Source organism: Artibeus jamaicensis, unplaced genomic scaffold (assembly GCF_021234435.1).
Source record: "Artibeus jamaicensis isolate MK-2021 breed Jamaican fruit bat unplaced genomic scaffold, CSHL_Jam_final scaffold_1964, whole genome shotgun sequence".
Lineage (NCBI taxonomy): Eukaryota > Metazoa > Chordata > Mammalia > Chiroptera > Phyllostomidae > Artibeus > Artibeus jamaicensis.
The window spans coordinates 6,620,376-6,681,323 of NW_026522030.1; the positions used below are offsets into that span (position 1 = coordinate 6,620,376).

Sequence of the window (60,948 nt, forward strand, 5' to 3'; positions counted from 1 at the left end):
TTTGGTGCTCAGGACTGTAGTGAATACTGGGGCGGGTTGTGCAAAAACTCTGCAACCAGTAGCCATGTGCATTGTATCAGTGAACAAGGCCAGTGCTGATACCCAGAGCTGTTCACCAGAATGTACAGCGTGCAAATGTGAGTAATATGTGGGAGACCCCGACTGCCTTCAACTCCACCCAGGGAGACAGGCACAGAAGCAGATCACTTCATTGTAACAGAACAACAATATTCCCTTTTGGGGAGCAAAAAAATGAGAAGCACTTTGAGACCAACGTGGGGATTCAGGGAAGGCTTTCTGGAAGAGATGGTGCTTGAGTTTTCTGAAGTTTGAGAAGGATTTGGCCAAGCAAAGAGGAGGGGGAATGATACTCGGTAGGGGGGCCCACAAAATAGGTCAAGTTGAGAAAGAGAGGCAGAGTCGGGTGGGGTATGAGAACAGTGAACTTTGATGTTTGGAATGACTGAGGCGAACACCTGAGTCAGAGCGTGGCGGGAGGTGAGAGGGCACAGCAGTGAGAGATAAAACCCAGGAAAAGGGAGCTGGGCTCTCTCCCGAAGGTCCTGGGGAGCCACAGGTGAGTTCTGAGCAACAACATAGCATTGCCAGGTATCTGATTTTTGCAATACGCCCATGGTGGGATAAGAAGACAACTTATCATAACCGCACACCCTATTCCTGCACTTGCCTCAGAAAAGAAAGGATGTCTTGTGCTATAGTTCTATAGACTAAAGTTGATACCCACAAAGGAAAGCCCATCCTGACTGCAATTTGAAGTGAGTAATAATGATAATAATAGCAATGTACAAAATCTGGTATTTCACTTACTTTTTTAAGTGCCTTATAAATATCAACTCGCTTAACACAATAACCCAACAAGGTTAGTACTATGACTACCTTGTATCAGTTACTCTCCTGTATAGTTAATTACTACCCTGTATGGTTAATTCTTATACTAGTTAATTATTATATTCACAAATGAGGAAACTGAGACAGAGAGCTTAATAAGTCTCTTAAAGTTGCCATAATAGTAAATGACAGAGCTGAGACTTGAACCCAGGAAGCCTGACTTCAGAGTCCATGTTCTTAACCAACCAGTTCACAAGGATGCTAGAATGACATTCAGTTGCTCTCTGGGCTCAAGATGGATTATTCATTGCCTGCTCTTCGAAAATGGAGCTAGGCCCTTTAAATCTTTTTCCTTTGGCAGCTGCTTACAATGCTATGCTTTGTCTGTAGGGGGTGCTAGAGACTAGGAAAGAGGAAGGGCTTTCCCTCCTGGTGCTGGCATGCTCCTCTTAGCAGGCTCATGCACAAAACACAGCTTCTCCAGTATCTACCTTCTGCAGCACATGCAGCTTCTCAAGCATCTGGCTCCTGCAGCCCAGCCAGCTTCTCCAACAACAGGTTTCTGCAGTGTGCACAGCTTTCCTGCACCCAGATTCTGCAGTGCATGGTCATCAGTAGCACTTAGCAGCCAGCAGCTTCTCCTAGTACCCACAGCAAATGAGGGAGTATCTCCATCTCTCCGGAATAGTTTCCCCTGTCACCCTAGCAGTCCGATGTCTAGAACATTCTGTCAACACTTCATCTCAGGCTTCTCTGCATCCAAAGAACCACAGCCATGTCCTACCCAACAAGGTCCAGCTCGCAGCTGGGGATGGCGTGTGGGGTGCTATTCCTTCGGGGTCTCTCTCAGCCCTGGGATTGGTGGCTGCTCCTTGTAGCTGCTGTTCTCATGGTCTTTAGAATTCTCTTTACTTCTCACAACCCAATCCATTAGTTCCTTCTTTATATCAAACTTTCCATATTCACATTACTATGAACAGTTCATTCTTATATTAAGCTTTCCATACTCATATTACTATGTGGTTTCAAGTCTTCTGATTGGACCCTGACTGACACAGACATCCAAGAAGCTGCCTAGGCAGTCAAAAGAGACAGCAACACAGGTACAAACTGGGACAGCAGCCCAGGGAAGGAGAGCCCAGGTTACAACGCAGTTCTCAGGTAAGGCTGGCCAATTCTGAGAACTGGGGAAGGAGGTTCTAGGATTCTCTTGTGGTGCAGAAAACTGAGAAGGGGTTAGTGGTGAGGCCAAGGTGACAGATCATTTCACCTTGAGCTATCTTAAGCTGGAGGAGCCTATGGGACACATGGGTGGCACATCCAGAAGGTTAAAAATATGTAGCAGGCATGGGTAAAAGAACCATGAATGGAAGGAAACGAACAGGCTTGCTAGTTGTGTGTGGATTACCAGTTCCCTAGGCTGACACGCCTCTTCCCACAAGGAAAGAATCCTCAACAGCATCAGCTGGGTGAAGAGCCTTCCACTTTCCTGGTACTTCACTGTCCAGGGTCCTCTTCTACTTCCTGTTCTCACACTGTATCCTCTGGGCTATCCTCTGACCTCAATTTTTATCTATTCCATGCATTCCTCACCACCTCCCATACCAAGGTCCCACTTTCCTTCCCCAGAAGACCCCAAGCTACTTATGTCTTGGAACTAAGATGCATGATTCCATGAGAACTGTAAACTATTTCCTGCATAGATGCCGCAGTTGCTCTGCACATAAAAGATGCTCCTTAAATGGCACTTCCTGCTTTCATCATTTAGAAGCCTCTTCACAGATGGGACGGTAAGAGACTCACATCCCTATGAATTTGTCAAAGAACTCTGAGCCTCAGAATGACATCTTTTTGGAAGGATTTTCGAATCATTACCATAAAAATAATAATGGAAGCCAGAGCTGGATTTTACCCCTGACTGTGGCAGACTATGTAGCAGACAAACCCTCCTGTCAGAGCAGTTTTTAAAAGCTCTAGTTTGGGGGGATTTTCTTAAATCCATTCAAATGCATCCGAGAGTTACCAGTGCAGTTGGGACTCAAGAGGCCAAGACCCTGCAGAGGAAGGAAGTGGAAGGAGATGAAATACACACTGAGGCCTTACGCCCCCTTCGAGACCCCTGCCAATTCCTAAGCAGGTCAAAGCAGCTGAAAAATCCGGCACAGCCTAGAGTAACAAAAACTGGAGGCTGAGGGCTCACCTTGAAGAAGGAGTCCTGGTCACTAAAAAGGTTTTAACCAGGTCTTCAGTTAAAATTCCTGAGGGGCTGTAATCTCCAAGTCAGAGCTAACTTGACCTAGACCAGGTCTCACAGGACTACAACCCAGAGTCAAATCTATGCCAATCCCACTTTTCTCAGAAGCAGAAGTAAATTCTTCCTGAAGGCATATCCAGAGTCTTGTACATCTCTTCATTTAAAAAAAAATGTCTGGCATCCAATCAAAAAAATTGCCAGGAATACCAGGAGATAAAAGCAATGAACCAAAAAGCAAAAGAAACAGATCTACAGAAGAGCCAGATACTGGAGTCAGAAGACATGGACTTTAAAATAGCAAAGGAAATAGATGGAGATGGATGATTCATGGAGAACTGTAAACTATATAAAGTTAATTAAATTACATAGGATTAAATACTATGATAGCTGAAATTAAGAACTCTAGCGGAAAGATTAAAACCAATTAAACACAAATGAGGGCAACAGTAATGGACTAGAGTGTAAGTTGGTAGAAAATATTCAGAGTGAATCAGAGGAACCAAAACAATGGAAAACACCGCATCTTAAAGATACACTGAAAAGGTCTTAACTCACCTCTTATTAGAGCCCCAGAAGATGAGAGTCAAGGGGTATAAGCTTTGATGAAAGATACTGTGTCACAGATTCAAGATGTGCTATGAACCTCAAGCAGGATAAATACAAGGAAATCTATACCTAGGCACATCAAAACCATTGCTGAAGCCCAAAACAAAGAGAAAATTTGAAGAAGAGCAACGAGACTCGGAGCCGACTTCATAAGAGAAACAATGAAAGCCAATGACATCTTCCAAAAGTTGAAAGGAAATAACTGCAGGACCCTGGAATTCTTGACTTACCAAAAAATATCTTTCAAAAATAAAACCAAAGTGGAGATTTTTCAACAAACAAAACTCAATCTATCACCAGAAGATCTACATGGGAAGGAAAATGCTAAGCGTATTTCTAAATAGACTAAACACTAAAGTGTAGTATTTAGTACAGTATAGTGTAGTACAGTATTTAGTATAGTATATGCTATACTAAAGAAAAATTCCAAAGGTAGTTCTAGGAGGGAAATGATCCTAGATAAATGTATAAAAATGCAAGAAGAAACAAAGAGTAATGAAAAAGTAATCCAGAGTAACACAAAGTAAACATATGAATAAATATAAATGAGTACTGGCTACGTCAAACAATATCTGTTGTGGTTTAAAACATGGAGAGAACTGGGGATGGTTGTGGTGGGGGGAAATGGAGGCAACTGTACTTGAACAACAATAAAAAATGTGAAAAAATTTTAAGTTAAAATTAAAAAAATAAAATAAAGTAAAACATGGAGAGAATTGAAACCCACAACAATAGCACAGCAAGCAGAAAGGTGAATTCTGAAGTCGCTGGATTGTCCAGAGAGTGGTGCCAGACCTCACCTAGCACCGAAAGTCAGGGATGCTGCATCCCAAAGTAACCACTAAAAGAAGAGAATACATTCTTTATAGGCTAATAGAAGAGAAATTATAAAAATGATGCAAAAGAAGGCAAAAAAAAGGACACAAAACAGAACACACCAAAAAAAGATCAAAAGAAAGTAAAAAGCAAAATGGTACATATAAGCCCAAACCTATCTAATGTATTAGTAGTACATCAGCCATAGCAGAGTAAATACTCCAGTTAAAAAAACTGAGACTGAATTTTTAAAAATCCCATATACCCACAAAAGGGGTACCTTAAATAGAAGGACAAAGTTCAAAGTTAAAAGGTAGAAGAAACATATACTATGTGAAGACTATTTAAAAGAAAGCTCATGTGTCAAAGTAAACTGTAAGGCAAAAATCTAATATAGATAAAGAGGGCTATTTCACGAAGCTGAAAGGGTCAACCTATCCGATTTCTCAACCTGCATGCATGTGATAACAGAGCAAAACTTGTCAGAAGTAAGTTATTCACAGCAGCGTGAGTCATAACAGTCGAATGTAGAAACAACCCAACTGATGAATGGATACACAAAATCTGGTCTAACCATGCGGTGGAATATTATTCTGCCGCTAAAAAGGAATAAAGTGCTAGTGCTAGTACATGCTACAGCATGGATGAATCTTGAAATATGTTATGTGAAAGAAAAACCAGATACAGAAAAGCCACATACTGTATGATTCTACTTACATGAAATGTCCAGAATAGGGAAGTCTACAGAGAGAGCAAATAGATTAGGGGTTGTCATGGATTGGGGAGAGGCAGGAATGGCTAGGGCAGGGCAGGTGACGAAAACGTTCTAGAGTTCAATAGTGGCCGTGGCTGTGCAATCTCATGAACATACTAAAAAATACTGAACCGTATACTTTAAAATGGTGAGTTTTATGGTATGTTAATTACATCATATTTTTTTAACTATGTCATTAAAAAAACAATTTGTCAGAAGTAAAAGGAGAAACAAAACCCTACCCTCACAGTTGGAGAGTTCCCTGGCTTTGCTGCTGAAAGAACAAGCAAACCGACATCAGTAAGGACAAAGACTTGCACAAGGCAGGTAAAAGCCGAAGACGGCACGTGGCAGCTGCAGGAGAAAAGCAGTCACTGACAGAGCCCTCGCTACGTGCTTCACATACATCACCTCAATGAACCCACCTATTATCACACACCCTTAACAGACGAGGAAATGGAGGTATAAGAGGAACAGAGCGGGTAGCATCTGGCCCAGAGTCACCAGCTCACTCTTAACCTCCCTGCTCTACTGACTGTTCCTAGTACTGAATTTAAGAAAGATTTGACTAGAATATTAATTCACATAAACACCCTATGGTGCTGGAGTAACTGAGGTCTGATGCAGCCTGAATAAACATAAACGGTTAATGACCTACCACATCAATGAAAATACACATTGAGCACCTACAGTAAACAAGACATAGTGAGAGATTTAAGAAAAATAGCAACAATTTATTGAGCTCATATTCAAGCTTGCACCACAAAGCTGCAAGAGCTTCACATTTTTGACACCAGTTTATCTCCACCATAACCTGCTGGGCAGGCACTCTAATCCCCATTCCACGCAGGACGGGCGAGACCTCAGGGTGGGAAGGACGCTGCTCCTAAGAGACAGAGCTTGGATTGGAATCACTGACTCTGGAGTCCAGGCACCCACTTCTGGTCACTGGCCCACCTTCACTGTCACCATGGCTGTCATGAACGCAGCCTTCAAACCTAAAATGCATGCTCATTTGCTGAACCTGGTCTTCACGGATACCCTGTGAAGCAGGCAAGACAGATGGCCGACTTTTCTGAATGAGAAACCTGAGATGTATACCTGGTGTGCACAGCTGAATGCCCCTCCCAGCAGGACAGAGTGTCAGAAACAGAAAAAAGGGAAAAGCAGGAAAAAACACATGAGGGCTCCTTAAGCCCTAAAATGGGAAAACTGCTGTTCTGTCATTTAACACACACACTTTCGTGCTGTTGCCACACTGGCCAGGACTTAATGGTTGGATGGTAACCATGGGCTTCTACCGATCACATTCCCAGCCCACACTGCCTCTGTGGCCGGAGACAGACCATAATCACCTCTGTGAATAATTCTCACTGAGCAAAGCTGCCCCAAGAGTTGGCTAACACAGCCATTCCCAAGGGCTGGTCTACAAACGCTTTCTCTTCTCTGGCCCAGAGAAAGCGATGGTCAGACTCACATGGTAAGTCACCCACATCATAACACTTCACATTCACTGGACCCAGTCATAAAGGAGTGAAGTGACACTCAGACAGGTTAAGTGACCTCGCCAAGGTCACGCTGCTAGGAGGCTGCAGATCTGGGATGAGAATCTAGGTCTCCTCCTGCCAGCTAGGCCAGGGTTCTGTCCAAAAGTGCGTCAGGTCTGATGCACCTCAGCCACACGGGGCTATAGAATCTTTCTATGTGTACATAAAGGCATAAAAGACAGACAGGCCAAGGGCTATAATGGAGCAAGAAACACTGGAAATTCCTGTAACTTTGGCTTTGGAAGGGCCATTAAGAGTCATCCGATTTGCCCTTTATATAGATGGTTAAACTGCACAACTAGGAACGACAGTTCAGGAGCAGAACCCAGGTCTGTGCCAACGTCATCATTCAGCTGAGTTTACTTTTTTAAAGAGTTTATTTATTTATTTTGAAACAGAGGGGAAGGGAGGGAGAGAGGAAGAAAAACTTCAATGTGCAGTTGCTTCTCGTGCACCCCCTAACGGGGACCTGGCCTGCAACCCAGGCATGTGCCCTAACTGGGGATCTAACCAGCAACCTTCTGGTTCACAGGCCAGAGCTCAATCCAGTATGCCACACCAGCCAAGGCTCAGATGATTTTAGAGAGCAATTTGCAAAAGCTACGACAAAGGTGACAGAGCAATTAATTACTCTTTAGCAGGACCAGACCGTGCACAAAGATAAGGTGTAGTCTTTTTCCGTGAGTAGATTATAGTCTGGCTAGAAAAACAGGCATGTGCACAGGAGAACAGAATCAATAAAATAAAATATCAGCAAAGGCAGCAGCTACATCAAGAATTTAAAGGAGACAGAGAGTAGCAGAACTGGCTATGCTGGAAAGCTTCCTAAAATTGGGATAAGCAAAGCTGGACTTTGAAGCATGCATAGGAGCCCAACAGGGAGAAAGGAACAGTAGGTATGTTAGTTCAGTAAACGGTTTCAACTTAAACTTAAACTTTTTATTTTGCGGGAGATGAAGCCAAATTGCAAATGAAGGGCAGATTTGGGGGGCTGGGGAACCTTTCAATGCCAGGCTAGAGCTTTCAGATTTGGGCCTATAGAATCATGGGTCTTCAAATTTATTCAGGAGCAGAGAACCTGGAAGCCTCTGAGCTCTTCATGGAACTCCACAAAGATGACGCTTCACTCCAGTACAGTGACAGTGTCAGAAAACAGGGCCGTCAGTGCACATCTGCAATATAACACAAGCACAACCACGCATACCCCGGAATGAAAGTCCTCAAGTCAGACAAAATGCGTCTTCTCCGGGTGGTCCCACTGACAGTCACGTGTCATTGCTTTTCTTCCTTGGTCCCCTGGAAGCCTGTGCACAAGCAGAAAGCAAGCACAGGTACCTCTGTTTTTTCCTTAAGAATCAGAGGAGAAAGCTGTAAAAAGGAGAACATTCTGAGAATTCACTTCATTTTTTCAGACTGGGAGGAGGCAGGCTTGTCACTGCAGAGGCCCAAGGCCACGCCACACAGGCAGCGCCCTCCAGGGCCTCGGTTTCCCCAGCTGACACGAGGGGTTGGAGGTGGGCACATCATCCGAGACCAGCCTGTGGACACATCTGGCCCGGTCTTGTCATCTTCACATTTGCTGGGCTGCCCTCAGGGAGGGCTGGCAGAGCGGCCCTTCCACCCAGGCCCATAGTGTCAAGCAGCATGGAGAATAGCTTGTAACTGGCCCAGCTTGGCAACCACGGCTTCAGAAAAGGACTGGGGTCATCATGGGATGTCAACAGCCGTTTCTGTGCAGGGTCCCAGAGTGAGCGTGACACCCTGTCGCTGGCATGACTGACACCCTTCAGAGTACCCCAGGTGCTTCTCACCTCGGGCTCGCCATTGGCCATCTTGGGCCCCTGAGGCCTCGCTGACTTCTCACCTTCTGTCTTGGAGGAAAATGAGTACCTTCGTCCCTATGTCACCTGGCCAGGAATGGGCAGCACCCGGTGCCCAAGATGTAGGCTTCTATGAGTTGGCAGGGGCATGGGACCTTTGGAGAGTCTGTGTGTCGTGTCCCCATGGCCTGGGGGAGCTGGGAGGTGACCAGGAGCCGGATGTAGTAGCCACCAAACACTGCCAGCAACTGCTGGGCCATTTCCTGGAAAAGACAGGGAAGCAAAGTGAGCTACACAGAGAGCAGCAAATGCATATGAAGAAACCAAGCTGTCCTCACACCCCTGGGCCAGCAGTGATGCTCGCCAAGGAGGAAGAACCTGGCCAGGCCTCCATCTGGGGCCCTCGGCAGCTGCCTGGTCTGGTCTGGAACCCGCGCTCTGCAGCTGACGCTATGGGGCTTCTGCAGCTGACGCTATGGGGCTTCTGCACCCTCGGTTTCCTCATCTCGGAACAGGGTAACCTAACTGCTGATAGGTGGTAATAATATGCACAAAAAAATCTATGGAGCCTCAAATTGCTAGAGAATTTAGCATTGATTCATCCCAGCCAATCACACTGTTTTGTTTCCGATGTCTGTGGGCTGGTAAAATCCATGAGGTCAAGAAAACACTCTTGAAGAAAATCACTAGTGAGTGTGGGGGGGAGGAGGGAGGGGGTGGGAGTGGGACACCCCCACAATGGTGTAACTCTTCAATCCATACCAGGTATTTGCCAGATTGCTTTAGCAAGTGCTCCTACCATATTAAGAGCTCACTTATAAAAACTGGATTTATCTCAAAAAGACAAATATGGTATGATTCCACCTATATGAGGTACCTACAGCAGTAAATTCATAGACAGGAAAGAACAGTGGTTCCCGGACGATGGGGGAGGGGGAGCTGGTGTTCAACGGGTGTGGCGTTTCGGTTTGGGAAGATGGAGAAGTTCTGGGGACGGAGGGTGGTGACGTTGCCTAACCGTACTTACTGCCACTGCATCATACACTTAAAAATGGTTAAGGCAGTACACTTTGCATTATGTATTTTAGTGCAATGAGAAAAATTAAAGTCAAAAGTAATTTTAGAAAGAATTTTTAGAAGTTGGATGTACACGTGTTCTTATTAACGCAGTGGTCTCCAAAGTTCCGCTCGCTGGTCTGGCAGCCAGAATTCTGGGGAAACGCTTCCTGACATGTGGCACTGAACCTCTTTCGCAACGTGTACTTGTGTCCAGTCTGCATGTAATAAAGTGGGGTGTGGTTGGCAGCAGGCTGCTTATGTGGGTAGAGTCAGTGATTAAGAACAGGTTTTCAAATCAAAAGGCCAAGTGGAAGAAATTTCAGCTCGGCGGCCCCATGACAGACCCTGAGCAAATCGCTTCATCTCGCCGAGCCTGTGTCTTTACCAGTAAAAGAGGGGGAATCGTAGCACCTACCTGGTTAGGCTGCGGTGAGGATTAAAGGAGCAAAGGGGTAGAAAGCCTAGTACCTGGTGCTCGGTAAATGACACCAATATCATTACCATGATCATTAGTTTTAAAAGGCAGGAACTCCCACCAAGCTTTGTGGCTTCTGTGTTTCGTATGTACTAGAAAATAGTTATCTTTTGTGCTAGAAAATACTAAAAAAACTTCAATGAGCCTACTACTTACTAATTCAGCTTGCACTTCTCACCCATGTGCCCTAAAATCATCAATAACCTAAGAAACAAAGAGCTGTGATCAAAGAAACCTGGCCTACTTAGAATCAATACGGTTGGCTTCTGGTATTGGCTTTGCCACATTCTCCATTGCTCTGTGAACTTGGGCAAGTCAGTTGACCTTCTTAGAAGCTATTTCATCCACTAGAGAAGAAAAAGTAATCCCATCCTCAGAAGGTATGCTAAAGAATTTTATGCATAATTTTAAAAAGCTATTAAGCCCTGGCTGGTGTGGCTCAGTGGATTCAGTTCTGGCCTGCAAACCAAAGAGTCACCGGTTGAGTTCCAGTCAGGGCACATGCCAGGGTTGCAGGCCAGGTCCCCAGTAGGGGGCACTCAATAGGCAACCACACACTGATGTATCTCTCCCTTTCTCCCTCCCTCCCTTCCCCTCTCTACAAAAATAAATAAATAAAATACTTTCTTGTTAAGGCTGTTAAAATGTAAATGGTCATTATAACTGTTTCCCCATTCCCCACAGGCACTGGTTTCCCACTGAAACAGGGCAGCCTGGCCTCTGCTGAGACTTAAGCACTGATGATGTTTTTTCCTCGCTAAGTTATCAGGGCAGCTACTTTCAAAGCCTGTGCACACACACTGAGATTTGATATTCATGGCAGAAAATTGTATTACTATTGATTTGAATGAACTTGAAAAAATAATTTAAAAGACCCATTATGTTTAATAGGCTATTTCGCATAAACCCAGACGTGCATGCCACAATAAAGTACGTGCCTTTAGCAATCTTTTGTGTTCTTAAAAAAGGAAAGTCAACATGATTCAAGGAAAGAGATTAATGTATTTGTCACGTTCTCTTGCAGCAGTTCCACTTGCAGGACCCCACTCCGCCCCCCCCCACCAGTGCACAAGGGACAGTCTGGGCTGGTTGGGACATGTAATCCCCAGATCTGCTGTCCTTAAAGAAAATGCGAGCACCCCCTTGCACCACACCATGCCCGAGGTCACCCTCGCTACACGTCTCCCGGACAGTGAGTCCTCACAGTGAGAAGAGGGCATGTGGCACAGGCTACAAACACTTCAGATTTCTGAACTACCAGCATTTGGTCCAACCCAACAGAGACCTTAGCAGGACCAACAGAACTCTGGGGCTGGAGGAACTAGAATTCGACAGAGATGCATACAAAGTTTAAATATCTAACTGCAATTCAAGTAGATGGATGGACTGATAAAATGATTTTAAAATGACACAAACATTCATCAACACGTTCATGGCTAGGTAGGCAATCTACAATCCATCAACACACAACTGCACATCCAGTGGAACTACTAAAAAGAATATCCAAAATATTTTTTAAAGGGGGTGTTGGGGAACCAAGTGAGTAGCAAATGACTCCTGTAAACTATTTTTCGAAGTGCCGGAGTAAAAAGAAAAATATTGAAAACCAGTAGGCTGGATCTGCATGTCTTTACCAACTCAATAAAGCCATGTGCCCCCAGAATTTACACCTTGAGGTCCCCACTCAGACTCCACACAAATACCCCAGAAAGAAGGGGACCCCGACCGGCCCAGGTGCTGTTACCTCTGGCTCCGCCTCAGGAACAAGCTGGTGAAGCTCAGTCTGCATGAGTGGCTTGTCTGCGGGATGAGGGCTGCTGGGCAGAAGAGGAGTGTCCTCCAGCAGGTTCTCAGGCCCCTCTGGCGGTGGCGTGGGGCTTACCCCAGTCTCCATGACAACACAGAGCTGGCTCAATCTGCTTCTCAGCAAGGACTGCAAAGGAAACAGAGAGGGTGCAAGGGTGGTGTCCTAAGTTGGGTGGCATGCGAGAGGACAAGTCGCTGTCTGAGCTGCGGACCCCCAGAGGACGGAGGGGCCTTCTACAGACCCAGAGGCTGACCTCGGGAGACGGTGGAGCTGAGCCACACTGGAGAGATAGGAAATCCCCTTAATAGCTTCTAAAGCACTTTTCCTTCCAAGCTCTCATTGGCTCCTCAAAGCGGCCTGGGACGTGGATATCTCTATCCATACATGCATATCTCTATCTGTACATTGCAGATGAGCAAACTGAAGCTCAAAGGCCTTGCCCCAAGCCATACAGAAGCTAATGGGCCAAGGTCAGGACTAAACCACAATCCTGATTTCAAGATGAACTACAGGGCCCAGGAAAAAGCTGATCCCAAAGGAGGAGGCCAGGGCTTGGAGACAGGAAGGCCGGGCCCAAATTGGGCATCACCAACCTGCTCTGTGTCCACCCAATGGTGCCAACAGGGCTACTCAGAGCCTCAGTTTCCTCACCTGTGGAGTCAGAGCAAGAGTTCCACAATCTTCTTCATAAATGGCAGGCAGGCATTTTGAACAAGTGAAAGTCTCCTAACCACGTGGTACTTTTCCTCTCCCGGCATCTTTATTATTATTACTATTATTATAATGTAATAAATAAATATATGTTCACTACAGGAAATGTGGAACATACCACTAGTTAAAATGGAGATCGGTTAAAATGAAATTAGTTAAAAAGGTTTAAGTCCCTCGGCAAAACCACCTCTGATTTGACAGAGATGGTCTTCCTTCTGAGTAACTTTTCCTTAGACATTTCCCAACACGGAAGTGATACAATCTGTACAATTCAATCTCCCAGGGTTTTTTGTTGTTATTTTTCATTTCACATATCTTACCTCTTGGCTAGTCTTCATTTCTCGAACATGTTCAGACAAAAACTGCGCACAGTTCTCCAGGTCAAAGTAGACAAACCAGAGCTGGGGAGAAAAGCAGCTATGAGCCCTGAGGCTCAAAGCCAGTCCCTGAGATGGTCTTCCACCTCCTGCCTCCTTGCCAGAGGTCCATCCTTCTGCGGACCCTTGAATTATCCTGGTCTCTAGCGGAACATGCCGTTCTGCTCTCTCCCAGGGTCCCCGTGCATGAAGATATCTCCTTTGTACAGTTGACAGGAAGATGACTCTGAGGGTAAACCTGTTCGCCATGGCTGCAGCCCCACCTCCCACACGTCACTAAGCACCTGACAGACTCCAGACCACCCTGGACATCATGGATCCATCCAAAGCTACCACCTCCATCTTCAGAGACCAGATGCCTTTGTTTTCTGGAAACCAACAGGCAAATGAGTGAACCCTTCACAGCCATCCCCCTTACAGGCCCCAACCAAGTCAGAGGTCATCGACCTGGGTGCTCTGTGGGCAGGGCAGCAGGGGGAGGAGTCCTCACCTCACCATTTCCTCCCCTTCCTCCGCAACCTCAACAGCCCCCAGAAAGCCAGAATAAACTTGGCTGGGACCAAAATCCTCTATGTTCACACATCACATCACCTTGTCAGGTCCACACCTGCCACGTGGCCCCCAAGTTCTGCAAGAAACTGGGAGCCCATGTCTCACACCTCCAGTCGCTGACCGCTTCTTCCGGATCCCAGGCCTCCCTCCTCCCAGGGACTGACCCATGGGAGCCAAGGCCACCTCCCTCTTGCCGACTCACCCCTCCCATCGTCTCATCCCCAAGGAAACATTTTTTAAATTACTTTTTTACTTTTCATCATGAAAATTTCCAAACAAACACAAAAGTAGGGCAAACGATGTCATTAACTTCCAGCTGCCCCCATCTGGGGTCAATAGCCACCACCACCTCATGACCACTCTTGCTTCCTTTCTATCCACCCCATCCCTCACCCAGACACTTTCCATCCCCGACCCCACCCATCTCAACGGTCCTACAGAAAATCCAAGCCCTTGTATCACCTCATCCCAAAAATACTACTTTGCAGCTGAAAGAACCCAATTATTTGAAAAGATGTGGCCACTCACTAGTCATCCACTTGCCAAGTGACCCCTCAGTGCCAATCCCTAAAGAGGATCTGGGGATAAACAAGGCTGAGAAGACCCCCAGATCCAGGGACCTCTCAGTCTGTCTGTCGCACTTGAACTGCCAGCCATCTTACAATGCCATCAAGTTCACCCTCTGCGGTCAGTCAAGCTCCCTTCTCACTCTACACCATCTCAGGTGTGCTAGGCTCCATAAACACAAGGGTCCGCCTGTGTGTGCTCTCTGCTGCAGCCCCGGAACCTAGAACCTGGCACATACCGGGCTCTCGGTAAATATCTGTGGGATGAACAGAAGACGTGCACAAGGAGATTCTTCCCAGGTCCCAGCCACAAGCCCATCCTGGTGCGCCCACCCTGGTGCTCACAAGGGGCAATGACAGGTGGGAGAAGGCAGATGCAAGGATGAGAAGATTTAGCAACCCCATGTGGGAAGCCCAGTGGGGCTCATCTAACCCAGCTGTGCCCCAGACCCACTGTGTGACCTCATACTAGTCAGCTGAGATCTCCCCACTGTCTTTGGAGTAAAGAAATCAATGGAGCCAGGCAGACAGTGCCTTTGGGATCTGACCTGCCTCTCCTGGAGCCTTGCACGGGCCCTGCATGGGCCCCTCAGTGCTTGACACAGAGGAGGCCACGTCTGTTTGGTGAGTCAGTGCTGAATGTGGAATGAGGCATGGACAGTCTTTGTCCAGTCTCCCCTCCAGGCCTGCCTCGGAGGTGCTAGGCTGCTGATTACCACCCAGAGAAGAGTCTCTCTCTAGGAAGGAACACTGGGGCAAAGAGGAAGAGAAGGACTGCCTACACCATCTCATTAGCAGACTCTGCAAGACATCGGGCAGACTAGGAGAACGTGGGGCCCCCACTCCCCATCAGCCCAGCCCAGCCCAGCTTCAAAGTAGGCCCTCGGGGACAGGTCACCCTGATACACGGTACCTGAATCACGCTCTGGCAGCCTTCCACCGTGTCCGTCACCCCCAGCAGCACCCGGTGACGCAGCAGGGCTTCGTTGGCAGCCGTCAGCCTTAGGTCCGTGTTGGTGTTGGCCTGTAAGACAAACGTGAGCCCTGTGGCCAGATCTGCCAGGGAGCTCTTGGGTTCCAGAAAGAACCACACAACATCCCACCGCTAGACACCATGGGACAATCCTCTTCTTTGAGACACACCCATCCCTCTATGAAGTGGGGCTGTGGAGTTGCTGAGACAATAAATTCCATAGTGTCAGACAGCCCTGGGGTGAAGCCCAGCTCTGCTACTTTCCAGCAGGCTACGTTCCTTCCCTCAATCTTGCTGTCTTCAATTGCACAGTAAGGATAAAGAGTATCTCTGCCTCCTAGGAATGTGGGGAGATTCACTGAGTTTGTGTGTGCAAAGCACTCAAGCCAGTGCCTGGAACACAGTCAGCTGCCATAGGCATCTGTGGGAGGAGAGGGAGTGGAGGGGAGATAGGAGGAGATAGGGGGTGAGTGAGCACTTATTGTGTAAGTAAAGCAGCTACTCTGTCTATAAGGCACCTACTTTCCAAAGTACCTAGTACAGTGCCTGGCCCCTCAGCATAGGGTGTGCAGGGGTGCACTTTGCAACTCTGTCTCTTTCTTTTCCCACTCAAACCAATGTCATGGTAGATTCAGCTGACAAAGTAGATGCTAAGCCAGGCTAGGGAGGAGAAGGAAGAAGAAGGGTGTCCGGGTCCAAAGTGCTGCTGTGGGACAGAGACAGCCCCCTCCAAGGGCTTTTGGATGCGATTAGAAGCCAGTTCACTCAAGGACAATGGTTTTCTAAACATCAGGACCCCTGTAGGAGCTTTTGAAAATGTAAGAAGACCCTTTTGGTGGTCATAGGGATGGGAAGGGCAAACCTGGCACTTAGGGACTGGAGGCAGGGACGCTAAACGCATGCCTGTTAGTGAAGGCCATGTCCCATGAGACAATCCCACATACAGAACTGTCTCCTAGCCAACCTGGACTAAAATGTACACTGAGTGAGAATCCAGGTGAAAAAACAGGCCAACCTAACTCCATCAAACATGTAAACCTAAAGTGAATTTATTTCTAAACATGTTTAAAATACAATGAATTTTCCAAGAATGCCACTGTTAAGAAAATCAAGAGATGATTCTATTTTGTTTTGCCTAAAACATTTGCAAGGGTTGTTCACCCTTTCAGAAGCATACGTCACCAGACTTGTGGCCAAGATGGAGGCGTAGAGAGGCTTTGCATCCTCGCACAACCAAAAGAAGGACAACAACAAATTTAAAAACAAAAAACAACCAGAACTGCCAGAAAATCAAACCGTATGGAAGTCTGACAACCAAGGAGTTAAAAAAAGAAACAATCATCCAGAATGGTGTGCTGAGACAAAGATATATGGCCCAGATGAAAGAACAGATCAAAACTTCAGAAAATGAACTAAGCAACACAGAGATAGCCAACCTATCAGATGCAGAGTTCAAAACACTGGTAATCAGCCCTGGCTAGTGTAGCTCAGTGGATTGAGCACGGGCCTGTGAAGCAAAGGGTCACCGATTTGATTCCAGTCAGGGCACATGCCTGGGTTGCAGGCCAGGTCCCCAGTAGGGGACACATGAGAGGCAACCACACATTGATGTTTCTCTCCCACTCTTTCTCCTTTCCTTCTCCTCTCTCTAAAAATAAATAAATAAAATATTTTTAAAAACACTAATCAAGTAATCAGGATGCTCAGATAAATGAGTACAAATGCAAAATAGAAGAAGAAGTAAAGACTATGCAATGTGAAATAAAGAAAAATACACAAGGAACCAACAGTGAAGGGAAGGAAACTGTGGCTCAAATCAATAATTTGGAGAGAAGGAAGAAATAAACATTCAACCAGAACAAAATGAAGAAACAAGAAGTCAAAAAAATGAGGAGAGCCCTGGCTGGTGTAGCTCAGTGGATTGAGCACGGGCCTGCGAACCAAAGGATCGTGGTTTGATTCCCAGTCAGGGCACATGCATGGGTTGCAGGCCAGTTCCCAGCAGGGGACACACGAGGGGCAACCATACATTGATATTTCTCTCCTTCTCTCCTTTCCTTCCCCTCTAGATAAATAAATTTTTAAAAATTAAAAAATACATTTAAAAAAATGAGGAGAGGCTTAGGAACCTCCAGGACACCTTTAAACATTCCAACATCCAAATAATAGGGGTGCCAGAAGGGGAAGAGGAAGAGCAAGAAATGGAAAACTTATTTGAAAAAATAATTAAGGAAATCATCCCCAATCTGGCAAAGGAAATAGACTTTCAGGAAGTCCAGGAGGCTCAGAGAGTCCCAAAGAAATTGGACCCAAGGAGAAACACACCAAGGCACATCATAATTACATTACCCAAGATTAAAGATAAGGAGAGAATATTAAAGCAGCAAGAGAAAAGGAGACAGTTACCTACAAAGGAGTTCCCACAAGACTATCAGCTGATTCCTCCAATGAAACACTGCAGGCAAGAAGGGGCTGGAAAGAAGTATTCAAAGTAATGAAAAGCAAGGATCTACATCCAAGATTGCTCTATCCAGCAAACCTACCATTTAGAATGGAAGGGCAGATAAAGTGCTTCCCAGATAAGGTCAAGTTCAAGGAGTTCATCATCACCAAGCCCTTATTATATGAAATGTTAAAGGAACTTATCTTAGAAAAAGACAAAAACTATGAACAGTAAAATGACAACAAATTCTCAACGATCATCAACTGAACCTAAAAAACAAAAGCAAACTAAGCAAACAACTAGAACCAGGAACAAAATCACAGAAATGGAGATTACAAGGAGGGTTATCAGTGGGGAGGGGGAGGGATGAATGGGAGAAAAGGTACAAGGAATAAGAAGCATAAATGGTAGGTACCAAATAGGGGGAGGTTAAGAACAGTATAGAAAATGGAGAAGCCAAAGAACTTACATGTATGACCCATGGACATGAACTAAGGAGGGTGTGATAATGCCGGTGGGAAGGGGGGTACAAGGCAGAGGGAAATAAAGGGGAGAAAATATGAGACAACTGTAATAGCATAATCAACAAAATACATTTTAAAAAAAGAAGACACCTACATCACCAAGAGTTCCAATCCCGACTATCTCTCTGCCTCCCATCTCCTCATCTCCAAGTTGGACATACTAACATTCCCTTCTAATAAGGGTTATAATAAGGATGAAATGAGCTCATCCACATAGAATACTTTGAAGAATAAACACTCAATACATGTCAGGCAATGATAACACTACAATGATGATACTGCATTGAAAACTCATTGTTTTCCACTGTACCATACTGGCTGCCAACAAATATCTTTAGGAACTTCCCACATGCCTCGGCAACGTGCTTTATTCTGGAGGGGACGCAAGACAGGGTGTGCCTGCCTCCACAGACCTTCCCATTTTGAGAAAGACTACCACTGCCCCCCGCCAGGGGAAAACAAGGCACTGTATGCAAAGCGCTAAGACGCTGAAGGATGCTACCTGAGGCAGGTGGGACACTAGCAATAAGAATGACAATGGTCAGGAAGGAGAACATGCATGGTCCTGACTGATAAGGGGTCCAAGGAGGAAGAAGTCCTTGAGCTGAGGCAAGACCTGAGGAGGCTGCATGACCATGGACTGGTTACTTGACCTCTCTAAGCTTTTTTCTTCACTGGCCAACGGAGTCAATAATCCTAAGAGTAACACTTTGTGAGTGTTTACCTTATACCAGGTTCGATGATAAGTAATTGCATGTGTTAAGTCATTTAATTCTCCAAACAACCTGCAGGGTGGATACTACGATTATTATCCCATTTTACAGATGAGGAAACTAAGGCCCTGGGAGGTACGGTAATAACTTACCCCAGGTTGCAGAGCTAGCAAATGGCACAGGTATACTGCCTCCTTGTCACCCTGTTGTTGGGCATGGATAGCAGATTCCAAAGTCAGAGCACACAGCAGGTGCTCATTAAATGGCAGTCTTTGCTAGGAAGGAAAAGACCCTGAAGGGGTTCCCTGAATGAGCAAACAGCGAAGACAGGAGTACCACTGCCTACCGGGCCTCCAAGCTGCATCCGCTGGGTACAGACGCAAAGTCTGGTTCATCTCTGCGCCCTGTGCCTGGCACATCACCTAGCACTCGCAGGGGCTTCACAGATACCTACTGAACAAGGACAGAAGAGGGGAAAGGAGGCAGCCACAGTGAGCATTCCCTGAACAGCACTGATTACATCTGCATCCTTGACGCACCTGCCAGGTGCACAAACTTCACTCACTCCTGCTGAAGCAGAAAATACTTTGCTTTTTCCCCTGTCCCAAGAGAAGTTTCTTGCTGCAGGAACAGCCAGTTCAATTTTTTTTTTGTAGGCCAAATGCAAGGCCATGAAATCTTCAACAAAATCCAAGGCAGCATTATTTTGTCAGCTTTGTTGCAAAAGCCAAAGAAACATCTTTCCAGAATGAGCACTAAATGGAACTCATACCCCAAATTACGGCCAAATTTGCCAACACCCCACCCTCTACTCCTGGGTCACACAAGAGCAGAGTGTTTGCTAAAGTTCTCAAAGTCCAGCTCTGTGTCAAGTGCTGGAGAGCTTTCTAAGCCCTGGAAAGAGGTGTGGCAGGCAGAATAATGCACCCTCCACTCAAGATCAAAGTCCTATTCCCCGGGACCTATGAACAGGTTACATTACATGGCAAAGGGGAATAAAGGCTATAAATGGAATGAACATTGTTAATTACCGGCCTTAACATAGGAGCCTGCCCCAGATTATCCAGGCAGACAAGTGTAATCACAAGGGAAGAGGGAGGCAGGAAGATGCAGAGTCGAAGATGTGAGAAGGACTTGATCTGCCACTGGAGGCTTTGAAGATGAAGGAAGGAAACAGGAGCCAAGGAATGCAGGTGGCCTCCAGGAAAAGGCAAGGAAACAGTCTCTCCTAGAGGCTCCAGAGAGGACGCAGCAGGCTGTAAGGTGACTCATTTGTGTTGTTTTAAGTTACCACATTTATGGCGATCTGCTACAGCACCCAGGAAATACCAAGAGAGCTGGATACTGAGAACATAGCTTGGAATCTAAGTGTCCTGGCCTTGAATTCCAGCTCTGCCATTTATTACCAGCATGGCCTTGGACTACTCCTCAAGTCTTTTGGAGCCTCGGGTTCCTCATCTGTAAAATGAGCATGAAAGACTACCCAGGGACTTAATGGAGGGGTTTAATGAGTTAATGTACATAAAGCATTTAACAGGAGATCAACCACAGATGAAGTGCTCAATAAGTAACAAAAGACCGATGTTAAAGGAGCAGAACACAATTAGTGAACCACACATAAGCCAGGAGGTATTAATCTCCTTTGTGAATGAGATCGGGAATCAGAGGGTTCTGAACCCCTGCTCTGCCACTCACAGAGGGATCAGGCCGAGTAACCTGCTCTGACCACCCACTCACTACTTCAGAAGGCACTGCTGGAGTTAAATGAGACAGGACAGTCAACAGAGTCCAGAGCTTCAGCCCCAGGCACCTTGCACTGTCAACCCACCTCCCTCGACCCTCAGCCCCAGGCACCTTGCACCCAGTAACCGCTCCTCATACTGGCTTTCGGTGCCCTCCTCCCACCTCCCGGGCGCTCTTACAACACAGCTTGCTTCCAGAAAAACAGCCCACAGCGATTAGACAGGAAAGACAGGATTCAACCACACATGTGATTTAATTTCTTTCAGTCACTGGGCACATGGGCCAGTGTGAACGCCAAGGTTGGAGCAATCTGTCGAAGCGGGTGACAGAGAAAAACTCTCACTGCGGACCCTCCTGCCCACAAAGCACGTCTGCAGGGGGCGTGGCTGGGGTCTCAGGACATCTCACCTTCCTCTGGTGTCTCTCGAAGATGAGCATGAGAGTCAGGGTCAGGCTCATGGCGGCCAGGGTCACGAGCAGCACACCCACCCAGTGGTTCCCCGGGGCAAACAGCTGGCTGGTGGAGTAGATGTTGGCCCACACCACCATGTAGAAAACCTGTGAAAAGCCGGGCCAAGAGCAAGGTCAGGGACGCCAGTCCTTGAGCAAAGCAGCTCCAGTCAAGGGGACACCCTTGGGCACCTGCGACACCTCCTCAGATTCACAGAGGTCACAGAGCCTGTGAGAATGAGCCCTTGTTCCTGGATCATAAGTGAAGGCACAGAAACGGAGTTAGAAGAGTTACTCCAAATCCCTGCCTGCCCTGGTTTGTAAATAAAACAGAAAAGGGCAGCAGGCTTTGGAGATGGAGAAATATGAGTGAGAAACCCACAGTGCTCCTTCAATAGCTGTATGGCCTAGACAAGTTATAAAGACTCTGAGCCTCAGTTTCCTCATCTGTAGAATGGGGATGACACCTACTTCACAGGGCTAATATAAGCATTTAATGAGATAACATGTTCACAACCCAGCACTTATTAGAAAATTAACGAAAGCTGGCTGCCATCCTTCGCCCTTCCTGAGAAGCGGGACATAGGGGTTAGGAGTGCTCCAACCATTTAGAGAAGCAGCAAGTCATGGTGGTTAAGAGTGGTTAAACCTGACTGCCTGGGTTCAAATACTGGCTCTGCCATATGTATGTATGCACGTGTGCGTGTGTAGGATTATATATGTAGGGGTGTGTGTATGTTTATACATGTATGTATACATGTGTGTACACACACACAATTAGAGCTAAAATGGACCCATCTGTTGAACAAACAGGGAAACCAAGCCCCAGAGAGGAGAAACGTCTTGACCAAGGCTGAACACTGAGTCCAGACCCTCAGTGATGGGTCTGCAGACCCCCAATCCCAAGCTCTGCCCTCAGGAATCCCTGCCTCCCATCCTTTACGTGGTGACCTGGCTACAACTCTCTGCCATAAATCTCCTCTTACACGAAATGCGGGTGCGTGTGTGCTGCCCTCTCCCAGGCGCTGGGCCAGCAGCCCCCAGCCCCTTACCCACACCAACAGGCTGCAGCACAGCACCCTGAATTCAGCAGTGCCACCAGGGCTGCGGCGGGGCAGCGTGGGCCCAGCCCCTCCTTACCACAGCAAAGGCCAGCCGCATGGGCCTGGAGTTGTAGATGATGTATCTTCTCACTTGGGGCTCCAAGAGGGCGCTCTCAGCCAAGCTCCTGTACTGGTCAGCCGGGACCTGCTTGGCCACCCAAGAGAAAGGGATCAATCAGCTGCAGAGGACCCTTCCTTCCTGCCAGCAAGCATGTCATTTCCCATTCACATGACCATCACATGGAAGGAGGATCCGGCTCTGTGTGGGCCGGACCAGAAGGCTGAATGAGGAGCTCAAAGAGCTGACAGCAATCGCAGGGTGCAGCTCCCAGCTCAGGGAAGGCCAGGCATCACAGGGGAGGTGGGCCAGCTCGAGAGGACATCCCACAGAGGGATCCCTGCAGCCCAAGGTTCGGTCCCTCACGGCAGACCCAGCAGAGCCTTAAAGGTGAACGCACAGACCTGGGAGTCAGCCGGCCCTGGGTGTAAACCTTGGCCCTGCCACTCATGTGCTGTGTGACCTGGAGAAAGTAACTCCTCTTCTCTGAGCCTCTGAATCCTCCTCTGGAAAATGAGGAGACTAAGAGTGCCCACCTTATAGAAGATAATACATATGCAGTACTTATACATGCATTATACAGTGACTACATGTACATACATATTATCTGGACATCTCTGGGGCCCTGGTGCTGCTTTCCACAGTCGGTCACGTCTTACTTGGACAGACGTGCGTATCTAAGGATGCGGGTACACTGGCGCAGGGCCCACAGTGAGCACTCAATGCCCGAGTGCTGTTGTCAACCCTGCACTCTCAGGTACGTGCTCACACAGTCCACTCCTGAAAACTCGCAGCTTCCTGCCCACACACAAATGCCACAGTGTGAAAAGGCCTGTGAGAGTGAGCTGCTTAAGGAATCGGAATCTCACCATGAAAGGAAGATTAACAGCAGAACAGCACGTAAACGGTCCGTGGGCTAACAGAACCTCACCTAAAGATAACTGTTTAAAAACAAGTGTTCTTCTAAACAAAGACTGAAGGGAAACGTGGGACGATAAACCAGCTGTTGTGCTGATGTGGGCTCGGTGCTATCAATTCGGGAAGTTTCCCCTTAATGGTGATAGAATGTTGTGTTAAACAGTAACGCAATTCAGCTTGCAGAAGTAAACTCTCAAGCCTGCAGGGGAACGCGAGCTGTGTATCTTCCCCACGCCCAGATCACCCTCCCTGGGGAGGGCGGGGGGGGGGGGAAGAGACCCACAGGTGTGGGCATGTAATGACAACAGCAATACAATTTATTGAACATTCGCTATGTGACAGGGACAACGCAAGTGTTCCTCCGGCATTACTTCACTTAATCTTCACAAATACCTTAGGTAACGGTATTAATATTGCCCTTATCATTACCAGCCAATGAATCCATATGCTCTTCCCTCTCCTGAAATGTCCTTCCTCCCGCCAACCCAGCAAACTCCTGTTTTTCCTCAAGATCCCAGACCAATGTCCGCTCCTCAGTGCAGCTTCCACAACCACTGCCCACACCCCAGGCAGGTCGACCATGTTCTCAGTGAAGGTCTTCACTGCCTTACACGGTCCTCCACCGCAGCATTTCTGTCACACGGTCTGACCCACCCAGCATATGTCCATCTCCCCCACTGGGCTCGGGGAGCCATGTGCGCACAGGCACCGGGGCCTATGCACCTCTGCAGTACTTACTGCCCGGCTGAGTGCCTGGCGCAGAGTGAAGAAGGGAGGACAGTTCTAACACATCTTCCTTCTCTCTCGTGCTATAGCAAGCATATAGTAAATCGAGATTTTGTGAATAACTGGATGAAAGGCAGGATGGATCGGCAGATGGGAGGACAGGAAGAAAATGGTGAGGACTTAATAAAATCGGCACTCACCTGAATGCCCCAGGTCTGCAGCTGCTCTTCTGCAGCTCCCAGATCGAAGGAGATAGGTGCGCAGGTATTATCGATCCGGAGAACTGTAAGGACCTGGCCATTGTGGAGCTCTGAAAGCAGACAGAAGCTTCATCTGGCTGAGCAGTAACTACTACTTTGATGAGCCCAGAGCCGGATGGCATCACCTCCTCATGGCAGGCAGGCATGGGTGGCTAATCCCTACAGAAGAACTGGAGTTGGCAGGAAAGCCCCCAGGAGGCAGAACTGAGACCGGAGTGTGGAAGCTATTAGGATGCAATGCAAGACCATGTAAGGGGGAGCCAGACGTAACTACAGGGATCCTTAAAAATAGAAGAGGGGACAAAAGAGTGAGGAGGGATGTGGCTATGGTAGAAAGGCACAGAGACGGATCACTGCTGGCTCTAACGATGGAGGAAGGGTTCACGAGCCAAGGAGTGTAGGCAGTCTTTAGAAGCTGGAAAAGGAAAGAAAACAGAATGTCCCCCAGGCCTCCTGAAGGAACGCAGCCCTGCCAACACGGTGAGGACTTCCACTCAGCGAGGTCAGAAGCAGGCTTCTCACCCACAGAACTGTGAGCAGATTAGCGTGTGTTTGCAAGCCGCTACGGCAGTGGTAATGTGTTGCAGCAACTATAGGAAATTCATACACTGACTGGTAACCCCTCCCAGTGTATCTGCAACTCACTCACCATTTTAAAAGCATAAATTTCAAGCTCAAAAAACACACCCCACCAGTGCAGGCTACTCACAACAGCCATCAGAACTCTTGCCCTGCAGGCCTGCGATGAGATCGGACTGAGGCCGTGGCCAGCTGGACTGAAAACTCGGGGCAGGAGCTCCCTGCACCGCAGGGAGAAAGGGTGGCACAGTGACCATGAGCCTTCCTTCATCTGATCAGAGGAGATGGACAAAAACACAAGCCAGCCGTCTGGCGTTCAATCTGTAACTCCACCTCTCGCTAACAGGGTAACCTTGGAGAAGCAACTAACTCCCGGGCCCTCCACTTAGAGGATGGTCCCTCTAAGTCTCCTTCAGGACACTTTTCAAATAATGAAAATAAAGAGCTCCGCCCAAAATGGGTGCTGAGTAACTGGCCACTCTTCTTGTCATAACTTAAAAGCAAGCACGTCAGAACAATTTACAACACAGCAATGCTGACTCCATTGTATAGCTGACAGACCCTTGAACAACGTGGGGTGAGGAGTACTGACCTCTCCCCTGCCCCTCCCCACACAGTTGAAAATCTAAGTATAGCTTCCGAATCCCTCAAAACTTCAGTCGTCCTTCGGTATCCACGGGGGACTGGTTCTGGGACCCCTCCCAGATAACGAGATCTGCAGGCGCTCAAGCCCCGTATATAAAAGGCACAGACCAGCGCCTACAGTCAGCCCTCCGCATCCGCAGTCTCCCACCACGGACTGAAAACGTCCAGGTATTTACTGAGAAAAGTTGGCATGTTAAGTGGGTTCACACAGTCCAAAAGTGTGTTGTTCAAGGGCATTTGTTTTTACCCTCCCACACCAGAAAGGATTTAAGGTGGCGTCATAAAAATAAAATTTGAAAAGATAAAATTAGATTGATAACCGTTATCACAGAAAGGGAAACAGAGTCCCCAAAAGATGAACAAAGGAACTTGACCATGTCACCAAGGGTGATGAAAGGAAGAAGGGGGAGAAGCCCCCTGACCCATGTGGGGCTCAGTGGGTTGAGAGTCATCCCACAAAAGCAAAAGACTGTCGGTTCGACTCCCAGTCAGGGCACATGCCCAGAGTGTGGGCTCAATCCCCGACTAGGGCACATATGAGAGGCTCCTGATCAATGTTTCTCTCACATCGATGTTTCTCTTCCTCTCTTTCTCTCCTTTTCCCTCTCTCTAAAAATAAGTGAGTGAGTGAACAAATAATTTTTTTAAATAAAGAGAAGAAAAGATGTACACAAAATGCATGCACTCACACTGGATGGGGCCAGACTTGCTCTCCGAACTCACAGCATCCGATGGGAAGCCCACGTAGGTCTGGACTCCACATGTGGAGGGTGTGGCCCCCTCCCCAGCCAGCTCTCTGCACGCTTAGCAAAGGGTTTGTTTGCCCGAGCAATGCAAAGACTTCCTGGTTCCTTTGTTTGCCTCCAGAACCATCGGTTCCTGGGTTCTTGGCAATAACCCCTTTCATCTGTTCCTTGACGTGAGATCAGCGAGTTCCTCCACTTGGATGTCCTTGTTTTTACACCTAGATTGGGGGAACGGTCCGAAAAGCTTCCTCTGTGTGTACAGGGGAAGCAATTTCCTACTAAGGCCTAAGAACTGGCTTACCAAAAATCAGTAGATGATGTGTTCCAACTTCTGAAGGAAAATTATTTCATTCTATTGCTTGTGCATGTGTGTGTAAATTGCTTTCCTAATGACAGTAGTAAAAATAAAAAAACAAAAACACCTGTTTTCAGGTAGCCAAATCTCAAATCACGTAACTAACCAGCCACGTTTCTATTTTTTTTTTAAGATTTTATTTATCTTTAGAGAGGAAGGGAAGGGAAGAAGGAGAGAAATATCAGTGTATGGTTGCCTCTCATGAGTCCCCTGCTGGGAACTGGCCTGCAACCCAGGCATGTGCCCCAACTGGGAATCAAACCACAATTGTGTGGTTCACAGGCCCGCCCTCAATCCACTGAGCTACACCAGCCAGGGCCCAGCCACCTTTCTGTTAAGCATCTGCTACGGGCCCAACGGTAGCAGTGGCTCAGGTCCCAACCCCCATCCCTGCTCTGGCTCCCAGTCCCACACCTGCATCGGTTACTCCAACATCAACAACAGCATCTTCTGAGCCTACACCTGCTAGTGCAACAGAACAGGAGAACCTTGCAGAAAAGCCAGGAGAAACACCAGGGGTTGCTAGCCCGACATCAACTGACAGCACCGTACATCAGGAGATTCTTGTCGGTCTTTTTGAGGATGCAACCAGTGTGCTTGTGGCAGGTCAGTCTTACGAGAATAACTGAGATCTTGTCACAGGGCTATGAACCGGAGCGAGTAACTGCAGCCCTGAGAGCCGGTTTCAACAATGCTGACAGAGTAGCTGGGTATCTTTTAATGGAATCTCTGGAAACAGAACATCAGGCTGTGGTTGGCCCCTCCAGCGGCGAGTGCCGGGACCCCTCTGTCTTCAGTGGCTGCAGCACGGCTACCATGACAGCAGCAACGACAGGAACAGGCTCTGGAGGACGTCCCCTGAATTTTTATGGAACCAGCCTCGGTTTCAACAGACGACGCAAATTATTCAACAGAACCTTCCCTGCTTGCAGCATTGCTACAGCAGATAAGTCGAGAAAGGTACTACAGCCGGCTGGTGTGGCTCAGTGGCTGGAGCACCAGCCTGTGAACTGAAAGGTCGCTGGTTCAAGTCCCAATCAGGGCACATGCCTGGGTTGTGGGCCAGGTCCCCAGTGGGGGCACCATGAGAGGCAACCACACATTGATGTTCCTCTCCCACTCTTTCTCCCTCCCTTCCTCTCTCTCTAAAAATAAATAAGTAAAATCTTTAAAAAGAAAAAAGGAAGTTACTGCAGCAAATTAGCCAACTCCAGAAGCATTGTATTCAGTTGTTAAGCGAACCAGTTCAAGAAGCTGGTGGTCCAGGAGGGATGGAGGTGGCAGTGGGGGAGTTGCAGAAGCTGGAGACGGTTGTATGAACTACATTCGACACCTCAGGAAAAGGAAGCTACAGAAAGGCGTGTTTGTGTCTTTGAATCTAACGTGTGTGTCTTGCCCTGGCCTGGCTGGTATGGCTCAGTTAGTTGAGCATCGTCCTGTAAGTAAAAGGTTGCGGCTTGGATTCCTGATCCCGGTGCTCATCCCTGGTCCAGGTGTACACAGGGAAGCAACCGGTCGATGTTTCTCTCTCTCCCCCTCTATCTCGACAAGCAGTGAAAAAAGAATGTCCTTGGGTAAGGGTAAAACATAAAATAAAGTGTGTGCCTTGTAGAAGCATAGTGAGATCACGCCCTATCCACCTTTCAGCTAGCCCAGCTTTAACCTGGACGAGCACCTAGGCAAAGGCATTAGGACTTCCTGAAGGACCTGTGATACAAGAATATTTTTCTTGAGAGAAGAATGAGAACTTGGCTGCCAATTTTCTCCCAGAGCAAAACTATGATAAAGACCGAAAGAGACTTTTTTTTTAACCTCATGCTTCACACTAAGGCAGGATAGTAAGCAGCTGGGAAAATTTCTGGGCAAGTGCAATGGGGAAACTGAGACAGGAAAATTAAACGGGGTCAAAAAGTTTGAGCAACGTACCGCCAGCTGGTGAATCGCAGGAAGTCACCTCCCCTGACCAAGGTCACTTGAGAGCGAATGGTTCATACCTCTCCTCCCTGACCAGACAATACAAAGCTTAAGTCTCCCTGGTCTGGGAAATAGAGAACAGAGACCCGACTCAATGTCATCTGTGCCAGCTATACCCAAGGACAGAGAAAGTCAGGGGAACAAATAACAAAAACCCCATTAAAAGCCAGACAGACTCAAGATAAAAGTAAAACAGTTTAGCAGACTGAAAAATATTCCCCAAACTCCCCTATGTACACATTTTAATACATCAGCATATTAAAAATGGACTTGCAAAGCTGATACACATTCTGCTGAAACCCTCCCCTAAGATTTTCACCCACAAAAAAAGGAGTTCTCAGGACAGACTCGGCCCAGGTGGTGCCCATGCCCCTCCTCAAGCATGAACTCTTTACTTCCTCCTAAACTCTAAGGTCTCCAGGAGACTTGCAGCCAGGGGAACAGCAGGTGGCAGGCAGCTCCACCCGGGCTTACCCCTCGATCCTGTCTCCAGGGTCCCCTTTTCTCTGACTTCCTGGTGAGCTAACAGCAGCCCAGCCTTGCTCACTCCTTTCCTATAACGTTTCTAGGGAGCCAAAGCGGAGCACCGCCTGGCTCTCTCCTGTTTTCTCTTCCGCCCTAAGCCTTTCTTTTGTCTCACTGTCCCCAACCTTAACAAACGAACTCTCAAAATCTTTGTGAAATCATTCCTACACGAAGCCAAGACCCCCACACACTTCAGGTCGGCCTGAGGCAGACCCGCTCCCCGGCCAGTGCCTGTCCAGTAACACCACCAGTGCATTGTACTAACTCTGCTCACTAGACTGTCTGGGATGCCTTGGGCTCATGTCCACAGTACTTAGCATAAGGTAGGAGACTGCTGGGGTGGGGAGGGAGGGGTCTAGGCTACAGGACAGCGGGAAACACAGCGCGTGTCTGCTTCAGTCAGCAGATGCTACAGATCCAAACGGCAAGTACAATGCACAACCAAAACCCGGCTTTTGCAGGTCTCTATGCCTTGTATTTGAACAACAGGTAACTTCCTAGGTTTCACTCTTTTTATTGTACTATACCCAGAAATTTAGTGTGATGCCCTGCTTAATATTTGTTTGGCCTTAATTAATATTTCTCTGATGGAACATTGGTTTCAGAAAGAATCTCTGCCACCTAGAATCTACAGTCTGTGTTTCATGGCAACACCGGATAATGGCTTCACGAAATTGAAAAAAATTCTGGAACAGAAATGCCAAATAAACAGAAATGCCAAATTATTGGTGGTTATTGTTGCTGCTCCAAATCAGTATAAAATGAATGTCAAGAAAGCCCGTTCTTTCATGTTAAATACATGGGGTGGGCAGGAAAGAGGGGCATTTTTCTTAAAACGAGAATAATTACCACTATTTTCACATCTCTTGATCACTGAATGTGAGACCCTTCCAACATGATTTGAGAAGCTCTGTAAGTATGGGCAGAGCTATTTTCCTGTTTCCATTTTTTTTGGCTTTGTATTGGTAGGTGTCTAATTACTGTTTACTTCCTTGTTGCATTGCAGTAAAAGTTTTAAAACCACCACTGCGCACTCACTTTTGATGTGTCCCTTTGTGAAATTAGCGCTTCGGGGCCAATGGAGCAAGGCAGCCTTCACGCTCCCTCTCGCCCGACCCCTCCCCTCCGCAGAAACCGGTTTGTGCCCAAGTTGAGTGAGTTCAAGCTGCTGCCTTTTTCAGACACACAAACTACCTGATTCAGTTCAAGATGAAAGCAAATGTTCCAAAACTGGGTTTCTGACATTTGTAAATGTCTTTTCCTTTTTAGATAAGAATGTACAACCATTACAATCATTAGGATTCTATTGCTTTCAAAAAGAGGAGGTGGAGAGAACTATATTCCAGCATCTTTTATTGCATTGGAAAGACTGATGAAATCTTTTGGAAGGGCTGAGAGATGTGGCTGGAAAACTACTTTGGAAAATACACAATCAAGATAGTATTTCATGGCATATTTTTAAAAGTCTTAAAATGAATAAATAAGATCTCTTTGGATGCCATGTAGTCAGTGGCTAGAAGGGGCAAGACAGGGAGGAGATCAGACAGGAAAGTACAGCCGGAATCCAAGCAGAGGGTGATGGTGGCTTGATCTAAGGAGGTGGTTAACAGAGGGAAACAAAGTGGCCTTTGTCTGGCCTGGAAACAAATCCCAAAATGCCCACCCTCATCCAGAGGCACTTCTCTGTCCCCCCACTCCCCTCCCTCCATACTCTGTGTGTCCAGCTCAGGATCCTGGGAGAAGTAGCAGGGAAAGAAATTCAAGGTCATGACCTTACCTTGCCCCCAGCCAGGAGCGCTCCCCACTGGCAGGGCACTCCAGCCAGGGGAGGAGGTGGGCAAGTGGCCGGCCGCCCTGCCAGGGTCCATCTGTGGTTCACAGGCCATAGCAGAGAACCAGCTACTTCCCCTTCTCTGGGCTGTGGTTCATTCTGGAACAGGCAGCTCAGCTTCACTTGCCTTCAGAAAACAGCAAAGAAATAACTTCAGGCCTGGGGGAGCCAACTGGGTCTTTCCACTGACTTCGGCCTTTCTGGTCATGCAGAGGAACCTTCTCAGGGGCAGGAACTAAAACCCTCCCAGACCTTGACTGAGAACCTCCCTTCTGGTACTGGGTCCTCTCCAGCTCAGACACATACATCCAGGGACCCACAAGGAACCCAGGAGCTAAAGGGGCCCCACCCCTAGGCATGTGGGATTTCCATTCCCTGACTAAGGGCAGACAGCTGCATTCGTCATGGGGAGACTTATTTATACAAAGGATCTCAAACAGCTCCCCTGAAGACATTGCAAAATACAAACAACAAAAAGAAAATCAGGATGGTAGGAAAGATTTTTTTTTTAAGTAATAACCATGAAGAGTAAAAATACCCAGCTATTCCAGCAATCGGAGTCCCTAGCAAAGATGGTAGTGGTTTGTGTTGAAGAACATGGACTCCAGGGTCAGACTAACGAGTCTAAGCATCAATTCTGCAACCTACAGGTTATGTCAACTTGGGCAACTGGTTTAACCTCACAGAGCTTCAGCTTCCCTCTATTTAAATAATGGGACCCTCCCCACGGGGTTACTGCAAAGAATCAATGGGATAACACATATAAACCAGGGGTCCCCAACCCCTGGGCCATGGACCAGTACTGGTCTGCGGCCTGTTAGGACCCAGAGGCAAGCAAAGCTGGCCAGGGCTCTGCCCCCCGTCACCCCAACATCCACATTAAGCCCCAACTCCTGCCCCCCCAACACCCCCACCGTCTTCCACAGTCCACGGTGCCAAAAAGGTCAGGAACCACTGATATAAAGGACAGAAAACAGCACGTGGAACAAAGGCCACATGCCACAAATACTACCTCTGGTTGCTGCTGACATCCTGATCCTAGAAGTTGATTTTGAGCTTTCAGGAGGTCAAAGAAAAAATGGAAATACTGCCAGTTCAATAGTCCCTGCTATCTATGAGGAGGCGGAGGGAAACAAGAGTGAGGGGAGCAATGCACCCTCTTGGCACTTAGCTCTGAGAGACCTTGGGTATGTTTCCAAAGCCTCAGGAGCCAGGTCAGTGACAGCCCATCGGGCATGACCCTTACCCCCTTGGCCAACGAAAGCAGAAATGCCCTTAGTGGGGACCTTCTTGATGCCAAAGTGGAGTCTCTAGTGCCATGAGCTCTAGGTGGGACCTGCACACGTTCTCTGGGATGTCCCTGCCTAGGGGCTGAGAATCACCCCTCCCCGAGGAAAATCACGCCTAAGTCCCTGGGATAGCATGAGTCCTGTTAAAAATATATACACATAGTTCACCAGAATCATCTTTTGCTGACTTCCCAATACTGGTGAAGACAGGAAGTGTCCGGTTAGCACACATCCGCTTGATCCCAAGCAGGCCCAAGGGCTGACCATGACTGCTCAGGCCCCCTAAAAAGAAGAACGTGACTCCCACACCCTCACCACCTTCCATTTCTCTCAGTTCTTTAAAAATGACCAGCTGCGCAATTTGCAGGACCCAGTACAAAATGAAAATGCAGGGCTCCTTGTTCAAAAATGATGAGGAAGTTCAAGATGGTGACAGTAGAGCCTTACTAAAGTGGGGGGGACCTAACTAAATGGGGAGGGCGCTGTGTGACTGAGCAGACCACATGCACTTGAGCTGGCCCTGGCTTTAGGCTCTGGAAGACCACCCAGGAGTCCCCCACCACCAAACAAGTATATACAGAAATGAGACTTTCACTAACAGGCATCACACAGACCTGTATCAGCATCCGAGGTGACAAGCCAGCAAAATGACAGAGAAAGAGTGAGGACTTCGGTGCCAAAGAGCCTGGACAAGATCCCCACTCGGCCACTCCCGTGCTCTGTGACGTTCACTGTCAAGGTACTTAATTCCTGAACCTTGCTGTCCTCAGCTGTAAAATGGGTTCAGGGAGGCCCAACTGGCATAACTGCTGTGGGGAGTAACAAAAGGAAATACAAGTGCAACACCCAGTACCCTGCTCACCAATCAAGCCCCTTCCCTTACAAGTTTTTCTCATTTCACAGGAGAGAAAACTGAGGATCAAAGATGTAAAGAGAGACCTGTCCAAGGTAGGGTGGCCAGACACTGTGGAGCCAGCAGGAGAGCCCAGGCCATCTGGCTCCCAAGTCCAAGTCCATAACTCCCATGCCCCTGAGCCTCCAAACCCAAGTCTGGGTGTCTCTTAGCCTATTCCCTATGCCACTTAAAAAAAAAAAAAAAAAAAAAGGAGTTAAGTCCAGGAAGACTGCATTTCCCAGGTGTGATCCAGCAACAAATTCTAGACCACACCTGACACACTGCACCCTGGGAGGGCAGGGACCACCGTTCCCTTACCTAGCCCAGGGCCTGGCCCACAGCAGGTACTCCCAAACACCGTTGCGCATTTGCCAGTCAGTCGTATCACCAGTACTTCCTTCCTCTTATCTCGTACCCCCAATAGGCACGAAAGCAACAACAACCCAAAGATGTCTGCCCTGCACTTGGCAAACACTGAAGCTCCTTCCTGCCCCATCTGATCACTTCCTAGGCCCATCAGGAAAATACAGTCCTTGGATCCATTTTCCACTAAAGGCTGGCTATTTAACGCAATGGCTAAAAGTAACCTGCACAGTCCCGCAGGTCCCACCTGCGTGACCTGGATGGAGCAAGTCACTTTACTTCTCTCTGCCCCTTCTTTACATGGAAATGGAGATAGTAACAGTAGCTCAGTTGTTGTGAGGCTTCAAGAGTTCATCCAGGTAAATTACTCAAAGCAGGGCTGGGCAAATAGAAATCACTGAAGGAATATAGCTGTTGCTGTTTTTACTCCAGAGCCATCCCCTAAGAAACTTACAGCGCCGGGCACCGTGCTTTCTCCACTATAAAACCAAAAATAAAATCTTAAGTCCCTTTTCACACCTCCCTGCTGGGGATCACCATCTGATGGAAAAGATAAACTCAAAGAAAGAGAAGCAAGAAACAAGGCAATGAGCAAACAAGGCAGTCAGGGGGAGTGGACAGCACCTTGGTGCAGAGGACAGGCTTGGAAAAGGTGGAGATGAGAGGACTGCCGAGGAGGGGACAGGTATAGCCCAGAGGCCAGGATGGACCTGTCAGGGCAGCCTCTGCACTCACCTTGCAGCCCACTGTCCACCGGGAGGCTGCAGAGGGCAGGAGGGGTGTTGGCAAGATGGACCAGGGGCAGACACTAACCCATTACCTATCAGCATGTCCTGAGCCCAGGACCTGGTTTGAGAATGTACCAGTCCTATGGGGAGCGTGTGAGGAGGAGACAAATTATCAAGGTGCAGGCAGAGCCAGGGAGTGAGCACAGGCCCCGGGGGCCCCTGCAACTCACTGGCCATCTACTCCCCAACTTCTCCAACTTTTTTTAGTTGTCTTTGCTGACTCTGCATTTAACCAGATCTTCCAGTTATCCATCTTTTTTACCTAGGTGGCAAGTTCCTGCAAAGGCAGATGTCCTTAAAGTCCTGCTGAACAAAGGTCTCCATTTCTTCAAACACTGAGTGTCCAGCCTCCCCAGGAACCAGATGACTAGCTGAGATTTGGGGAAGAGAGGTTGGAGGGCAGCGGGGGAAGTAGGGGGTTGAGAAAGACAGATCCCAGTTTTCACTAGTCAGGTTTGGTTTTTGTTAAACTGGAAAGTCCCAACCAGAGGCCCTACAGGCCAGCCTGTCACATTCATTTTGGGGTGAAAAAACCTTGAGAAACAACGGGTTCAAGCTCTCCAATTTACAGATGAGAAAATTAAGACCCAGAAATGAAAGTGCGCTATCCAAGGTCAAGGAGCCAATCTCGGTCAGGACCAGAATGCAAATCGCTTCATTCAGATCACTTCGCCTAGCCTTGGCCTTGGGCAGCTGTGTATTGCCACAATCACTGCCCAAGTCCCACCCTGGGTCTGCAGTCTCAGGGTTCACCTCACCCCAAATATCAGCCCTAAGACCTTTTGCTCCCAGGAGCCGCCAGAGAGCACCTCCCACGCAATCACTCGAAGGGGCCCAAATGTGTCCGGACGAAGCTCGATGCGCCCCCGGCGCTGACTCCGGGCCAGGAAGGAGCACCCAGGCGGTCTCGGTCAGGCAGCACCGGCCCGCGCTGCTCAAATTTGGGCTCAGGGCGCAGACACGAGAGCGCGCCCACGCACACTCACCCGCCCCCGCCGCCGCCCTCGTCGCCATCGCCTGAGGACGCGGGAGGTCGGGGGCGCCACCGCCCCTCCGCGCCACCACCTCCGAAGCTGCCGCCTCTGGCCTCGCTGCACTCGCCCCGCCCGCCGGCCGTGCGCGCGCTGCTGTCGCGGGTCCCGCCCCGGGGCCGTCCCAGCACAGTCACCCTACCGGTAGGAGTCGCCTGCCGGGCTTGCCTCGGGGCCAACAGAGAAGCCTACTCCCAGCGCGGTGACTCCAAGCTGGCAGAGGCCTTTCATCAGCCGGGCTCTCTCCCGGGAGCCAGGAAGCGCCTCCGCGCTGGCCGACCACGTGCACCGCTTCAAGGACTCGCGGGGCTGGGGGCGGGGCGAGGGGGGGTCCCTCGGGACAAGTTCCGGCCCTTCCCTGAGCCTGGGTCTGCCCACGTCAGACCAGCGGCTCACCTCTGAAGTCCAGCCCACTCCTAACACAGTCACGGGACCCTGTGGATGAGGCAATACTGAGAATCAGAAATTTCTCAGAAACTTGTTTTTTATAGGAAAACATCGGTTTGGGGACCAGGCCACCTGAGCTCTAAGCCAGGTCTCCACTTTTTAGATCACCTTCGGTAAACTATTTAACGCCTCTCTGCCTTAGTTTTCTGTACAAAACAAAACAGATTATACTGCTTCATGGGATTGTATAAAGCTTTAATGAGAGATCATCTGTGTGTCGACAGCTGCCAGACAGTGCTAGGTAGCTGCTCCCTAGATTGGCTGCCACCCCCAAAGCCGCCACCTGGAATTTCGGAGAGGTCTGCATGGAAAGTGCCCCCTCCCTAGGGAAGACACCAGCCTTGTGTATTTTTCCATAGAGCACGTATGGACAGACACACGCATGTGTGTTCATACAAAAGGGAGCCTATTCTGTTCTGCTGGGCACCCAACTTTTTCATTCAACAAAGTTCTTTGGTATCCATCTCATGCCAGAACACCCCACTCGGCCTCCCTTTCTTTTGTAAGGGGTGCCTAGGCTCCATGTATTGTGGGAAGGTTCTCTGTTGCCTTTGCCCCTCCCCACAGTGGACACGGAGTGGGTTGCCACTCTAGCTCACAGGCCTTGCTGGGATGGTCATGGCCGCAGTGCTGCGAACACGCCATAGCCTGCATTTCCACAGCGGAGTCAAGATGGGAGTGCATTTTAGTTTCGGCAGGTACTGCCTAATTGCTGGGGCCTCCAGACCACGGGACTTAGTGGGCGGCACGCTCCGCCGGAGGCACAGGCAGTGCTTGGGCGGCAGCAAGCAGTGACAGGAGCTCAGCCGCAGATGCTGCCCAGGTGCCCTTATTGACCATGCAAGTGAAGCTTGATACTGAGTGCCTACTAAGTGCCAGGCATTGTATGGGGCAGCACTGAGCAAGACACAGCAGATCCCTGTTTAGTTTGCCTGTTTTCCCAAAACACAATCTGGGAAGGGGGTGGGGGGAAGCAAGAAACTCGAGATGTCAGAGCTTTACTGACTGCTGAGAGGATATTGAAAGTGATACCTATGGCCCCCTGGCCATCCGTCCAGTCCCTGCCTCTCTTCCATGAAGCCTGATACGCTCTTCTTTCTGCCAGGCTAATTTCACTCTGCATTCTCACTAATGTCCCAGCATGGGCTTACATGTCGGCACGTCAGTCTGCTGGGCTGGGCAGGCACAGAAGATGTGGGCCTTTGGAACTGGCTGACCAGGCTCCACCACTCACTGGCACAGGAACTTGTACTGGTTGGTTCACTTCTCTGAGCTTCAGTGTCTTCATTTATAAGAGAAGAAAAAGAACATCTGCTACACTGAGAGACTGCGAGAATTAAATGAGATGGCAATGTGCTTAGCAGAAAGTGCTCGGCAAAAGTGAGCTCCTCTCCTGGGCAGTCAGACATCGTGTCGTTTGCCCCTCTGAACTGTAAACATGGCGGGACCTGGCACTATAGCATGAGGGAGTGTGGGTTCCACGTGGATGCAGATCCAGGAAAAGCTCGCACCTAGTAAAGTCCTCTAGAGAGCAGTCTTCAGTAAAGCTATTTCCATGGATTCACAAGGCTGTATGTGGTGGGCCCAAGCCCCTACCCACCCCCAGTCTACCCTGTACTAATCTTTACCCATTGTCCCCCAACACCTAAAGCCCTAGGCTCTAAGAACACAGAGTACCTCTCAGTTCTTCCCCCACCCCATGCTCTCTAACACTTCCGGTTCTCAACGGCTGCCATCCCTCGCCATCTAAGAGAACCCCAAACTCCGTCCCCACCTCATCACCTTACATTCTTAGGTCTCAGCTGGAAGGACACTTCCGGAAGGGTCCTGTTCTCATTGTTACCCTTGCTTAACCTATGGCCACACCCAGCACATAGTATGGTCATTGTTCAATGTCCCATTTCCCAAAAACAGAGTGAACCTGTGGGCACGGGCCTGTTTCTGCTCATGCTCTCGGCTCTCGCCCGCACCCTGCTCTCAGTATTTGTTACATGCATTTGAATTAGTGAATAAACAGCTACGAATGAAATCATCAGGGGCTCAACTATAGATAAATTCAAGGAGTCGTGCACCCCATATACGAGGGTGGTTCCAGAAGGTTATAACGAAGGCCAGGTGTGTAATGAGCTGTATCATCTAGGTGTGTGTAAGTGCACACTACGATGCTCACACAACAAAATCACCTGACACATTTCTCAGAATGTATCTCTGTCACTAAGCAACGCATGACTATAATCAAAAGCCCCAGCCAAAGCCACCCTTACTCAGCAGTTGTACCATCTGTCCTGTTGTGTTTATAAGGGTTACAGATCCATGTTGGAGAGCCACCACCCATCTAACTGGCAACCTGGATGAACTAAGAAGAAATTAAATTCTCCCCAACCCGGCTGAAACTTCAAGTGTGGCTGCTGATGGGGCAGGGAGAGCCCCTGGATGAGTAAGGGAGAAGCAAAGATCAAAAATGAGATCTTCCATTTTGGAACTGGTCTGCCAGTGATGGATTCACCGACTTTCTAATTTTTACAACATTTGCTTGAAATGTTGCCATGGCCAAACCAACTGAGCTAAATCCCACAGTGATTCAGGCTGGGAAGTCAGAACTATCTTTAAAAGTTTTCCTAAAGCATCCCCCACAGAATGCTCCATGGCTAACAGCTGCATTAAATTGATTCCAAGTCACATTACGCAATGAGTACCCCACTACAAGACACACACGTGAGAACGTGGGACTAAGCACACAGCTGTCTTTGTTACGAATGTGCAGGGAGTAAGATGAGTCATGTGCTCTTTGTCAGGACACTGGGTCAAAACCAGAAGAAATACCCAGATTCCTGTCAGGGAGGCCCAAACCCCTCTAAAATGTCAAGGATCTATTTCCACACTATGCACAGAAAGACAAGAGCCACAGACAGTTACAAAGGGAATAAAATGGGGCACAGTCTGAAGATGGAGCACTAACATCTGGTTGGGAGAGGAGGGAAGAGCAATTAAAAAGTAATTTTAAAAAGTAGAAAGTCTAGCCCCAGCTGGTGTAGCTCAGTGGATTGAGTGCGGGCCTGCGAGCTAAGGGATCATGGTTTCATTCCCAGTCCAGGCACATGCCTGGGTTGCAGGCCAGTTCCCAGTGGAGGACCCATGAGAAGCAACCATACGTTGATATTTCTCTCCCTCTCTCCTTCCCTTCCCCTCTAAAGATAAATGAATAAAATCTTAAAAAAAAAAAAAAAGTTAAACGTCCAACTAGAGAGCTAGACTCTCCAGTCTTTTTATCTTTAAAATCCCATAAGACAATAGTGGACAACCCCATGATGCTTTCAGAACAATTAGCCTAGCTTCTCTCCTACTCAAGTGCTGCCATCTGTTCTAGAATGCTGCAAGTTATTGTCTAATGGAAAAGGGGGAGAGGGGGCATTGCCTCCAAACTCACCAATCCCCATCAATCATCCACCCAGACACTGTGAGTTATGGCCTGGAATTCACACCCGACCCAGGAGCTAGTCAGTGTCATTTCAAATATTTTAAAAGCCATAGAAAATAGATGTTGACATGATCTGGCAGCTTCCTCTCCCCATCCACTGGACAAATCTTCTGATAAGGAATATGCCTCTCCTGCTTACTTGTAAGGGAAGGGGTGGGGGTGAGGTGCAAGACTTGAACTGCCTGCCTGTGTAGAAGCTTTTTCCATAATTTCAGAGCCACTGAAATGATGTGAGATCAGCTGACAGAACACTCTTGAGATCTGCCAGATTGTGCCAGAAGGAGAGAAAAAAATGGAAAAGGGTGAAAATATGGGGCATGCAAGACTCATCAGAACAGGTCCTTCCCACCAAGCAGCTCTCCTCAACTTCTGGAACCATCACTCAGAGCCCCGCCCACCAAGGTCCAGGGGGAAAAAACACGGTGGATTTACTCTTGCAGCCCTCACGCAGATCTGATGGTCTGAAATCCAGCTCCGTCACTTCCATGCTCTGAGGCCTTGAACATTCTATAAGCCCCTTGGGCCTCAGCCTTCCCATCCGTGGAAGGGGGATCGCAGTGCAGGGCTCTTGGAGGTTTATGTAAAATGCCTGCACGTGATAGGCCTTCCTCACTAGAAGCATGCAGAGATTCACCAGACAGCTTCTGACAAGTTGCTTCATCTTTCAGAACTTCAAGGGTTTTTTTTCCCCACCCAGAACATGGAAGTGGTAAATCTTCAGGAAACTTGTGCAAGATACTATACACAGGGTCAGACTTATTTATGCTGGTTTCCAAAAACTTGAGGTCTAAGCAATAGCATGAAATGGAACAGTCAGTCTCGGTGTGTAATGGGCAACATCGTGGGCACTCCAGACGACAGGTTCACGACACATGAAACTGCGGGAGGAGCCATCAGTCTAGCCATTAGGGAGATGAAAGGTGCCACTAAGTCTGCCTGCCCGCCAGTCCAAATCTTGGCTCTAACAGGGTGCATCTGGTTTTTTAACCCCTCCGACTCATATTCCATAACGTAAAGATGCTGTGATGATTAGTTAATATAAATGCAAAAGTCCTTAGAACACCAGCTGGTGTGGAGAAAGCTACCGTTAGCAATTGTAGCAGATAGTGCTTGGTTGGATCACGTGACTTGCACCAGTCAATAGGCTGGGAACAAGTTTTGGGTCACTCCGGGAGTGAAGCATGTAAGGGCTGGTGCATGTTTCCTATTTCTTCTCCTGCTTCTGCAGTTGTGGACACCCATGGGCCATGATGATGGCAGAGCCACAAAGCGGAAGTAACCTGAATCACTGAGTCACCCAACTTGCAGGGAACATTGTAAGAGATAAATCACTGTTGTCCAGTCGCTGAGATTTCAGTGCCTATCCTATCCTGACCAGCAACAGTGATCACTGAAGACTTGGGAACTTGTAATCAAGGACGATCAGACTGAGAAAAGAACCACCAAATTTTAGAAAATCAAAAAACATTGGCTGAGCACCTGGAACATTCCAGGAATTACAGGTGGTCCTTTGACAACTGTTATGGCTGTAGGACAGCAGTTCTCAACTGTGGGTGGTGTGGGGCTCCAGGGCACACTCGACAATACCTAGAGACATTTTTTGGTTGTTGCAACTGAAGGGGTACCTAGAGGGTGGAGGGCAGGGACCCTGCTGACCACCCCTGTAGGCTGAGTGTACAAAAAGGAACCCTTCCACTGCAGCCCAGGCTCTCTCACTCCTGACAGTCACTGCTACTGGTTTATGTCCTCCAGATGTATTCTGTATAAAAGTATAGGCAATTGAGTCTTATTTTTCTGCTCAGTGGTAACAAATCGCACTATTCTGCATGTTTATCTTGGGATTCATTCCCTAACAGAACCAACATACCTGCCTGCCTTAGTGGTCAAAGAAATCGATAGATGCTAATTCCTCCTCACACCACAATGGAAGCCCCTCCTCCAGGGAGCTTTTGGGTATTAGTCTGGGTCCCATTCTGAGATTGATTCAGCTGGCCTGGGAGGGGCCTGAGCACCCACCTCTTCCCCTGGGTACAGTCACTGTTGACAGCTGCGGAACTAGTCCCATCCCGTGCCCCGGATCTCACTCCATCCAGAACACCTTCTTCCAGTCTCCTACTATTCCCTTCTCCACCAGCATTTAAACATGTTCTCACCTCTCTCAAGCCACCTCCTTCATCAACCACTCCTGCACCTCTCCCCCTCCTTCCTTCACAACCAGGTGTTCCTCCACCCAACTCATTTTACGTTCCATTCCCTTTTTAAATCATCTGGGTTGCTCTACTCCTGGTCACCCACCTCTTTGCCTTTCAGATCTTTCACGGCTCAACTGACCCTAAATCACTTTTGAAATTACTCCGTTGATTCTGTGACTAACAACACTTGGCAGGTTGGCTGAAAGTCAAGCAGTTATGTAAGTCCAACTCCATTCATCCACCATGCAAATACTGGTGGCAACCAGGTTAAAGATACTGTATCTAAGCCAGCGAATCCAGGTCTTGCTTCTCCATGACCCTCAAGTTTGGGAAATCTGTGGTTGCAGGGAGCCAAGGCTTGAGTTGCCACACTTACCGATACCAAGAGTAAACACTAACAAAGCTGGGTATAGTTTGGGACATGTTAAGGTGGAGAGGCTTATTAGATATCCAAAGCAAATTATAAGTGATTTGTCGAGAACTCTAGAGTTCAGGAAAGGTAAGTTGTAGATATAAATTTTGAGTCTTCGATACAGATGGCATTTAAAGCCAGAAAACATAGATCGTGTCTTAGCAAATCAGTGTTAAGTCCAAGAACAAATCCTTGGGGACTAGGGGAGGAATCAAAGATGCTGCTGCAGAAGCTAAGAAAGTGGTTCACAAAGGAACCGTTGGTCAACCCCATCAAGCAGTTCTACAGATAAGGTAGAAAAGGTTTGGGCCTCTCCATCTGGTTGGTACTGCTGACCTCCACAAGCAGTTTCAACGGAGGGCACGTGCTAATTAGAGTACCTTGACAGTAAAACAAGGCAAAAGCTCATGCAGAAAACTCTTTTGAGGAATTCTAAAAAAAGAAACAGTAACTGCAGACAGAAGTGACCTGAGATCCACCAATCCTAAAGCATATAAAATATGGTATTTTTAACAGGCCATCTAATTCTCTTGCACTGTTTCAGAACAAGCAAGGAAATAGCACAATGTTCTCTCTCAACTGTACCTCCCTACCAAGTTACTTTGCAGCCAAAGATGTTTGGCTAAGAGAGGGTTACAGGGCATTCGACCCCCCCGTGCTAGGGTATTACGTGTATCATTTACCCAACCAGGAGAGACACACGCTTGACACCCCGCCCAAGGCTGCCTTGGTCCAGTGGGTTCAAGAGAAAAGGCCAACTGCTGACTTACTAGTTGCTCGCTATTTTTCAAAAACAGTTGCTGGGTGAAATCACAAGTGATTCTTTCCTTCCTGCCAAGATGCAGACCAAGAATGTTTTCTCAGTGGGTTTGGGAATGTGTGTGTGATACACGTGCTAATTTAATTTCCTCAGGAAAATCGTGCACAATATCGGAGTCCAAGTACATCTTGCACCACCAAAAAGGATGAACCAGAGGGGGACAAAATGCATGACAAAGAGTCTTTACTTTTAAATGATTATCAATACACAAAGTAATAACATGTAATAGTTCTTAAATTCTATCATCTAGTAATTTTGATTGAGACACTAAAAGCAGCTCCAACAATTATACTAGCATTCACTGCTCTAACCTTAGCCACAAAGGCCTATTTTAAGGCTGGCTGCTGCTTTACACAGGTAACAAACAACTACTTACTACTTTTTCATAGATAAAGCCCCTGACCTTCAAGAAAGCTTTAGGGGAAAAAAATTTTAATCCCTTTCTTTCTTAAAAAAAAAAAGAGAAAAAAAGTGTTTCTTACTATATCTAAGAAAAAAATATTAGTATTATCACATATATATGTATGTGTTGCTTGAGCTAAAAGGCACAGAAGAAAAAGACAAGGTATACCCATTAAATTTCTAAGAAATATAAAGTAAAAAGAAGAAATCTTTGGATAAGTTTTAAGTTTGTACAAAGAAACTACATTTGCTGATCTCAAAAACTAAAAGGACCTACTATACAACATAGAGGAATAATTTAATGCCTTTCCACAAGAATGCAACTCAAGCTTTGCCAAAGCTTCTTATTCCACGGAGGTTATCTAAAATGCCCATCCACGGAACAGGTGCTCTTTCTTCTTCTATCCATTTATGCGGTAGTTTTCATGGATTTCTGGCTGGATGTCACAGACAAGGGTCAACAGGTTGTCCAGGACTTCATCCCTGTTCTGCCGGAAGTAGGTCTGGAGGATGGTCATCTTCTCCTGGGTCTCCTTCTCCACTTCAGTGCTGCAACTGCCATGGGATCCCAGAGCCTGAAGCCAGGGAGTAATAACACACAGGGAACGTCAGGATAACACTCTAGTTAGCCAGGAACCTTTGGCAAGCAACTTTGGTACTTTTGGTGAAACCCAATCTCATCAACAAAGAGTCAGCAGTAGGCAATGGAGCCTCATGACTGAAGAGCCTCTGGGAAATTGGCAATCCCCAAGTTAACGGGGGCACAAATTGATGCAGTCCCTTGGTGACCAACCTTAAACCATCAAAAGGTAAACCACACAGCATTTCCACAGCTAGGAAATGATCCCAGACAGTGACACATCCACATTTCTCTAGAGTCAAATGTACAGCTTTAACCAACGACTGGAAGAGACCTGAAGGGCCAAGGGCTGAAGACTAGTTGAACAGATGCTGGTGCAGCTACGACACGGAACCCTCGTCAGCCACTTAGAGGGATAAGGTAAATGTGTACAGTAAGACGGAATGAACTGTAAAATATGCACTTTAAGGGGAAAAGTGCAAGGTACAGAGTGGTATCAGTGTGGTCTATATATGAGTTTCCTTGCGTTTTTTTAAAATAAGCTCTTAAAAAATAAGCTTATTATTTCTGTGTTTAACAAAGGCGTAAGAGGGATGCAATTTAGGAGGAATATATAGAGTTTCACCGCTAATGATTAATGTTTTGGCTATTAAGTTCAGCAGTAAATTCACTGGTATTATGAATACATAGTATCTGTTCTTTCAAACATGAACATTCTAGAATACACAAGACACCATTCACACTGTCTCAGAAGAGAACTACATGTCTGAGTGGGAGAGAGACCAACTTCTCATCGTTGCCCCATTTAATTGCTCAAATGTTTCACTGTCTTACCCCTTGTGTCTCCATTCATAATTTAACAAACACTGATCGCTGAAGTTTAACCTTCTACTGCCTTCACAATGTGGCTGGACTTTCTTTTCTTTTTAATCTTCACCCGAGGACGTTTTCTCACTGATTTTAGAGAGAAGGGACTGAGCCTACAACCTAGGCTTGTGTCGTGATCAGGAATTGAAATGGTGACCTTTCGATTTATGAGTTGATGCTCCAACCAACCATGACCAGCTGGGGCATGGCTGGCTTTTCATTAACTGCTGTAATACCTACGTTATTAGAACATGACCTATCGGGTTCTTGAAGACGTAACTTTTTTGTGTCTGACCGTTCATATTGCCTAACCTGTTCTCACCTCACCACCTATGTTAACGAGCATATCCCTTCCTATGTGTATTACGAGACGGTTTACGATGCACCCTCTCACATGTCACCTATGCCCCATAACCTATGGGGAGGCTACCACTCCCTTTTCCACAGATGAGGAAACCAAGGCTCAAAGAGGTCAGGGTGAACGAGTTAAGATTCAAACCTAGGTCTCTTCACCCTATACCGTCACTTTCATTTCACAGGAACACCCTGAGCATTTCATAATGGTTAGCTCGGTTGCTAAGTCCTGTTTTTTAAAAGCCTACAATCCCTACTCAGAGGGGGGGAACCCCGCCAGCTCTATTCTGTGAGCACAAACTATATGCTAAGCCTCCCTACTCAAAACTGAAGAAGTTACAATGACACACTGCTAGAAAAACTGAGAGCTCGTGCTTATAACATGGTATGGGATACTGCCCTGATGAGCAACTGCAGCAGAGACATAAACACAGGACAGGATGGCTGCCCCAACCAGAGTGCTTCTACACCGTTCTGTGGGCAGTCTACAACTCACAGCACCAATCTGCCCCAGTTGTGAAGAGTCAGAGAAACATTCCCTCAGATGACTATTTAAGCTTCTGGATCAAAATCAAGTTAGCCTTTCATCTGGGGTCTTCATTAATTCCATTTTGTTTGAACCAGTTTGAACTGTTTTATACCCAAGAGTCCCAATAAGAGATTCTTTTCTCTGTGAAGCCCTTCTCCACCCTTGCCCCTTTCCAGAATTTTCCTTGCTTCCTCTGTACTCCCAGCAATGTGTTTTTATAGTATTATTGTACATACTTCATGCACGGGTCTCTAGCTTATGCTACTGGTGTATGTCTTTATCCGCTCTGAAGTATGGCTCCACGTGACGTGTGTATCTCTGCCACCACACTTCTCACAGCTGCAGGTTTACATAGACTTGCATTTCGTGACTGAGTCTCCCTGACCACCAGCGTGTAAATTATGCCCCATGTGGGCAAGGACCATGTCTATTTCCGTTTATAGCTCACCCCTTAGCATCTGGCCCAGGATCTGGCACATGTTAACAGTTCAACAGATATTTGTTAAATGACTGAATAATTGAAGACTCAATGGTAGTTAAAAACTGACCACCCAAAGAGATTTGGCCTGAGTATCCAAAAAACATACAATAACCAAAACTTTAAAATTCAACCAGGACAAGAATTACCCAGCAATGCTGGGTATTTTGAGAGCCTGGAGAAAAGGGAAGCCTTAAGAAACTAAAGCAGTAATGAAAATGGGGCCCACCGCGGCTTCCTTGGCCTTGAATTCCTTCTCCCTCTGCAGAGGGTACTGCTCAATTTCAGCTTGCGCCTCTTCTTTGGCCTGCTTCAGCCTCCGGTTCTTTCCTGTTTTCAAAAGAAAGCTACATCAGGAAGTGGTTAAAAGACAAGAGGAGGAAGCAGAGACTAAGATGGTAAATTCTAACATAAGTTAAAAGAAAAGTTCTAAGATACAGTCCCAAGGGACATACACAGGAGAGAGAGGGAATTCAAAGCTGAGTAATATTACAGGTTCCTGCCTCCTACGAGCTTTATTTAACTAGAAAGTAACTAGTTAAAAAGGGCTGCTGCCCATAACTACAGACTGTAAAAATGATGGAAATTTTGGAATATGTCAGAATATTCTTACAATCTCAATTAATAAGAACCAATATCAAATGGATAACATCAGCCATCTAAGAAACTCTTCCTCTTCCCAAGAAGTAAACACCTAATTATGTTGATTACAACTGGAGCTCCACTTAGAAGCTTAGCAAGGAGACTAATATGCTCCCAAGGGACATCAACCTAAACTCTAACTAATGACAGATGATGTAATATTGGAAACTAAAAGCCACGCCTGTGCACAAGGATCTAAGCAATGCAAGTGGTACCAGGAAGGAGTCCTGAATGGACTGCCATGGACAACAAGATTATACAACCACCCATGAGGTGAGGAGACACAGGTGGGCTGATTTCTAGAGAAGACTATTTTGATACACAGCTGGAAAAATTCTCTAGGTTCTATCGAATCCTGTATAAAAACAACCCACAACCAACCAACAGAAATAATTCTCGGCCCATTAATCAAACTTTTCAGATACCCAAACAGAAGGAAGAAAGAAAGCCTGAGGTGATCAATCTGAGCATTTCTTTAATTCAGAGCAAAAACACCCTGCATCTGAAACTAAGCTTTACTGTATAACATTGTGTATCAACTGTACAAATCCCACTCAGCCCATGTGGATGAATGAAATTAAATTTAACCTTCTGCCTCCTGATTAAGAATCTTAAACCCTAATGACCTCAGGACATGAGCACTCCACGAGGCAAGTCTGTAACAAGCAACAGATCTGTCTCTAAGCACCCAATGCTATTTCTGCCAAGTGTGCGTTCAGTTCAGTCCTACTTAGGGCCTACCGCTGTCCTCACTCAAACCACTCTGCACCCCAGGGTTCCCCGTGCTAGCCTCCTCATCAGAAATACTCAAAGCCTTATTTCAAAGCCGAAGATCTTTTCCAAGCCAAGGATCTACAAATAACATTTATGGCCCCAACATTATGCAGTAGCTCCATCTAATTTCACAATACCTCTCTCCTGATCACTCCCAGCTCCCACAGCTCCCTGAATTAATCTCTAAAGAGATGACACATTCTCTGCCTCTTAGCAAACATCTTCAATGTTCAAGCTTGATAAGCTTCTCTGAAAATATTTGAACAAGAAATATTTCTTTTCAATCTTGTTTTTCAAGGGCCTTACATATGGAAACTAGTGCTAGCTTTTACTCCAATGAAATAAACTGTACCATAATTTTTTTTTAAGTAGGATCAAAGCAATGGTTTCATAAAAAATTTGGGCTGATGCATTTTACCACATCACGTATTGCCCCTACCCAATTCCTAACTGGGTGAGTCAATTATAATTATAGATCAAGAAAGGCAATATTTTTTTTCAAATTGTAGTTCTTCCCAATTCCTAGTTATTGTAGTATTTTTTTATTCCTAGTTACTCCAAATTCTGAGATGTATATTAGCCATAAACTCCTTTAAAATAAATTAATTCAGTAAAGATGTAGCTATTGAGATAAACAAGTCCCTGTACCAGGTCTGATGGGATAAAGAAAGGTGTAAAACATGACCCATTGCTCCAAGGCACTCAGAATTACTCCTCCACTTCCCCCAAATATTCTCACATGCTTTCCAACAGACAGAATTTGTTACTGATGAGCCACCACAGAACTAAGTGTCAGAAGTCATTCTGGAAATACTGTATCAAGGGCATGATCAGAAATAGTCTGTGAAGAACACAGAACTTTCCAGTCACCACAGCAAGACGGAAAAGCATGTCTTCCCCCCCCCACACACACACACAGGTCCCTCAAAGAAAGCGTTTCCTATGAAATATAGAGTATCACACCACCCCTAATTGAAAGTACAAGAGCCACGTACTTGGGTGTAAAAGTGTAAGGCTTAGATTGAGAGAAACACCAAGGAATTACTAAGACAAGTACTTCTTAGTATTTTATCCCTGCACAAGAAAGGAGGCCTCCAAACCCTGGCTAATGCTGCTTCCCAGGATATGGTCAAATCACTTCTCTTCGAGCCTTATGTTTGCCTCTGTAAAACAGGTACAAAAATATCTATCTCACCAGATGGGAAACTGAACACATAAATCAGACACAGTCCCTGATCTCCAGAAGTTTAGTCAAGTGACTGGAGCTATTGCACTGTGATGACAGAAATGAGCACTGCAGAAGAACTCCTAGCCTAGTCTGAGGAGAAAAGGTCAAGTCCAGGAAGAATTCTTAGAAGATCTTCTGCCTCAATTCTGAGATCTGAAGGAAGATTAGGGGTTAGAGAATAAACAGAGGGAAGTGGGGGAAACCTCTTGGAATCAGAGCGAACAGCTATGCACAGGCCTGCAGGGAAATCAATGAAGGTGCCTTTGAGGAATCAGAGTGATTCCGCAATCTGGAGGGGAGGACCTGTGACATCCAGGAAGAGAGCAAGAGACGGATCCAAACTTGCCTCCACGACCCTACTAACGAATATGGGCTTTATTCCGCAGGCACTAACCATTTGTTGGCTGTAAAGATGGTGGGAAAGTCATGTTTAAATTTCAGATGGATGACTACCCACAGTGAGAATGGACATGAAGAGAGGAAACTTCTTCCACTCATCAATCTAGATCTACCTGTTAAATTATTTAGCAATCTCGCATTTCTCAATTCTAGCTCTCACCTCATCTGCAACTAGCCTACCCCATATCTGCTTCCTTCACTGCGATTCTACCATGATGACAGACACCATAGACACATCGGGCAACGCGCTTGGCACCTATTAGCCACATTTAAAAAAAAACATTTAGGATCTCAACGAACTAGCTTGCAATGGGAGCCTTAGAGAACTTGATGACCTGGACTAAGATGCTGGCGGTATAAATGGAGTAGACACGAACAGATATATAAGCCTTGCCGGCTGACTAAAAGGGGCGAACGACGTGGCAAAGAGGACTCTGTTTTTAGGCTGAGCAGCCACGTAGATGGAGGATCCCTTCACTGAGAGGGGAAAGACCATGAATTCCATTTGGATAACCCGTTTCACTCGCCTCCCAGACACCAGGAAAGACGCCACCCATTGTTGCCCATGCCCGATCTATTATCCCACATCGCAACTTCCAGTCGGCCTAGAAGCCTTCGAGAGCCTCAGACCGAGCTTCGAGACCCGCAGCTTCCGCGACCGCAACCACCCCTCCAACCCGCGGTGATGGCGGCCTCACCCATCGACCACCTCCCACGGCCTGGCCGCGTTCCCGGGCCTCGAGCAGCGCCCCAAAACTCACGCTTGCGAGCCTCTGACACCTTCTCTGTGGCCCGCTTCTCGGCCTGCAGCAGCTGCTAGATGCCCTGCGACTGACTAGCCATGGCGGCCGCGCCTCGAAAGCCTAGGCGCACGACCTAAATGCCCTCTATGGCCCCACAGGTCCGAAGGCCCAAACGCCCAAGATCTGCGCCTGCGCCCTACGCTGGTCTCCACGTGATCCTCGCAGCGCCTGGTCAGCTGACTGTGTGTGGTGTCTTGTGACTAGGCTAAAAGGGGCGGGGCGGAGGAGGGGGAAATTGGGTAGCGACTCCACTGCGCCTGCGTAGGTTTTATCTTCACTTCTTCCGGTTTCTATGCCTAAACCCCGCTGTTTCTCCCTCACCTGGCTCCGTGATTGTCAACGCCCTGCCGCGTCATTGTTGCTGTAATTCTTTATTTTCCAGTATGCTCGCATTATGGTCCGGAGAGGAAGAGGCCAAACCAAATCACTTGACCCCTCTCTGCACACTCCTTTGTTCTTCCCCATTTTCGGGAACTCAACTATATTAGGGGACAGATGGGGAAAATTCTTGCCAGGCTTTGGGTGGAGTTGGATTGGTAATGGAGAGGGAGACGGGCTGAAGTCAGCCACTCATTGTGTGATTTGGGGGAGGACATTTTCCTTTTCTGAATCCGAGTTCAGAACCATATCTGTCCATAAGTATATTTCGTGAATACCCGCTATGATCCTAGGGCACTGTTTGGTAGGTGCGCAGGATACAGCAGGGAGCAAGATAAAGTGAGCACACAATTTAAGGGGGGGGGATTAAAACGACAAATTGTGATGAGTAATAAAGGAAAAGTGCAAGGTGCTTTAAGAATAACTAAGGAGAGAGATGTGGTCCTGTCTGCGAAGGCTTTACCGAGGAAGTGCAATTTAAAGTGGAATCGGAAGAATGAGAAGTTAGCCAGGGAAGAATAGTGTGATGGCGGTGCGGGTGCGAGAGGAAAATCTAGGGTGATGAGAAAGGGACCAGCATGCGTGGATTGGGGAATGGCAGCCTGGCACGGTACCATCCCCTACCAGAAAGAGAGACAAAGGAAGCCAATGGTTGATTTACAACGTGACAGGCACTATCCTAAGCACTTAACTTACTCCTGACAGTAGCTTTGAAGTAGTCTTACTAATCTTAGTAGTAACCAAACTGAAGCTCACAGAGGTTAAATAACTTGCCCAAAGTTAGATCCCTATTAACCGTCAGAATATTGGCATCTAGCCAGGGCTGGAGAGTGAAACATCTGACCCACCTTCTCTCCTGCTAGAATCTTGTGGGCCATGGAAAGAACCAGACGAGCTCTTAAGAGTCTTCCAACTGCTGAGAACATAAGATAATGCCAGGACTTTTCTTCATGGAAATATCTCCGCCCTTGAGGGGGAGCTGGATTCAAGGCTCAGGACATTTCCATTTGATTGAGGTTGAGGATGGGGTTGGAAAGGAGGCTAAAATGACAACTCCTATAGTCAAGGGACTAAAGAGGTCCATTTGTCTGTGTGCCTCAAAGCCCAAAGAAACAGGAGCTTGCAACAAAGAAAATGAGAGCTTATTTTTAGGAAGTGTCCCTTGCTTGGAGTCACACGTGAACTAATGCTCAAAGACCTGGCTCCTTGATGGATTCCACGGGATGGATAATATAGGGGAAGAAACATTAATCATGGTAACTAAGTGTTGTGGTCTCTATTGATTGGTCGTTGCTAGGGTAGGAAGTAGTTGATCAGTGCATCTGGTCCTGATGTCAGCCATGGTACCATTTCATTGCCACTTTTCTGGTGAAACACAACTTAGGCCTAGATATTATCTCCAGTTTTACCAAAGCACTATCTCTGTGGCTAATGGACTCAGGTTTTGTTCTTAAGATTATTTGATACTGATCAGAACCTCATTGTGTTGAGGGCTTCATGGTTAAGGAAGTGGACATGCAAGGGAGAAAGACGCAGATGAGTCAGGGTGGTGGAGGAGGCCAGTTTGCATCAAAAAAAGGAAGGAAAGGAGAAAAGGTCATATAAACGAAGTTTCTGCTAGGTTACACTATGCCTTCCTGACATGAGAATCAACACTTGACTGGTGTCTGGGATTTTTAAGTCCAGTCAATGATTTCTTGGGACGATTTATCATCTCTGGTGCTCTAAGAAAACATAATTTACAAAAATCAATCAATGGAGAGTAATATACACTTCTGTGGGTGGGATGAGGATTAAAAGAGATAATGATATATGGTTTCACTTATATGTGGACTTTAAGAAACAGAATACACAAACAAATAAAATTGGGACAGACTCATAGACACAGAGATCAGACTGGTGGTTGCCAGAGGGGAGGAGGTTCTAGGGGACTGGGTGAAAGAGGTGAAAGGACTAAAAGAAGTACAGATTGGCAGTTACAAAATAGCCACAGGGATGTGAATTACAGCATAGGGAATATAGTCCATAATATTCTCATAAGTGTGATCACTATGCTGTAACCCTGGAACTAATATAAAATAATATTGAGAGTAAACTGTAATTGAAAAATAATTAAAAACACACAAAAAAGAAATAGCACTAATACTGTAGTACACAGAAGGAAAATAGAGAGGTAATGGTAACCAAGAAGAGGAAACACCTCGAATGCCCATCAGCTGACACATGGATGAGTGAAGTGCGGCATATCCATGCAATGGAATGTTTTTTGGTCGTAGAAAGGAATAAGCTACTGATACATGCTGCAATATGGAGGGACCTCGGTAACATCATGCTAAGTGAAGAAAGCCAGACACAAAAGACTGCATACATTTCCATTTATATGAAATGTATAGAATCAGCAAATCTTTAGAGATCCAAGGTAGATTATTGGCTAACCAGGAGGTGCAGGGAGAGGGCATGGGGAGTGACTGCTCACTGATATGGGGTTTCTTCTGGGGATCGGGGAAATGTTCCAGAATTCATGGTGATGGTTGCACAGCCTTAAGACTCTACCTAAAGTACCAAAGTATATGCTTAAAGGGGTGAATGGTGCAGTATGTGAATTATGTCACCATAAAGCTGTTATGAAAAAGAGAGAGAGAATGGATGTGAATCCCTTGCACAGTTTCTAGTCTGTGGTAAGTGCCAGGAAATGGAAACTGTTGTTTTTATCTGGCTAGGGGGTAATTGTTTGATTTACAAATCTGGTCCTCCATTTAACAAAAGCCTTCACATCAGGGTTCCGCTAACAGCCAGCTCCCTCAAAGCTTCCAAATATCTTCAAATTCCAGATTGTTTTTTCCTCACAGCATTTCAAAAGTTTATTGTGTAGAGAAAGAAACATTAGGCAATTTGTTCTCGGAAATTTCCAGACTGGTTTGGATTTTGTGATAGTCAGAGTGGGTGTTTGTTGTCAGAGCTCGGGTACACTGGGGAGATGTCCCACAACAAGTAGGAAATGATGGTGAGGAGTAGGCTTCCAAGGGAAGGCTTGAAGTCTTCAGCCAGCCGGCCAGGGCAAAGATTTGCAAAGTCACCAGAAGGGTATAGAGTGGGTCCCAGGCCTTATTCCCCCAATGTGGAAAAGGATTAGCAAGGCTAAGAAAAGAACGTGCCCAATCTGAGGTATGGCTGTGCAGAAACATGCCTAATTCAAGAAGAAGGAGCAATGGCTATCTTTAAGGCCCCAGGTCAACAATGATTCTCAGTGCCTTGGCTAAGGAAATTAGACAACCTATCATTTACTTCTGGGTGACCTTGAGAAAAGTACTCTATGAGTCTGTATGAGCCTTGGGCTCTTCTTGTTAAGAATGGAATTAGTATAAAAGGGTTATTGTGAGGATTAAATTAATTCATACATACATGGTCTCCTGTCAGTATCTGTAGGGAATTGGTTTCAGGACCTCCTTTCCCTGACGGATACCAAAATCTGAGGATACTCAAGTCCCTTATATTAAATGGCATTGTATTTGCATATAACTTATGTACATCCACTGATCATCTCTAGATTATTTACACTACCTCATACAGTGAAAGTGCTATGACCTCCACCTGAAGTGGGTCATAAGGCTCTCATGTGAGATGTGCCCTCCCTATTCCCAGAGGAAAGGAATATACTTACCTCCAAGACCAAGAAACTCCAAGACAAACCTGAACAAATGACCTTACTAATTTCCCCATGTTTATTCCACTTAGCTCATAGCCTCTTTGTCCTATTGCATTTTCCCATGACTTTCCACTCTTCATCAAAACTAGCAACAAAAACACTGGGAGCAGCCACACTTTCCTGCTCCTACAGGGCTGCAGCCTCTGGGACCACTGCTGCTTCCATCTGGGCCGCGCACCCATCAAGTCTCAAGATGACCAACATCAAGCTCTTCAGTGGCAGCTCGCACCAGGACCTGTCCCAGCATGTGGCTGATTGGCTGTGCCTGGAGGTGGGCAAGGGGGTCACCAAGAAGTTCAACAACCAGGAGACCAGCATGGAGGTTGGTGAAAGCATGAGAGGGGATGATGTCTACGTCATCCATAGTGGCTCTGGACAGATCAATGACAAACTGATGGAGCTTCTCACTGTGATCAATGCCTGCAAGACTGCATCATCATCCAGGGTGACCAAAGTGAGTGATCCTGTGTTTTCCATACACCTGCCAAGATAAAAAGCAGAAAAGTCATGCTCCAGTTTCTGCACAACTTGTGGCCAGTATGCTCTCAGTTGCTGGGGCAGATCACATCATCACCATGGAGCTGCATGCCTTTCAGACCCACAGATTCTTTGACATCCTCGTGGATAATTTGTATGCAGAGCCCATGGTCCTGCAGTGGATTTGGTAGAACATCATGGATTGGAAGAACTGTATCATCATTTCCTCCAATATGGGTGGAGCCATGTCAATTGTGGACAGACTGAAGGTGGAATTTGCCTTGATTCACAAAGAAAGGAAGATGGCAAGTGAAGTGGACCTGATGCTCTTGGTGGGCACCATGAAGGACCACCTGGCCATCCTCATGAATGACATGGCCCACATATGTGGATGGCATGGCCCACAGGTGTGGTGCAATCTGCCACACTGCAGACAAGCTGCTCTCAGCTGGAGCCACCAAAGTTTATGCTATCCTTACCCATGGCATTTTCTCTGGGCCAACTATTTCCAGAATAAATAGTGCCTCCTTTGAGGCTGTTGTTGTCACAAACACAATTCCACAAGAGGACAAAAGGATTCACTGCTCCAAGACCCAGGTTATTGGCATTTCAATGATCTTGGCCAAGGTGATCCACCAGACCGACAGCGGTGAATCTGTGTCTTACCTGTTCAGCCACAACCCGCAGTAAATCCAGGACGGGAGTGGGGCACGTGCCTGCTGGCTTCTGACTAGTGTGTTTTTATCTGTTTTTTCGCTTTCGGATTCAGCGATTAGAACACAAAGCATCAGATCTTTCTATACTCCTAGATCTATTGTTTCCCCTTCTGCTGCTCAAGACCATGTATTTCCAGTTTAGGGGGAGGGTGGTGGTTAATTGTTCTGTGAACAGTCATAAATCAGTTTTCTCATCCTGACTGCTTCTGATAGGTGACTTTTTCCTTTGTCCTACCAGTATTTGGGGGCCATAACTTACAAGTATATAATTCCATTGTGGAAGTTTATAATTTATATATTTCAGGGTTGCCCAAAGTGTCTTTAGGATAATGACGTCTATGTACATATATAAGGATAATGCCTGTGGACATTTGAGTAAAACCCTGTGTAGGGCAAGGCCTTTGAAGAAAACCGTGGAAAATTTATAACACAGGGAATTTTTATTTTTATTTTTTAGCAGCTGGGTTTCAAACAAACCGTTCCGGTTATTGTGGAACAATGACATCAACAGCTCTCGGGTTTAATGACTTCTTTGGGGGGTTGTTTTCTTATGAGAGTGCCCAGGTCACCTAGAGCATACCTTAAATAAATATGGGTGTTTTTCTCTTAAGTGGTCTTTTCTTACAGAAACCCAGCCAAGAATCTAAGTTAGATAAAGGAAAGATATTTTTCTTCCCCTACAATAGCATTTACTTGCTATTTCAATCTCTTCACAGATACAGAGCCAGGATCTGCCTGCGTAACATTTATTCCTCTCCTTTCTCAGGAGCTAAGAAGTATGTCTGGAAAGCTGATCAAGAAAACAAAACATTGCAAAGTATTCCTAGAAATTAACTACAAATGAATCTAAACAAAGTCATGAGCAGCGATATTAACAGTAATCTTTATTAATAATTAATTTGCTCATTTGAAAACGTTTATTGAGCACCTGTGGAACACAGAGGGTCGAGCCCAGGTATCTTGACCACTCATTCAGATAAACTGAAAAAACAACAAGGAGGACTGGATGGAGCAGACATAGCTTTATTTAGTCACATTACAGGGAGCATTGACGGCGGCAGATCGGCAAAGTAGGACCACACCTCGCTCAGCCTGAGATTTGTTTTAAGGGGCCCCAGACAAAGGGGGCACGTGTCTTGCCTGGGAGTCTAAACCACGTAACCTCAGTGTGAACGTGCAGAGGGAAAAGGTCAAGAAGCAGTCACACAGGACAAGAAGCTGCTCCCAAAAGGAGATAAGGAGGGAATTACAATCTATTTGCAATGCAATACACATTCCTTCTGGCCAGGGGCCCTCCAGCCAGCCTTCCATTATGGGTTTTGGAAACGCCATGTCCAGCATGACCCCACAACTTGTATGCGCCAACCTTCAGCCAGCTGCAGTTCCATCCCATTCCTCGTCCTCCTAGAGTGTGAAAGTGCAACTTCCTCGGTAAACCAGCAGGTTTATGCTTCCCCAGTACATTAAACTCAATGTCTACTTCCCTTTGACTTCCTTTCTCAATGTCTAAGTAAACACCACTGTAACAATATGACCCAGCAATTTCATTTCTGGGTGTATATCCCAAAAGAATTGAAAGCAGGGTCTTGAAGAAATATTTGTGCGTTCATGTTCATAGCAACACTATTTACGATAGTTATAAGGTAGAAGCAACCCAGTGTCCATGAATGGATAAACAAGCTGTATAATGGAATATTATTTAGCCTTACAAAGAAATAAAATCATGACACATGCTACAACATGGATGAACCTCGAGGGCATTATCAAATGAAATTAGTCTGTATGGAAAGACAAATGCTGTATGATTCCACTTATGTGAAGTACTCAGAAGTCAAAGTCATACAGACAGAAGGTAGAATGGTGGTTGCCAGAGGTTGGGGGGAGGGGGAAGAGGGGCATGGGGAGTTGTTTAATGTGTACAGACTACCCGTAAAATGGGTACTTTATTTCATAAGATGAAAACCTGGAGATTGGTTGTACAGCAATGTAAACGTACTTAACACTAATGAATTGTACACTTAAAAATGGTGAGAATCGTAAATGTTATGTATATCTTATTGCAATTAAAAATACAAAATAGAGCCCTGGCTGGTGTGGCTCAGTGGACTGAGTGCTAGCCTGTGAACCAAGGGGTCGCTGGTTCAATTCCCAGTCAGGGCACATGCCTGGGTTGCACGCCAGGTCCCCGGCGGGTGGTGCGCATAGGAGGCGACCACACGTTGATGTTTCTCTCTCTCTCTTTTTCCCTCCCGTTCACTCTCTAAAAATAAATCATAAAAATCTTTAAAAAATACAAAATAGAAAATAATTAATTTCACCTTTTTTTCACTTTTAAGAACATCAATGGGAAATTTTAATATTACATATATGGACCACATTATATTTCTATTGGTGCAGATTTCAAGGAAAATAGTCTTAACCTCTGAGGATTTTTTGGCAAAAAAAAAAAAAGAATAATGATATTAAAGCAGATACGGAAAACTTGTTTGTTCAAATTTTAATACTGTTTTACATGTTGTGTTTGTGAAACAATTCCTATTATGTTTATAACCTAAAATTTCAGTTGTTCATTTAAAAGTCACTTGTCAAAAAGTTGCTCATTTTCAGGAGGAAATACAGTTCAAAGGTGTACATGCAATTATAGAAGTTTTTATTGTACAGGCATCATGGAAGATGCATTTTACATATTCTAAAAGATATTCAAGTGAAAATAAGCAGCTTCGAACTGGTGGATAAATTTCTAGTGCCTGAGGGATCTGCAAGGATATTTAAAGTTTTATTTTTTTACTTACAGCTGATAATATATTATGTCAGTTTCAGGTGTATAACCTAGTGATTAGACACTTACATACCTTACGAAGTTATCACCTCATTAAGCCTAGTACCCACCTGGCACCATACATATTTATTGCAGTATTACTGACTATATTCCCTGTGCTGTACTTTATATCCCCATAACTATTTTTATAACTGGTTGTTGGGAACCGCCCTACCTGATTTCAGGAGCTGTAAGCCCCCATGGCTAAAGCTGAGCAAGTGACCTTCGGACCATAAGCCACTAAGGAGACAAAGCTTATCTCCCTGGCAGGAGCCCACTTCTGCTCCTTTTACTTCACTCTGCCTGGCCCCCAGTGCTTGATCAGTTAGCCAGTGATGGGTAAAATTCCTCAAGGGAGGATTGACCTAAGACAGGCACGATCACGTGGAGGCCCCAGGGAAGGACTTTGGGGGCTATGGAGAGAGGAGGTGATGGACCCTTGCCCCCCCCAGCTTTGACGAAGCCTGAGTCCTCAGTCTGTCTGTGAGAAGTTTCCAAGAATTTCCTGGCTATGTGCCTCCTCTGCCTGATTTAAGCCTGAAAACAATGACAGGGTGGTCCAGCTGTGTGCTGGGAATGGAGGGCTCCCTGTGTGATCAAGCCGGAGAAAGGATATGTAAAATCCTGTGAAGTCTGCTTTGCTAAGAATGTTCTTAGTTAAATGATAATTGCCCAGGAAGAAAATGAGTTTGTTTTCCCAAAGTTTTGTAGCCTTTTAAGCTGATAGACCCTGACTTAGAAGAAGCTCTAAGAGTTCTTTGTATGCTATCTACTGTTTACTGCCTGACAATGATTAATAAGTTGTACCTGAACTCCTGTACAAAAAAAATGCAATAAAAGTCTGTCTAGGCAAGGGTCAGCGTACTCTCCCTTTGAGAGGGTGGCCAGGCTGTTCTGAGGCGTTCCCCTTTTGAGGGAGTAGCCATGCCATCCCTTTTCCTCCACAGGACTTGGTAGTCCGTGTGAATTTGTCTTGATTTTCCATCCATAATGCCACGGGCACTGCAGGCCAGTGCACACGCCAACTGGCAATCTATACCTCTTAAATTTTTTCACCTTTTTCACCCACCCCACCCCTAAGCCCTTATTCCAATCTGCTGGCCATCAATTTGTCCTTTGTAGCTATAAGTTTGTTTCTGGTATTTTTTATTTGGTTTTTAGATTCCACACATAATTGAAACCATATGGTATATGTCTTTCTCTGTCTGACTTATTTGACTTAGCATTGTACCTTCTAGGTCCATCCAGACTGTCACAAATGGTAAGATTTTGTTCTTTTTTGTGGCTGAGTAATATTCCATTGCATATATGTACCACATCTTTATTTCTCTGTTGATGGACCTTTAAGTTGTTTCCATGTCTTCACTATTTGAAATAATGCTGCAATAAGCATACAGATAATATATTTTAACAACGGAACCTGATCCAAACTGAACAAAGAACCCAGTCAAGCTTAAGGTGCCTTTACTGGGGAGGGGCTGAGGTCAGGAGGGATGCAGACGTTCTGAGACAGAAAATGACTTGGGCAAGAGTTCATAGGCAAGAGAGAACATGGAATGTTCCATAAAAAACAGTGAGGCTAGAGTGCACAGATAGAGGGGTAGAGGGCTCTGAGATGAGGCCAAAGGGACCAGCTCAGGAGCCACTGCAGGCCGTACTAAGGACTTTAATTTTTCTCTTAAACGCAATGGAAAGCCAGCACAGGAATGACAAAGATATATGTGTCTTTTGAAAGGATTGCTCCTGCTGTATCTGTATGCATGTGTGTGGATTGTTTTTGCTTTTTACTTATTTTTTAATTTTATTTTACTGACTGTGCCATTACAGTTGTTCTATTCCCCCCCTTCATTCCCCTCCACCCTGCACCCCCCAACCCCTATCATTTCCCCCCTTTAGTTTATGACCATGTGTCTCAAGTTCTTTGGATTCTATATTTCCCATACTATTCTTGCCCTCCCCCTATTTATTTTCTACCTACCGTCTATGCTACTTATTTTCTGTACCTTCTCCCCCCTTCTCCTTCTCCCACTCCCCTGTTGCTAACCCTCCATGAGATCTTCATCTCTATGGTTCTGCTCCTGATCTAGCTGTCCTCTTAGTTTGCTTTTGTTTTAGATGCGTTTGTTAATAACTGTGAGTTTGCTGTCCTTTCACTGTTCATATTTTTTATCTTCTTTTTCTTGGATAAATCCCTTTAACGTTTCATATAATAAGGGCTTGGTGATGATGAACTCCTTGAATTTGAACTTATCTGAGAAGTACTTTATCTGTCCTTCCATTCTAAATGAAAGTTTTGCTGGATAGAGCAATCTTGGTTGTAGGTCTTTGGATTTCATGACTTGGAATACCTCTTTCCAGCCCCTTCTTGCCTGTAAGGTCTCTTTTGGGAAATGAGCTGACAGTCTGATGGGAACTCCTTTGTAGGTGACTGTCCCCTTAGCTCTTGCTGCTTCTAGGATTCTCTCCTTCATTTTAATCTTGGCTAATGTAATTATGATGTGCCTTGGTGTGTTTCTTCTTGGGTCCCACTTCTTTGGGACTCTCTGAGCTTCCTGGATTTCCTGGAAGTCTATTGCCTTTGCCAGATTGGGGAAATTCTCCATTATTTGTTCAAATAAGTTTCCCACTGGTGGCTGTTCCTTTCCCCCTTCTGGTACCCCTATAATTCAGATGTGGGAGTGTTTAAAGATGTCCTGGAGGTTCCTAAGTCTCTCCTCATTTTTATGAATTCTTGTTTATTTATATTTTTCTGTTTGGTCATTTTTTCCTTCCTTCTGGTTCACTCCCTTGATTTGAGTTCCAGTTTCCTTTTCATCACTATTGGTTTCCTGTGCAATTCCCTTCATTTCCATTAGTTTAGCCTTCATATGTTCCTCTAATTTGTGACTAAAATCCACCAATTCTGTGAGCATCCTGATGACCAGTGTTTTGAACTGTGCATCTGAAAGTTTTGCTATTTCTTCATCGCTTAGAGTTATGGGCTCTGGGGCTTTGAGATCTTCCTGAGCCATTTTTGGTCTGTTTGTGCCCGTTAAGTATGAGGAGCGGAGCCTTAGGTGCCGGGCGGGGCCACCAGGGGCAGGGTCACTGGGTTGTGACGCTATATGTGGGGGTGGGTTCAGAGCCGGGAAATGGCGTCCCCCTCTCCTGCTTCCTGCCACTGGGCGAGGAGTGGAGCCTTAGATGTTTACCAGGGCGGGGCCGCTTAGGTCGCTGGGTTGTGATGCTATATGTGGGGGCAGGGTCAGAGCGGGGAAATGGCGGCCGTCTCTGCTGCCTCCCATCGCTGGGACCTGCTCAGTCCCGTCTCACTGCCCACTCCC

At 46.6% G+C, this 60,948-nt stretch overlaps 2 protein-coding genes and 2 pseudogenes across 5 annotated transcripts; 2 read left to right on the forward strand and 2 right to left on the reverse strand.

Annotated features, from left to right (window-relative positions):
* Positions 1-6,021: 6,021 nt before the first annotated feature.
* On the reverse strand, positions 6,022-35,462 carry TMEM268 (transmembrane protein 268). 4 transcript variants are annotated; one of them, XM_037139462.2, is made up of 9 exons: positions 35,268-35,462; positions 30,706-30,886; positions 24,045-24,154; positions 22,180-22,287; positions 20,998-21,147; positions 15,107-15,217; positions 13,019-13,099; positions 11,925-12,113; positions 6,022-8,909 (listed from the first exon to the last, which is right to left on the reverse strand). In XM_037139462.2, the coding sequence occupies exons 2-9, from the start codon at positions 30,812-30,814 to the stop codon at positions 8,730-8,732; spliced, it is 1,038 nt and encodes a 345-aa protein (XP_036995357.2). In that variant the 5' UTR covers positions 30,815-30,886; positions 35,268-35,462; the 3' UTR covers positions 6,022-8,729. The 4 variants fall into 4 exon arrangements, with proteins under 4 accessions (XP_036995357.2, XP_036995356.2, XP_036995358.2 ...); XM_037139461.2 differs by lacking the exon at positions 35,268-35,462 and adding an exon at positions 35,081-35,207; XM_037139463.2 differs by lacking the exon at positions 35,268-35,462 and adding an exon at positions 32,663-32,794.
* Positions 26,060-30,126, forward strand: LOC119044899 (UV excision repair protein RAD23 homolog B-like; annotated as a pseudogene).
* Positions 35,463-42,640: 7,178 nt separating the features above from the next.
* On the reverse strand, positions 42,641-49,679 carry ATP6V1G1 (ATPase H+ transporting V1 subunit G1). The gene is given in 3 exon segments (XM_037139464.2): positions 42,641-43,451; positions 45,914-46,014; positions 49,489-49,679. Coding segments are annotated over 3 exon segments (357 nt in total). The 5' UTR covers positions 49,571-49,679; the 3' UTR covers positions 42,641-43,277.
* Positions 49,680-53,807: 4,128 nt separating this feature from the next.
* LOC119044945 (ribose-phosphate pyrophosphokinase 2-like) lies at positions 53,808-54,781 on the forward strand (annotated as a pseudogene).
* The last annotated feature ends 6,167 nt before the right edge of the window (positions 54,782-60,948 follow it).

Coding starts and splice junctions, on each gene's coding strand:
- TMEM268 (XM_037139462.2), bottom strand. CDS start 30,814: ATGGCCTGTGAACCACAGATGGACCCTGGCAGGGCGGCCGGCCACTTG. Junction 24,155..30,705: donor CGCTCCTGGCTGGGGGCAAG/GTAAGGTCATGA, acceptor GTCTGCTTTCAG/AGCTCCACAATGGCCAGGTC. Junction 15,218..20,997: donor TCGAGAGACACCAGAGGAAG/GTGAGATGTCCT, acceptor TTTGTCTTACAG/GCCAACACCAACACGGACCT.